This window comes from Gastrolobium bilobum, unplaced genomic scaffold (assembly GCF_033153095.1).
Source record: "Gastrolobium bilobum isolate Gb01-03AN ecotype WA unplaced genomic scaffold, APGP_CSIRO_Gbil_v1 utg4247, whole genome shotgun sequence".
In the NCBI taxonomy this organism is placed as follows: Eukaryota; Viridiplantae; Streptophyta; class Magnoliopsida; order Fabales; family Fabaceae; genus Gastrolobium; species Gastrolobium bilobum.
In genome coordinates, this window is record NW_026895956.1 from 22815 (window position 1) to 94903 (window position 72089).

Sequence of the window (72089 nt, forward strand, 5' to 3'; positions counted from 1 at the left end):
GTCACACTGCCTTCTCCTTGCCCAAAAACAAATCCTCGTTCTCTGATGAGCCAGCAAAACTAGACCCTTATCTTTTCATTAGGATTGAATAATGATATTTTACTTGCTCCATTATTAATAATGCACAATATAAAAGAAAAGGTTAGATGTTAATTAGTCAAAAATTGAGTCCTACAGATGCCATGGTTGAGCAAGAATCAACTTTAGGATACATAGCATACAAATGAAGCAATATTTGTTACTGGATATTGAACAGCTTTATGACAATCAATTAACAAGGAATCTTCATTTCTATTTCTTACAACCTCCCAATGCTCCATCCTTCATTCATATATTAGCATAATTTAGGGAGTTTCAATTATTATTATTATTATTTCCATTAGACAATTTGTAACTATCTTGATTCCTCCATTCTTCAAAATCACTTGCAAAGGCTCAATAAGAAAGAGTCTCTTAAAACTAGGCTTGCACATTCCCGGTTCATGCTAGAGGATCTATTTCTAGTAATGGTATTAATTAGGGTCAAATAACAATTAAAATGATAGGTTCTGATACTTTTCTCACAAGCAATAAAAAGGGGCATGTATGCTCATTTCAACCAAGGATAACTTATATTTGCAGGCTTGTAGCAATCATCTCTGCGTTCTATCCCTGCATTAAGTTTGAGAAAAATTTAGGGTCAAAGTTCCATATTGGTCATGTTTGATTTGAGATTAGTTTTATATTTGTGCGAGCTCTTTTTAGTAGACCTAAACTTGAAATAAAAGGGTATTTCAAATATTATTGAATCGTATTTGAATCTGTACATAGGGGTCTCTATTTATAGATACTTCTTGACCTAATTTTGACCTAATGGGCTTGGCCCAATATACAAGTAACGGACTAAATAAATACAAATAAATGACTACATAATTACTAATAAATGACTACATAATTACTATTTACAACACTCCCCCTCAAGCTGAGGAATAGATATTTATCATTCCCAGCTTGCTAGCAAGTTCTTGAAATCTATCTGAAGGAAGCCCCTTTGTCAATAGATCAGCTAATTGACGCCCAGTGGGAATATATGGAGTGGTAATCAACCCGCTATCAAGTTTCTCTTTGATGAAATGGCGGTCGACCTCAATATGTTTAGTCCGATCATGTTGAACTGGATTATGAGCTATACAAATAACGGACTTATTATCACATAGCAGCTTCATAGGTCCCTCACATTTTATTTTTAGATCATCAAGTACAATTTTCAGCCACAGTAACTCACAAATGCCTTGAGCCATAGCTCGAAATTCAGCTTCTGCACTTGATCTGGCGACCACATCTTGTTTCTTACTTCTCCATGTCACCAAGTTACCACAAAGAAACATGCAATAACCAGTGGTAGAACGACGGTCAGTCACGGATCCAGCATAATCAGCATCTGTGTAGACTTCTAAAGATAGATTGCCATCACGTCGGAATAACAACCTTTTACCAGGAGTACCTTTCAGATACTGAAGAATTCTCTCTACTGCCTGCATATGTTTCTCCTTTGGATCGTGCATAAACTGACTGACAACACTAACAGCATAAGCTAAGTCTGGTCTAGTATGGGCCAAATATATCAATTTCTCAACTAGCCGTTGATATTGTCCTTTATCAACTGGAGGACTCTCCTCTTCATAGCCCATCTTGTGATTCTGCTCAATAGGAGTATTAGAGGGTTTACACCCGAGCTTTCCTGCTTCTTTGAGAAGATCAAGAACATATTTCCTCTGGCAGATAAAGATTCCTTTGCTCGAATGAGCTACTTCTATCCCTAGGAAATATCTCAGTTTCCCAAGGTCTTTGACTTCAAACTCAGAGGCAAGCCGTGTTTGCAGAATCTGTCTCTCCACAAAATCATCACCTGTGATAATAATATCATCAACATATACAAGGAGCACAGTAAGCTTCCCATTTTGGGAGTGCTTGAAAAAAAGAGTGTGATCTCCTTGACTTTGTTTATATCCTAAGGTCATCATAACCTTAGTAAACTTTCCAAACCAGGCACGAGGTGACTGCTTCAATCCATACAAGGCCTTTTTTAATTTACAAACTTTATTTTCTCCCTTCACAGAATCAAAACCAGGCGGAATTTCCATGTAGACTTCTTCTTCTAACTCACCATTGAGGAAAGCATTCTTCACATCAAATTGGTTTATATCCCAATTGTAATGGGCAGCAAGGGATAACAAAACTCTCACCGTATTCATCTTTGCAACTGGAGCAAATGTTTCTTCATAATCAATGCCATAGGTTTGAGAGTAACCTTTGGCAACTAATCGAGCTTTGTATCTCTCAAGAGTTCCATCAGAATTATATTTCAGGGCATCAACCCATCTGCACCCTATTGCTTTCTTTCCAGTAGGTCTATCAATAACCTCCCATGTTTTATTTTTCTCCAATGCATTCATCTCCTCTTGCATGGCTTGAGCCCAATTCCTATCTTTCAAGGCTTCATGTACTGATTTTGGGATTGCAATAGAGTCTAGTGCTGAAACAAAGCTTTTGTGCTGCACAGAAAGATTAACAGAGGAAACAAACTGGGAGATAGGGTATTGAGTACAAGAGGGACAGGAGGGACAAGATTTCTTGGGACAAGCTCTTTTTCCTTTTCTAAGAGCAATGGGTAAATCATCAGAATCAGTAGTAATGGGTAAGTCATCAGAAATATTAACATCATGATCAGAAATATGAGATTCAGGACTTACCAGTGGTTCAGACGATTGAGGTTGCTGCTGAGACAATGTGGGCTGTTTCCTTCTTTCAGGTGTCATAATCTTTCGTATCTCTGGTGTACTTGATGTATCAATCACAGGAGAATCAGTCACAGGAGGATCAGACACAGGAGGAACAGACAAAGGAGAAACAAACACAGGAGGAACATGACCAGGTGGAGGATACACTGACATAGGTAAAGGAGTAGACACTGATGATTCAAACTCAAAGAAAGGAGGTGATGAGATTTCTGGTGAAGGATTCTCCCCCTGAAGATGAGGACCTTGGAAAAAGGACTCAGATTCCTGAAATGTAACATCCATAGAAACAACAAATTTCCTACTACTAGGGTGATAGCACTTGTAGCCCTTCTTATCAGGAACATAACCAAGAAAAACACATTTGATAGCCCTAGGGTCCAACTTACTGCGATGATGTTTATGAACATGAACAAAAGCAACACACCCAAACACTCGTGGAGGAAGACTCATCATAGTTGGAATAGAAGGGAAAAAAGAAGTCATAGAGTGAATAGGACTTACATGGTCAAGTACCCGAGTGGGTAAACGGTTGATCAAGAATGCTGCAGTAAGAATAGCATCTCCCCAATAGTATTTGGGTACATGTGTCTGAAACATTAATGCACTAGCCACTTCAAGAAGGTGACGATTTTTTCTTTCAGCAACCCCATTCTGTTAGGGGGTGTCAACACAAGTAAGTTCATGAATCATACCGTTATTTCTTATAAATTGGAAAAAGCTATGATTAACATATTCAGTACCATTATCTGTTCTTAGTCTCTTGAGTTTTTTTACCAAAATGGGTCTAAATCATTTTATAAAATTGAAAGAACAGTTGTGGTACCTCAGACTTTTCACGCATTAAGTACACCCAAGTTACACGAGTGCAATCATCAATAAAAGAAACAAACCATCTATTTCCAGAACCATGAGGGACTTTAGAGGGACCCCAAACATCAGAATGAATAAGATCAAAAGGTTCAACACTCTTAGTAATACTAGAAGGAAAAGACGCACGATGATGCTTAGCAAATTCACAAACATCACAATGAAAAGACTCAACAGATTTAGACAAAAACAATGACGGAAATAAAGATTTGAGTAAACTAAATGGAGGATGACCTAAGCGCTTATGATGAAGCCAAATCAAAGAATCAGCAGTTGATTGACCATGAGACATCAAGATGTGATTTGTTACTTTATTTGCAGGAGATTGTGACACCAGATAGTACAGCCCACCTTGCTCTTTAGCACTACCAATCGTCTTCCCCGTGGCGAGATCCTGAAAAACACAATGGGTAGGATAGAAGGTTACAGTACAATTCAAATCTTTTGTAATTTTATGAATACAAAGAAGATTCGTGGAGAGTTTAGGAACATGAAGAACATCCTTAAGATGTACGGACTGCTGTAAGTTTATGTCACCAGAACCCGCAACTGATGTATGAGAGCCATCAGCTACGGCTATTGTATGAGTTCCAATGGTAGGATGATAAGAGGTAAATGAGACAGCACAACAAGCCATATGATCAGTAGCACCAGAATCAACAACCCAAGAATGTTTAAAATCATTACATGAAGAAAGGAAATAATAAGTTTTGGAGCTCATACCAGTCATAGTCAAAGCACTAGTATCAGATGACTTACTCATAGAATCAAGAATGGTTCGGAGCCGTTCCAACTCATCTGGACAAAATGCAGGTTGGGTCTTATTAGGTGTAGGAGTTATTTCAGAGGAAGTAAAATGCGCTTGACCACGCAACTTTGCCATCTTTTCTAAGACAGATTGCTTTCCATAAAGGTGAAAGCATAAATCCTTGATATGATCTGTTCTTTTACAATAAGAACACCATCAATCATCTCTCTTAGGTCTAGAAGAGGTACCATCATAAAATCTTGAAAAAGAACTCCTTTGAGAAGAGGCCATACTGCACAGAAAATGGTCAAAGAAAAGCTCCAAGAAGCCAAAAAATCACAAATAAATACCAAACGATGTCTGATCAAAAAGAGGAGCACAGATCCAGAAAGAGGATGAAGGGACGATCAAGATCGCGGTGGTCCGATCCGGAAAAATGGTCTCACGCGCCGCCACGCGCCGGTGAGATTGGCTGCGCGTGGGCTTCACTCTCGGTTGAAGGGACGGCGCGTGTGGGCGCGTGCGGTGGCCGTCTGGTCTGAAATTTCTGGAGCAACGTCGTCCGGTGAGCGCGGTTCTTTCTGGGTCTGTTCGGAGTTGAAAAACCACCGGGAAAAGGGTCCAATCGTGATGAACAGATGCTGTCTTGTGATGAAGAGTAATGGAGACGATGAACAGTAACAGAGATCCAGTATAACAGAGATCTTCTCGGTCCAAGAGGTCCCCGGAAAAAATTCGGTGGCGGCTGATGGCAGCGAGAGACAAAAAGAATAAAAGGTTCTTGTTCTAAAGACAATAGGCGCGGAAGCAGAGCCCTCATGATCGAGAGCTCTGATACCAACTTGAAATAAAAGGGTATTTGAAATATTATTGAATCGTATTTGAATCTGTACATAGGGGTCTCTATTTATAGAGACTTCTTGACCTAATTTTGACCTAATGGGCTTGGCCCAATATACAAGTAACAGACTAAATAAATACAAATAAATGACTACATAATTACTAATAAATGACTACATAATTACTATTTACAACACCTAACTCATCCCAAAGAGATAAATAAGATTACGGGGAAAAAAATACATTTTTTTTTCAGAACTCTCACTGCACGGGAGTGGCCTCTATCAAGCAGCTGCGGATACCAACACTGGCTCCATACTCCCTATCGGGAGATTGGGAATGTGGTAAGTGTACTAACTCACTTACCACTTCTCTCTCCTTCTAAGACTACACCTTTTCTTAAATTGAAAAAAAAAAACCAATATGGATTGAAAATATATAAGAAGGAAGGAACGACTTAGAAGCCGGCCAAGGTACAACTCAAATTATGGCCAAGTTTTAAAATGCAAAAATTGAGGACCATTTGCTTCATTGTCACAGGCTTTATGCTTTCGGTGCATATCGAGAATGCCTCTTGTATGAGAGTGACTCAACTCACACATCTCTTTATATTCTGCATTGCAAGGCTCAGATTCAATCTGAGAGAATCCCACCACAACCCAGCTCATGCTTTTGTTGTATGATTATTTATTTAGAACACCAGAAGGGCATTGTTAAATGAACCCACAACAAAAATGATTAGGCTATTGGACATGGTGTCCATACAATGAGTGAATGATACATGATACCTAATTTGCATAAGGCTCCACCAAGTCCGCAGGAAGGCCAGAGTAACATTTTGTAGAGATTCATGTACTGAACTAATAGAGAATGTTTCAAATTTTCGCACCCTGTGTTGTGCTGGAGAGTAGATTGATGGTTTCATTAATTAGATGAAAAAATAGCCATTAGATAATAAATGTCGAAGAAATATTTGCTTAGCTTTATGATAAAATGCAATTTTACGATGGTATAATATCCAACAAACAGTAAGTCAGTAACCTGGAATTTCTTTTGGGAATATATAATCCATGTATGTAGCCATAAGGTTTCAATTAACTGCTCACTTTTAATTATATTTTTCTTGGAAAATTACAATATTCTATTATTTACTCTTAATTAGTAGTACAGGTCATAGCAAGCCCAGCTGATCTTATCAAGGTGAGGAGAGGATGCAAGCTGATAGCCATATGGTGAGCCAAGTTCATCAACCTAGGTATTCTATTCAGGACCATTTGATGCTTTGAACAAAATAGTTCAGGCTGAAGGATTTAAAGGACTGTGGAAGGGTGTTTTTCCTAATATCCAAAGAGCCTTCTTAGTGAACATGGGAGAATTAGCCTGTTATGATCATGCTAAACAATTTGTTATTAAAAATAGGATAGCTGAGGATAATGTTTATGCCCACACATTAGCTTCCATCATGTCAGGTCTTGCGGCAACTTCTTTAAGTTGTCCAGCTGGTGTAGTGAAGACTAGAATGATGAATCAAGCAGCTAAAATGGAAAGTCAAGTCTTATATAGTAGCTCTTATGATTGCTTGGTAAAGACAGTTAAAGTTGAAGGAATAAGATATATAAGAGCACTGTGGAAAGGATTCTTCCCTACATGGGCAAGGCTTGGCCCATGGCAATTTGTCTTCTGGGTTTCCTATGAGAAATTTAGAAAAATTGCAGGGCTCCCTTCTTTCTAATATCAAGTTTTGATTTATACGTACCGGCAGACTTTTATTCATGACAAATTCACAATTCACAGCCTCCAGAGTACACACACCCATATATTTTCTCCTGTTTTTACTATTATTTGGAAACTTCCAATTGATACTTCTTTAAACTTTCAACTTATAAAGTGTTTACTCTTATTTTATTTTTTTTTTGTTCATTTTAATTGAACACTGTTACAAATGTTTTTGGGGGAAATGTCTGCCGTAAAATAAAAAGTATTTTTCTCCAAAAATATATATTTCTTAGGGATAAAATTTACTCACAATTCTTATATAGACTAATTATATAAGTTTCTTTTTTTTTTTTTATAATTACCAACCGGTGTTCGAAGCCTTATTGGACCCCATTAATCTGGTTTCGGGTTTGAACCTCTTTACCCTCTTTAGGAATTGTAACTCTTAGAAATCGAACCCGATTATATAAGTGTTTTTGTTTCAAATAACTACTTTACAATTAAAATGATGACGTGTAAATTTAAAATGATTTAATCTATGAAATTATCATTTTTGCTTCGGTGGTAGAAAAGAAGTTTTTCCCACTTAGATATAAAGTAATGAGAAAGAAAGCATAAAGGAATGAGAGAGAAAATAATAACGGGGCATATTTCTTTTTTTGTCTCAGTGACAGAAAAAAGAAAGCATAGAGGAATGAGAGAGAAAATAATAACGAGGCTTATTTCTTTTTATGTCTTAGTGATAGAAAAAAAAAATTCTATCATTGAAGTAGAAATGATAACCCCTTAATCTATATAGTTTGTGTAGACTAAATTTATATAAAAATTTCTCTAAGTTGGAGAGATTCTTTTTATGAAGTACCTTTACCTAATATTTTTTATTTAAGATTTGTTTGTTTGTTTGTTTTATTTTTTTGATTAATAAGTTTTTTTTTTAAAGGTAAAAATCTTAAAAAATGGAGCAATTTTATCACAATCTTAAAAACTTTGACTTCGTGATTAGAGGTAATCTCAAGGTCTTTTCAAACATTTTAGGGTGATTTGTCACTTGAATGTGGGCACAAAATGGAACCCAAAAATTTCAACTTCCTCTTATGTTAATTTACCCCGCATACTATAGTTTCCTCTGATGTTTTGCCCCGCATACTATAGTTCAATTTGCACATGCTCCATAAACCTTCAATATAGAAGATCTTATTTGGAAAATATAATCTAATGAACAATATTCTTTAACTAACGAAATCCTATAACATATATAAGGAACCCAATAGGAAAACTCTTCAATTCATTTACATGTGGCAAAAGGGATGTAATAACAAAATCTTATTGGTCGGTGTATCGATCCTCTTCGGCTTCGACGATGCACATGTGGTAGGTTTTGGCTTGATTTTCAATTTAATCTTCAGTTTCGGCCTCATTTTCTGAATGCAATCTTTCATTTTTAGGAGGAAAAAGGAAGGGTCATATTTATACTATTATTATTTTGAATTTATTTATTTATTTATTTATTTTGTAATTATAGAAGACCTTGGCCCAAGAAACAAATTATGTATGTTTTTTTTTTATTGTAATTTTTTTAATCCTTTTCAATATTAGGAGGGTTTTGTGTTTCTAATTGATAACTATTTTTTTTTTTTAAATTTTACCCTCCTAAATTGAAATTTTGAGCTGGATGGGTTAGTCATTTTTAGTTATTGACATTATTTATGAGAAAATTATTTTGTACAAGTTATCAGCATCGTATCAATTACTATTTTACTTGGCTTGGTAAGTAGATTACAAAATTAAGATGTTTATGACTAAGAATTTTGAAATTGCAATTTTCAGATATGTGCTATGTGTGATTACAAAATTAAGATGTTTATGACTAAGAATTTTGAAATTGCAATTTTCAGATAGTGTAATTTTGAAATTGCTATTTTTAGATATGTGCGATTGAAAGTGTCTTCCTCGCAAAGCTGCTGATGGCGAAGTGGAAGGATCAAGGAGGAGGAGAAGGTAATCAATATAGGCAGTTAGTGTTTTTGTGTCAGTGTCTATATGTATTTGTGTCTATATATTTACGTAAAGGGATGTAAATAAGCCAAACGGCCTATCAGGGTCCTACAACCTGACCTATCTTAGGTCTGGCCTGGCTTGGCCTACTCTATTTTTTAAATAGAGCATATTTAGGCTTTTAGAAAAATTCATTTAAAAATTAGGCCATAGAACCCATTTTAAAAAGTCTAGCCTAAAAGCCTGCAGACTAGCCTAATAATATAATATATTTATGATATATATTATTAACTTAAAGACATATACTAGTATCATGATTTGTAACACTAATTTTGAAAGTAATAGGATTGATGTTATTTTAACAAATAATAAATATTTATTTAAAATTTAAAATATAATATTGAATTAAATTTGTAAAGAAAGTGCAAATTATATATATATATATATATGAAATTTTCATGTGATCTTTATGAACATTTTCATATGATTTTTATGAACATTATTTCATGTGTTCTTAATGAAAATATTATTTCATGTGGTCTTTGTGAATAAGAAATTTTATATTTTATATTTCAGTTTAATTTGAACCTATAAACTTTAGTTTGCAACTTGATAGCTCTTAGAGACCGTGTTAGATTTTTTAGTTTTTTATAATAATCTAAGTCATATCTATAAATGTGTTTTGCCATGAGTATCTTTAATAAAATGTGGATAATATATTTTATTGAGATTGGGATGCTGACTCGTGCAAGAGTACTTCTATTCAATGCCATTTTTTTGGGGGAAATGTATGGACAAACAGCAGCTTGGGCTATGACATGTCATGAATGACCCAAAAATGTGTTTTGCCATGCTTGAGACCTTAGCCACTACGGTAATACTAATACAATACAAAATTGCATGTTGTACTACCTGTCAAAGCTCAAAAGCAAGCCAAATGAGATAATATATCCCTCCTCCATACTTCACCTGTACACTGACCAAAGTACATAAAACCTAAAATAATAGATAAAATAGACAGAAGATACAAGCAAAAACGTTGAGAATCAATGCCAAAAAATAAAATTGGAATCTGATATAGAGTTTGATATGTGCGGAGTTTTAATTATAAAAAAATTATTGAATCTCAATACATATTTTTTTATGGGAATAGTTATATTTACTACCTTTTTTTCTTATTACTTCTTACTACCAAATCTTAACCGTTGATTTCCATCAATCTAACAGTTCTAATTTATTGGAAATTAATAATTAATTAATAAGTCTAATCCAATAAACTATAATCGTTAGATTAACAGAAATCAACGGTTAAGGTTTGATAGTAAGAAAAAAGATAATAAATATAACCTTCCCTTTTTTTATTGTACATAGTGAATAATATCGAATCATAAAATTTAAAAATATAATAAAAAATAATTTAAAATATAAATAATCATATAAATTGTATTTTAAACCTTCAATTTCTATGTCTTTTTTTGTATTGTAGCTCTTTGAAATTTTTTTCAAGAACCTCTATTTTTTTGGCTTAAATTTCTATTTTTTAAGATTTGAATCAGTTTTTTTAAGACTGAAGAGATTTGCATTAATTTGAAATTTGTTTGATTATTTTCCTAATTAATAATTAATTTTCAGATTCATTTTCAAATTTTAATCGCATCATATTTAAGTTTCCTTTTCTTAATTACTAGTGATTTTATTTCCTTTCCCTAATTAATAATAGTAATTTTTCAAAAATAAGGAATTGAATTAAAAATTGTGAATCCTGATTTGATTTTGAAATTATAAGTTGTGATAATATATATGATTCAAAACGACACAATGATTTATGATATGATACAAGATCAATTTCGATACATACAACTAATTCGTATCGCTCAACTTTTGTATCGTATCACATAATATATATCGTATATCGTACAATAATGAGATGAGCCAACAAAACTTCACCATTGAATAACACCTAAAAGGATAATACACTACTAAATGAAATAATCTCTAACTATCAACTAGAACACCAAATAAGGATTTCTCTACCAAATTAAGCATTTTCTGACAAGATAGAAACAAAAATACTCAAAAAAGAAAGATTTGCTTGTTTAAACCTTGAAACTGGGTTTTTTTTTACTATTGTGCCCTTTATTTAATTAAAAATTATCAATTTGTCCCTGTACGAAAAACTATTTAAGAATTTTTTCCTTTTCAACAAACATAATCAATCTACCTTTATTTGACTATTGACCAAACTAATACTCGAGTATGCTACCCACATACTCGAGTATATTTTGCGCATTGAAAGTGTTCATGTGTGCCATGAATTTATACCCGAATATTGACCCTAATATCAGAGTATTTAGTTAAATACTCGAGTATCATACGCTAATACTTGAATATTTATCGGATATGAAGCACCGACACTTCAAAAATCCTGACGTGTCGTGTCCGACACTTCCCGACACTCCGACACTCCCCGACACTTCAACACGCGTTATAGAAATTCAAAAAAAAAGTTTAAAGGATGCGTTGCGTTGAGTTTTTAGTTCCAACTATTAGATTCGTTAGATTACGATTATTATTTTTTTGAGTTTAATATTAATATTTGGGATATCTTATGTTTCTTTGCAAAATTTATGAATATTATAAGTTTAGATTCATTTTTTTGTTAAATTATTGAATATTAAATATAATATACACTACATAAATTAAAAATATTATTTAATATCAAAACGTGTCCTAACGTGTCAAAATCTAACATTTTTTTAAAATTAACGTGTCGGAGTGTCGTGTCGTATCGTGTCACGTGTCCCGTGTCGATATCGGTTCTACATAATTAATCGGTCAGAAACCCCAATATAAGTGAATTTCGGTCTCATTTGTCATTGACCCGCTTTCTTTTCTCTATTCTTTGCTTTAATTTAATATTTAAAATTTTATGACAGTTATATAAGTTTTTTTTTAAGTAAAAATCGTGAAAAATGGAGCAATTTTAACACAATCTTGAAATTTTTTGACTTTGTGATTAAATTTCAACTTCCTACCGATAACAAATGGAAAAAGGTGGTAACATTTTCTTTGATTTTTTTTTTTAAAACTCTCTTCGCTTGTTTTGTCATCAAAATAATTGTCTAAGTCACTCCTATAACTGCGAGATGCTTGTGCAGGTTGATGTTTTACCCCGCATACTACAATTCAATTTGCATTGCACATGCTCAATAAACCTTCAATATAGAAGATCTTATTTGGAAAGTATAATCTAATGAACAAGATTCTTAAACTAACGAAATCCTATAACATATGTTAAGAATACAAACACAAAAACTCTTCAACAATTCATTTACATGTGGCAAAAGGGATTTTATACTTATCCAGTTATATTGCTTAATCCAAAGCTCAAACCTGCAGCAAGAATCCATGAAGAAAATTTCAGTTACTGGAAAAGAAGAAGCTTAGATTTGTGATATCATTCATAATCAGGGCCTAACCTAAATCTTGCCAACAGAGGAACCAACAAAAAGCATCATACCATCTGCATCTGATATTAATGATGTGATTTTTGTGTGACCACCAGCCATTTCGATGGAAGCAAACCGGGTGAACTTATCTTTTAGCCAAACCTCAATGGTGCCAAATTTTGTACCAGCAAATATGAAGTCACTGTTGATGGCTATGCGATGGATATCAAGTCCAGTTGAGAGTGATCCCACTACCCTTTTGGTGGAAAGTGAAAATACCTTACATCAATTTGAAGAAAAATTTTAGTTCATCTAGCAAGGATGCTTGCTTATATGTAATGACAATTAACTATGGTATAGAACTAGAATTGGCATTTTACCTTTCATGCGGTTGCATCAACAGAAGAACCACAAGCAAAGAGGAAACCATCATGAATTTGAAGGGAGTGTGTGGTTTGTTTTCCCAACAATTTTCTTGTACCAGAGCAGAATGAATTTGATGTATATTTGGACAAGTCAACCTCTTGCCATTATTCACCCCCATAATTTTTAACAAAAATGGACAATTTCCAAAGAGTGCAGCATTCAGTGATCACACAGAAATAGCATATTAGTCATCCAAACAGAGTGCAGCATTCAAAACACCAGTACACAATGACCACTCACAAAAGAATAGAGTGTTTAGGTTCAAATACCTCACACAGGTTGTTAATTCAGTGGTTTATCAGTGAATCAGCAAATCAGGGATCACAAAAAAAAATTTTATGGCATGTAAATTGATTTTAAGCTTATATAAATACTGATCAACTAAGTTAGATCCCTAATTGAATAGGAATTAATTTAAGTAAATCTGGCTATACTTAAGCAATGATAATGTTAAACACATAAGGTTATAAATCATTTCCAAGTTACCATTCAGGTAATCCAGCATACAAAACAGAGTAAATTTTTATCATTTTTATGCGCCAATCAGCAAATACTAGAAAGATTATTGGTAACAACATATAATCACAAAATCACCCCAACCTTAAAATTAAGCTGGGTCCTCACAGCAGTACATAAATATATAAAAATAATAAATTGAAAAATAAATAAATAAATAAATAATTAAATAAATAAAGGACTTGGGTACCAACAAGAGATTTCAGCTTTCAGAAAAGGTGTCATTGTTCACTGGATAATAAATCAGTGAATAAAAGAAACATAAAGGTAAATCTGTCAGTAAATGAGTACCCATAAATGTCAGCAAAGAAGATAATTACAGTTTTAGGACAACATGATTATATGGTAAAGTGACAGAAAATGTTATATAAGGAAGACCAATTACAAATTAATAATCATATAAATTGAACCAAATAAGCATGTTTATCCACTTAACATGTAGACAGCCACCAAGGGCAAAACACAAACATAATAGCATGCACATTCAGATGCATGGTTCAGTATTTGTTGAGAAAGACTGAACCGTTTTGTTATTAGTTTACATGCAGATGCGTATAATAACCTGAATGATTATTTGGCAGAAGGTAGATTTCAACTTGCAGACACAAAATGCAGTCTCATAATCTATATAATACGAACTAGAAATTAGAAACAGAGACCCAAACTTCACTTGTCTACAGCACCCAAATTTCCAAGACCGAGTTTCCATATATATCCATTTTGTTGCTCTGCTAATAATATATTGCTGGACCTATGAAATTAAATGGATCATACTCAGAAAACAGATCATACTCAGAAAACAATCCATGTGAATACTTTGTGAAGCAAATTTAACCCTGTAACTCAAGTTTTTTATTTCACGTGCAAACTTGCCCAACACACACTCTAAATTAACTTGTCCTTTCTTTTGTTTATTCTCTTTCCAATTTAAATCTCAAATGCACACATTAGTTCCATTCAAGTCACGGGTTGCTCCCAATATTCACTCACCCCAAACTTAATTATTTGTTGTAACGCACCACCCTTTATTTTATTTTTTATGGACAGCAAACAGAACAAACTATCTCTTTTTAAAAGTCAGCACTCAGTACACACAAATTTTATATCAGGGTATGTGCAAGTTAATGGGCCAAGAACTGAATTGTGCTTAGCATAGGTAGCTCACTCCTACCCCAAACTTAGTGATTTGCACACTCTCAAAATGCTATACTCAGCAATTCTGGACCATTTTAACTCATCAGTCAACTCCCTCTTTTTAATTTCACAGAACAATTCTCATTGGTTTTAAGAAGACAGCACTAATACATGACAGTAAAAAAAAATTAGACTCCTACGTAGCATGTATACAAAACACCTATGTGACAAACTACAGATTCATAACTTGAGCAAAACAAAACAAAACAAACAACCATTATAACTAACTAACTAAAAGCTACTGCATCAACAACAATTACACTAACTAACTAATCAACTACACTTTTTTTTGTGAGTGTTTCATCCAGCATCTAATAAAGAAATGAAAATCTTCTCTTTATTCACATGCCTTGTCCAGTAATGCTTCAGCCATCTAAACTTGATTGGAAACTATTTGATTCTTATCTTGAAATTCAGAACAATTTGTCCTGTATCCAACCATTTGATTATTTTCTTTTTAACCACTTCTTTCATGGTTGGATTGAGCCTTCTTTGAGGCTCAATAGAACTGGCATTTTCATCAACTAGCCTTATCCTATGCATACAAAAAGAAGGGCTAATGCCTCTAATATCAGCCATGGCCCAACCAATGGCTCTCTTATGATTTTTAAGCACATTTAGAAGCTGAATTTCCTCATTGCTTTTGAGGGCAGATGCAACAATTACTGGGAGGATGCTATCTCTTCCTAGAAAAGCATATTTAAGGTGGGCTGGGAGTTCTTTCAACTCCACTTCAGGTGGTTCCACAATGGAAGGTTTAAGAGGTTTAGTGATTCTATTATGAAGTCCAAGGGATTCAAAAATTTTATCACCAAAGAACTTAGTAGGATAAGACTTCAATGCACATGCATGATCATGATCAGATGCATTATTCTCATAAAATTCAAAAATGGCAGAATCACATGCAGAGTCATTTATTTCAAAATTTTCTTGAAAATAGGCAGTAACCAAAATGTCAATTACAGATATAGCAGAACAGTCATCAACATCATCATCTACATATTTCATGGCTTTAAAAACACTAAAGGTCATAGTGTCATCATTTACCCTCATTGTTAACTCTCCTTTTTTAACATCTATCATTGCACCCCCTGTAGCTAAAAATGGTCTTCCTACTATAATAGGAATATTTTCATCAACTTCACAATCAAGGATTATGAAGTCAGCTGGAAAAATAAATTTTTCCACTTTTACCAAAATATTTTCCACTTTTACCAAAATATTTTCCACTTTTCCTTCAGGGTATACAATAGACCTATTAGCTAATTGGAGAGTTAATGTAGTGGGTGCAGATTTTATTCCTAATTGCTTAAAAATAGAAGCAGGCATCAAATTAATGCTAGAGCCTAAATCACATAAAGCTCTACCAATATACTTATCTCCTATAAAACATGGAATAGTAAAAGAACCTGGATCCTCCATTTTAGGAGGTACTTTTGTAGAGACAATGCTGCTGCATTCTTTGGTAAGTGCCACTGTTTTGAACTCTTCTATTCTCCTCTTCCTTGATAGGATGTCCTTCATGAATTTGATGTAGCTTAGCATGTGTTGAAGGGCCTCCACAAATGGAATGTTGATCTGGAGTTGCTTGAGGATGTCTAAGAACCTTTTAAAGTGCTGCTCCTGGTTCTGTTTTTGAAGCCTTTGTGGAAATGGAATCTGCCTTGCCCTTGATCTTGGTGAAATTCCTTCATTTTTCTGCATAGGTTTGGCTGGCTCCTTTGATTTAGGTGCTGAATTTTTTGGTTTGCCCAACTTACCTTACTCCTTGTTGTTTTCTGAATCTTGCACTTCAATTACATTAGGCTCTTCCTCTTCTTCAATTGGTTGAACATTTTTTTCTGCCAACTTCCTCAAAGTAGAAGGCCTAATAACATGCTCTGGTTGTTCAACCTCTCTTCCATTTCTCAAATGGAGAGCCTTACAAAATTCCTTTCCCTCTTTCCTTGGTGCTTCAGTATCACTAGGAAGAGTTCCCACTGGTCTATTGCTAAGAGAGGATGCAATCTGCCCCATTTATGTCTCTAAGCTTTTTAAGATTGCTCCATGACTTTGAAGCATGGCCTTATGATTCTGCAGCATCCGGTTTGACCACTGATCATTAGGAAGAGGCTGAGTTTCTGCATTAGATTGCCCTTGCTGATCTTGAGGCATTTGTGAGTTGAAACCGGGTGGAAATGGGACTTTTGACTGATAAGGTTGCTGCCCTCCTTGGAAGGGCTGATTCTGATTTTTATTTCCAACATTTTGATGGTAATTTTGGCCCTGATTCTGCCCAGAATTTCCACCTTGTTGCTGCCATCTGCCTTGGTTAAAGTTCCCTCTATTATTGTAGTTTCTGTTGTAGTCACCAACATAGAAGGTCGAAGAGGGGTTGCTTGGGCATTCTTCAATCAAATAGGCACCATAGCAAAGTGGGCAGAGTGGAGTGGCTGCAGCTACTTGAGCGGGTGGTTGCTGTTTGGTCTCAGCCATTTGCTTGACTAAAACCTTGAAAGTGTTATGCATTGCTGCCATCTCAGCTGCCATGGAAGTTATTTCAGTCACTTCATAAAGTCCAGCTGCCTTCTTTGGAGCTTCATCTCTTTGTACAGGCCATTGGCAGTTGTTTTGGCTTATTCTCTCAAGTGTCTCAAAAGCCTCTGGATACCTTTTCAATAAAAACATTCCATTGGCAGTAGCATCCAAGTGAGTTTTGCCTTGGTGACTCAATCCTCTATAGAAAATCTGAATGGTAGCCCACTTAGGAAGACCATGGGTAGGCACTTTTTAATCAGCCCCTTAAATCTAGTCCAGCTCTCATGGATTGACTCATCAACATACTATCTAAACCCTGCGATGTCATCCCTCGAATCACACACCTTTGTGGGTGGGAAAAACCGCATAAGGAAGGTGATGCACTTAAGTCGCCATAAATTATTATAATTGCAGACGTTTCAGTTTTAAAGCTTTTTATGGATTTTAATAATTGCAGACGTTTCAGTTTGCATGACTTTATGTTTTGTTTATGGTTATTTCCGTTTTGTATCAGTTTTTAAGACAATTGATGGTCCTTTGTTGTCAGTTACTTTTTGTATTGCCTTTAAAAGGCTGGTTAGGAGGATGTGAGAGACGACTTTTGATTGTTAAAAGAATAATAGTATAGCAGAAAACTTCTGCATTTTCCTGAAAGCCTATTTTCCCTATAATTTTGTATCATTTGGTATCAGAGCTCAGGTTGCCTTAAAGATGGCTGAGCAGGAAAATCACGGAGGTCGTGGTCGTGGACGAAGAGGTCGTGGCGACAGACGCGGTCAACCTACCGATGGTGATTATTATACTGATGCGAGAGATGCTGAAATTGAGGAAAAGGACAGACGGATCCAAGAACTCGAACAACTGCTTGCAGAGGCACAGTTGCACGAGTCAGATGAAGGATGAGAATTTGAAAGATCATCTCATGAGGAGGAAAGGAGATTATGGAACCGAAACCAGGAACGACGAGGACGAGGACGAAGTCAACCTGGAAATCAATCCTTTTTTGCTAATATTGAGGTGAAGATTGAGATCCCGGAATTCGAAGGCACTACTCATCCAGATGAGTTTATCGACTGGTCACACACCGTCGAAAAGGTCTTTGACATCATAGACTTGATAGAAGACCAGAAGGTCCCAATCTATGATGAATATGATGAAGAGCAAGATGATGAGAATCCTGTTATGGATGCTCCAATTTATGACAAGTTCCCTATCTATGATAAGTATGATTGGGAGCAAGACGACGAGAATCCAGAGGTGAAAGAAATCTCTTGTAGTGATTCCGATGGGAAGTCAGTTATTAGAAATTCTAATATCTCTGACAAAGATGAAGTTCTACCCAAAGATATCATGCAGAATGATCCTTCATCCAAGAAGTCTTTAGTTTGCAAGAAGTATTATGAATTTGGGGACAACGAGCATAACAACCTTATGCTCCATGGAGATAAAGATTTAGCATTTGGTAAAAGTTTAATTGGAGATTGTCAAGGGCAATGGGACTTGCTGGTACATCAGACAAAGTTTTCCTATGACGGATCACAGATGCGATCATTGATCCAAACTACAAATGAATATACCAAGCATGTCAAAAAATTGCATTTCCAAGTCCTAATCTTAATTAGGAAATTTGCTGATATTGTACCAGAAGAGTTGCCGCCTGGATTACCACCTGAAGACGTTGCAGATTCGAGGGCGAATCTTTTTCTAGTGGGAAAGGATGATGCACTTAAGTCGCCATAAATTATTATAATTGCAGACGTTTCAGTTTTAAAGCTTTTTATGGATTTTAATAATTGCAGACGTTTCAGTTTGCATGACTTTATGTTTTGTTTATGGTTATTTCTGTTTTGTATCAGTTTTTAAGACCATTGATGGTCCTTTGTTGTCAGTTACTTTTTGTATTGCCTTTAAAAGGCTGGTTAGGAGGATGTGAGAGACGACTTTTGATTGTTAAAAGAATAATAGTATAGCAGAAAACTTCTGCATTTTCCTGAAAGCCTATTTTCCCTATAATTTTGTATCAGAAGGCTTCTCCAAGCTCCTTCCACGTGGTGATGGACTGTGCCCCATTCTTCTACTGCCCCAGCTAGAGAGAAGGGAACAAGCCTCATTCTCATAGCATTTGTGGACACTCCATGAACAGAAAAGGTATCAGAAATTTTCATGAATTTCGTGATATGCTTGTGGGGGTCTTCCTTCGGTAATCCATGGTCTTGAGTCACATATTACAGCAGCTGTATCATTCCCGGTTTGAGATCAAAATTTCCCTCCACTCCAGGCTGGACTATACCAGGAATTACTCCATCTAGTGATAGAATAGCATATTCAGCAATGGGAAGCTCCTCATCCACCATAACTAGAGCACGGTTGTCATTCCCATTGCCATTGATATTTTCTCCATTAACAGATCCATGGTTTGATTCTGCCATCTTCAAGAATTCAGCAACAAATGTGTAATACTGCTTGTTACTGTAATCAGAATTGAATTCTGCAGAAATCTCTCAAGAACTTGAAATTGGAGTCAGTTGATAACAAGAAAAATATGTAAAAAGGAAAAAGAAAGAAAAAAAAATCACAAAAAGAAAATAAAATCAAACACCATTCCCCGGCAACGGCGCCATTTTGTTGGTTAGTAAATTTCAAAAGAAAGAGTTATCGTTCTCAGGGAACGGTATGAAGTATTTTCTATTTATTTTTCTGAATTAAAAATTCTGTAATTGAAATTTAATTGGTTTTTTTAGAATAAGAAAGTTTTGTATAGTTTTTATCATGCATTAGAATTGAACTAAAAAGTAAAGAAATGATTATCAATATAAAAAGGTTTATGGGTATATCTCAAATCATGGATGACAAAAATATTGCAAACTGCTAATTCGTACAGTGCTACAACGAGTTTATCTCAGTTTCTGAGTTGCTACGGCAAGTTTAGTTAAAACTTTCCAGAATCAACAATGAGGTTCAAGAAGCTAAGTTTAGTTCAAGTGTTAAAGCTTAGGTTCAACAATGACTCTCAACACAAGTTTAGTTGCTACGGCAAAGAAATGATTATCAATATAAAAAGGTTTATGGGTATATCTCAAATCATGGATGACAAAAATATTGCAAACTGCTAATTCGTACAGTGCTACAACGAGTTTATCTCAGTTTCTGAGTTGCTACGGCAAGTTTAGTTAAAACTTTCCAGAATCAACAATGAGGTTCAAGAAGCTAAGTTTAGTTCAAGTGTTAAAGCTTAGGTTCAACAATGACTCTCAACACAAGTTTAGTTGCTACGGCAAGTTTAGTAAAAATCTGATCTCTATTATATTCTATTCTATTCTTTTACAAACCACACGAAAGTTAATCTAAAAGCTAAGAGATTCCTTTCATCAGCAGCCGTCCATCTCCCTTTCATCCAATGGTTATGAGTTGTTCCTTTATTTGTCCCACGTGCCTTCTGTGCTTTTCATGTGAGCTGAAAGTAAAAAAATACAATAAAACATGTAAGAAACAAGCCAAATACTTCTCTTTTAATTTTTACCTTCTCTTTTTACTTGGGCCATAACTTAAACTCTTTTGGGCCTAATTTACATGCAACATCACTAATTAAACAGCCCAAAAAGATATAAAATAACATAAAGTAATAAAATAAATATATAGATATATTGATGCTAACAGAATGTTGCTATCCTTTGGATTTGAGACAAGTATTAGTCTTCTTGATCAACTATTCTCAAGTTGATATTCAAATTCTCATCTCTTATAGTGATTGATCAGCTAGCCGGATCGTGGTCTTTCTCATTTTAGTCTGAGGATATTAATAAAGAAACTCATAAGACCAAGTCAAATAACTCCTTAAGTGATAGACCTACACATTAACATTTTAAAAATAATTAGTTAATGATCAAAACATAATATAAATTTTTTATTAATTCCATGAAGTTTAAAAATCATAATACCATGGGTATTAGAAGGAACAGTGATTAAAGTGTCACTTTTTGATAAATTTTTTATTCAAATGTCACTTGAACAATACTTTTTACCAGACTGTCACGTGTCATAATTTGCTACGACTGGTAGCGAATTACGTTCGCCAATGATTTCGTGACATGTGGCCATATTGCAAACCAAATTCGCTACCATTGGTAGCAAATTATGACATGTCAGTTTTTTTTTCTGTGAAAGTGTGCCACGTGTCACAAAATCATTGGTGAACGTAATTTGCTACTAGTCGTAGCGAATTATGACACGTGAGAGTCTGGTAAAAAGTATTGTTCGTGTGATATTTAGATAATTTTTTTGACAAAGAGTGACATTTTGGTCACTGTTTCGTATTAGAAAGCACTATTTATGTAAGCAAATTATTCTTACCCTATGGCTAAAATCTAGGTTTGTAGCTTTTTTCCTACGTCAGGTGGTTATACATTTTGATCAAAGATAAGAAGCGTATTTCCCTTTCAATAGGATTGTACAAAGCGTAAAGGGAAGAATGTGTATTTTTATTGCTTCAAAGCATTCTTAAAGTAGCAGTGTATTTACAGCAATTACAACTTGTATGATTGTGCATGCAGCTGCAATTAACCTGTTTTAACTGTTTCCAAAAGGGTAATTCGCATAATGACACTTCAATCATAGATGACAAAGAGTCAGATTATATATTTGATGTTATTGGATTCCTAGTCTATATGACGGAAATATTTAATATGTTTCAGGATCACTCAATTATTTGGTGCTTTCTTTCGCAACATTAATTTTTTCTTTCCTTTTTTATCTCTATTGTTTTTTTTTTTCTTCTAATTTTACCTTTCCATTTACACTAAAGGATCACCTAAAAAATAGTGATCCCGGACCACAATAAATTCTCTCCTATATGACCAACCAGGTAAATTGCTGAATAACTATGATGCTTGTCAAATCAGAATTTTCCACTTGAAGGAAAATTTTGATTTTATTTCAATACAGCTGTGTAGAATTGCAATTACAGGGGACACTTCAATTCAACGAATCTTACTTTTGAAGATATTTGTAGTAGAGAGAACTGTCACTCAATAACAATATGTGACTAATCATTAGAAAGGATGAGGAGTAGTTTTCAAACTACAGAGCAAATCAAGTCTTCTCCAAACTACATCATACAGATAGTTTGTAGTTTAATTAAATACATTTTCCATCAACACATTAGAGAACCTTCAAGTTATGATGAATTATGTCTCTAAATATAACATATGTGCTAATTTCTATCATTTTCTAACAAAATGAAATTTAATTCCCTACCTACTATGATTTTGGGGTAGTGAAAGAGAAAAAAGTACACATCAAAACTTCAATTTAGATTGCTCAACCAGATTATAAGTTATGATTTTGTCCTTTTCTTTTTGGTCAAGGATTATGAGTTATGATAGAACATATTATGAAGTTTACTATCTTGTTATTGGATTGAGTTGTTGTAAATGAGATAACAAATACACCAAAATAAATTGATATTGTCTATTTGAATATATCAAGGTAAATGGTGCAGACCAGTACTGTGATAAATGTAAGGTAATGAAAGCACTGATAAATTCCAGAGGATCAATGATGAATATTTCAAGATCTGAGACAGTGTCATAAAATTGTTGCCTGCTTCTCACAGGTGTTAGTAGGTTCCACCAACCTGCTCTAGGAGGGTAATAAATGAAGTTAAAGCTTCTCGCTAAATACTTACTTGAAGCGCATAAAGAAAAAATGGGGCAGGATACGTTCGTAAATTTTTTATTTATAATTCTTATAACTTCAATTATATATTTTGGGAAATTCATTTTCAAATATTTATATTCCTCAAAATACATAATTAAGATTATAAAAATTATAAATAAAAAAAATTTATAAATGTAACCATCACAAGAAAAATAATAATAGTAGTAACAAATGATAATATTGCACATTGCTTCTGATTACCTTTTTCTCATGTTTCTTAAGAAAATTTATATTCTTAAATCTACACGGTGATTTTTCCAATATTCAGCAATCCAAAACTGGTCACAAACCTTGGAAGTTATACAATATAACAGTGGAAAGAAAGCAACGCAATAAAACTCTTTTTTTCCTTTTCCATAGAAATTAACAGAGGTATCAGAGTGAGTTTAGTAGCAAAAATGTCATGGCACGTTTGATGTAATTCTAAAAGAGTTTAATTACCAGCCAAAGTGCCAAACAATAGCAATGCATAAAAAAAATAGAAACAGAAGAATGAGAATTATCTGATCCAGTTAATATTCATATCAATAATTAAATTATGTAGACCATGATATAAAAGAAATTAATTTTAATTTGTAAAATTTAAAAAAAAAAATTAATAAATAAAACGTGATAAATGGTAGTTACAAAATCCGTAGCAATAAACTAAATCCTCAATGGTTAACTTACATTTATTTGTTTGCGAAGGCAATGTTGGCCTATTGCATAATCACACAATTAGAGAATGGATACCTAACTTATTCAATATAAAGGCAAATGTTACAGAAATAGAACACTGCAAATTTATTTCTTTGAAATGATTATCTTGATTTTTTTTTAACTAAAAGTTTAAATGGGGTTAGATACCGATATTCCATCAGGAAAAATGAAGACTCCCCAACCTTTTTGAAGATTTTCGAGAAGAATTACATATCACCCTCCAACAAAGTTTCACATCTGCCAACAGGATTTAAACCCACGCTCCTGTGGAATATGGACCAAATCCTTAGCTAACTTTCCGTTCGCTGATTATCTTGATTCTAACCACTTCAGTACTATGAGTATGAGTTATTAGCAGCCTATCATTTTCCCTGATTACATAAAAAGATAAAATAAACAAAAAAAACTGGACGGCTATACTTTAACTACACCCAAAAACATAAATGAAAAACTAGATATGGTTGCCCATTACATAATCACACAATTGAAGCATGCATACCTAACTTATGCAATATGAGGGAAAATGTTAAAGAAATAGAACGCTGAAAAACGTTAGAGCTCCTTATTCATTTCCCTGAAATGATTATCTTGATTCTAACCACTTAAGTACTATGTGTATTCGCTATTAGCAGCCTATCATTTCCCCTAATTATATAAACAGAAAAAAATTAAAACTGGACGGCTATACTTTAACTTCACCCAAAGACAACATAGATGAAGAACAGGTATACCTTACAATCTACTCAAAGCATTACATATTTGGCATTGGAAAAAGAAATAATAAATTTTTTTAAACTTTCATTCGATTCCTTATATTATATGAGACTTATTTTCTCGTTATTCCCTCATATCATATGAATTCAAATAAAACAATCAGTGATGTATTGAAAAACTAAAGAATTAAGATGGTTACTGTTTTATGATTATATTTTCTTAGCTTCAAGGTGAAGCATACCTAGTGTGGTCGTGGGGCTCCAACAGCCAAGCCATAGCCCATGTAGGCTTTAAAGTTATGAGCCCTTGTTTAGCACTTTAAGCAAATTCTGTGGGTACATAGAAAAAACATTGATATTGCAATGTTCTTAATCAATGAATATCCTTTCAATAGTAATTGTACAATTTATCATTCATTCAACTACAGCTTGATATTCTCAATTATATTCAACTTTTTCTTCTTTATAATCTAGAAAATTAAGCACATTATTTTTAATCTAATATGAATTTTGTTGTATTTCTTATTTTTCAAATTAAATTCTCACAATTCTAAGAATTCATTTATTTATTTTCATACTTCAACATGTATTCTCGAAAAGATAAAGAAACTTCTATATTTATTATTACTTTTACAGATAGCTATATAGAGTCTTGAGTCTATTTTTCTCGAAAATCACTTGTTATATATGTGAATACAAAGATTAGATTGACAAAATACAACCAACTATCATAAATAATATTGAAAAAAAAGAAAGAAAAAGTTAAGCCCCCACAACAAAGTTCCCGTCCTACAAAATAAAGAAAAAATGTACCATACGTGCATGAGGGGCACAATAAACGTCCCCTCCACCATTCGTTCTGATCATGCTGGCTCTCATCCACAGTTAGATGACCGGATATTTTAAGAATAGATAACTGAGGCAAATTTACGGACTAAAAATAAATAAATGGTGATTTGGAATATTTAAATTTGTGTGTCCTAATGGTTAAGTGGTGTGAATGGAAGACCATTAGATGGGGTTCCAAATACATGCACATGCAATGCGGACCAGAACCTTGGTCCATACAAAAGGAAAAGAGAAAAGTAAAGCAGTGAAGACTAATAATGGCAATAACTTAAACTTTAATCAAATGGTTTGCGAGTTGATTAATATGGTAGAGCTGTGAAAAGCATTCAACGTAAAGATAAAAGAGTCCAGGTGGGGTATTATTGAAGTCCAAACTTGAAAGTAGACAGATTTCACAGCATTGATTTTACACGGTCACGTGTGTCTCCCAGACAGCATACCATCACTATCCCGCAAATTATGGTTTCCCTTTGCCTACGTGAAACATATTCAACAATAAAAGCCCCCCATTAGCTCCAACATATTTCCCCACCTTCGAAACCCTCTTGCTTTTGCATTCTCATAAATATTACCTGTGTCTCTTACCTTTCTGCCACACTATCTAGCTTCTTGGTCCAGTCACCATGGTTTCTGAGACAAACCAATCCAAGAGTGTGTGTGTAATCGGAGCTGGACCATCAGGGCTTGTGGCAGCGAGGGAATTAAGAAAAGAAGGTCATGAGGTGGTTGTGCTAGAGCAGAATCATGATGTTGGAGGCCAATGGCTATATGAACCAAATGTAGAAGGGGAGGATCCTTTAGGAAGAAACTCTTTTCTAAAGGTGCATAGCAGTATCTACGAATCTTTAAGGCTCACATCTCCGCGAGAGATCATGGGGTTTTCTGATTTTCCATTTTTGGTCAAGAAAGGTAGAGACACGAGGAGATTTCCTAGCCATACAGAGCTACTTCTGTACCTAAAGGATTTTGTTGAATGGTTTGGGTTGAGAGAGATAATAAGGTTCAATACAAAGGTGGTTTATGTGGGAATGTTAGATTATGGTGTCCGTAGTAATGATTTGAAATGGGTTGTTAGAAGCATAGAGAAGAAAAGTGATAAGATGGTGGAAGAGGTGTTTGATGCAGTGGTTGTGGCCACTGGTCATTACTCTCAACCAAGATTACCCTCCATTAAAGGTAGGTGAATGTCGAATAATCTCTGGATCTCTATCTCTTACTCACACACAGACACAATAGCATTCTGAAAGGGAAAAGTGAGTTCATGCCCCTTCACTCTGCTCATCCATTTATTTAATGCGAGACAAGAATATGATTATGTATATAATTATACATTCCAAGCTCATTCGTTATAATATTTTTTTCCTGTCTTTGTGATGCTCAGGAATGGATACATGGAAAAGAAATCAAATGCATAGTCACATTTACAGGTCCCCAGAACCATTCCGCAATGAGGTATATGACCTATGTAATATCTTTTTTTGAAAAAAATAAATAAATAAATCAATTCAAAAGAGTATCAAATTTATATATAGTAGAAGACAATATAAGTTCTGTAAAAGGTTGAGAAACAAGCACATATGCATTAGCTAAACAGTGGGAAATACTGTAAAAATCCCCCCCCCCCCCCCCCCCCCCCCCCCCCCACCTTTTGCTCTAAATAAGCACTTCAAATTTAATTGAGATAAGTTTTCATTCAACAGATTGTGGTGGTGGTTGGAAATTCCTTAAGTGGGCAAGATATATCAATAGAGCTTGTGGAAGAAGCGAAGGAAGTCCATATGAGTTCCAGATCTCTTAAGATTTCTGAGGGTTTAACTAAAATCATATCCAAACACGAGAACTTTCATCTTCATCCACAGGTATCACCTTTTAGTATTTATGTTCCAATCCCAAGAAAAACAAAAGATACTTGGTTCTACTATTTTTGCTAGCTTCATAACATGTGGTACCTTGTGCAGATAGACACCCTTCAAGAGGATGGGCGGGTCACTTTCGTGGATGGTTCTTGCATTCTTGCAGACTCTATTTTGTACTGCACAGGGTAACATCCCATATCACCAGAAAAACAAGATGTCAAAAGATTGATTTAAACACACAGTCTCTATCATGAATCGTACACTTAATCAAAGAGCAAAATCAATCTTCTAAATTTCATTAACTTAAGGTCGAAAAGATATTATGATTGAATAATTATGATCTTTGGCTTGGAGATTTCAGTGTGGGGCCTATGTCCAAACATGTCCCCATGTTTCCTTCTAGTGTTAATTAGTTGTGTATTCTAATAATTGATGGGTTTCAACTTCAATTTGTTATGTATAGGTACTCCTATGCGTTCCCCTTTCTTGACACCAAAGGAATGGTTGTTGTGGATGATGACAGAGTGGGCCCTTTGTATGAGCACACTTTCCCCCCATCACTTGCTCCATCCCTTTCTTTTATAGGCATCCCTAGAAAGGTATACTACCCTAAATCAGTAATTAGAATTCATTCCGGGTCACACCTTTTTTTTCACACAAACATACATACTTTTACTTGCAATGGTGGTATATATTTCACCAATGTCTGCTACTAATATAAAAGTAGAATTCTTGATTGATGAGTGTGTGCAGATCATAGGATTCCCTTTCTTTGAGTCCCAAGCAATATGGATAGCTCAGCTAGTTTCTGGGAAAAAAACACTGCCATCATGGGAGGAAATGATGAAATCCATCAAGGAGTTCTATCATTCAAGAGAAGTAGCAGGCATTCCTAAGTACTGTACCCATGAAATTGCAAACTTTGAGGTAAAAAAAATAAATATACACTATTACCCACCTAGTTTAATGTTATAATCGTAATAATGACAACATATTCACCTATGAATTTTTCAAATTATGTTTTAAATGGTAAATATGTTGTAACATCCAAGGTTCATCAAGAATCTGAATTTATATTACCGCTACTCCTTAAGTTAAAGAGAGAAGAAAAAGAAAAAGAAGTGCATAAAGGTAAGCATGCATGCCCTTAAAGTGATAAAATAAAAGGGTGAAAATTGGAATCTTGGTGACCAATTTGAGCATGGTTTTGTTGCATTGCAGTACTGTGACAAATATGGAGAGAATGTAGGATTCCCACGTTTAGAAGAATGGAGAAAAGAGCTGTGCTTGTCTGCCATAATTAACGCTGATGTCAACTTGGAGACATATAGAGATTCGTGGGATGATGATGACCTGCTCCAAGAGGCCCTTCAAAGTCCTCACTTCACTCAACTTGGACTTGAAGATTCTCCTCTGTAAAGCAATATATATATATATATATATATTTCCTTAGCACTCAAATCATATATGCTTATGTTATTTCTATTTTTAAAAGATTGTAAGAAACAAAGAGGACAACATGGTTGAATGAGAAGAATCATATATAAACAATAGAGAAGAATGTTTGTACCTTTGTCCCAATTTTTGTTTTATAATTTATGGATGACGGGTAATAAGGTTAAGGTACAAACAAAAGAACAGAGTTAACTGGGGAATTTCATCGAACAGTTAGACGAGACAAGCAAACGTTAAAAAGGTAAGTAACTACCAAATGCTAAAGTGAATAAAGCTAACCTAAGAGCTATAATGCTTGGAAATAAGTGACAAACTTGACTCTGGTCATTGGAATTTGGATCCCCCAATTGCGATTTGCTCGGCACCGCGGCACGCACACTCATTTCGGTGCTTTGCTCTCTGTTTTGTTGTCTACTTGTCTACGTAAAGTACCATTTCATGTAGAGTTTAATATCGTAATATAATACTATTATTTTCTGCACGTACAAAAAAAATTATATAAGTTCATATATATATATATATATATATATATATATATATATATATATATTTATATATATTTTTACGAGTCTAGTATATCTTTATATATATATAAAAAATAATTTTATTTACCGAAAAAAATATCAAACCCTTTTATTTACTGAACTGAAGGAATCCGTTGAATCTAGTCAAAATCAATTAAAACTAATTAAATTAGTTAAAATAAAATATAATTAGGCAATTCATCCTGCTAAATAATCAACTATTATACTTTTTAAAAAAACTATTTTTTTTCTTCATATTTTGTGAATATTTTATCTATTTTGTATGATTTGTTGGAAATTGTTCTCGTTATTTTGTGCGATTCAATGAATCCATTTAATTAGTTACACCCAATCTAAAAGTCTCCTCACACGTATTACGTGACTGCAAAGTAGCTCGTATAGTTTGGGATAAATGGCTACAAGGAAGGAATGCCACATTTTTCTTTAACTCTGACCAAGAACAGTACTGGTTTCATTACAACCCGGAAGGAAGTTTTCTCTCTCGGGGCAACAAGGAATGGAGCCTGGAGGGACATTTTTCTTATAACATGTTGGCAACTCTGGACATGGAGGAATCGAAAAGTACACGACGAAACCTTCTTGGTCCCGAACTGCCCACGTGAAATAATATCAAGTTACATAACAGACGTCCAACAAGCGAAGGATAGGAGGCAAAGGTCACATAACACCGGGTCAGTGGCGGACCCAGAAAAAAAAAAAGTTTATGTCTGCACCTTTAAGTTGGGCGTTCGGGGGCAGTGCCTCCAAAGATTTTTTTTTTAAATAAAATTTTAAATGTATTAAAAATATATACACAAGAAAAGAAAAGAATTATAGAGGTTGGTTGGGTTAGGTCCATGTTAGTTAAAATTCTGATTTAAATATATGATTTTACGATTTTTTTAATCAAAACGATTTCATCAAAATTTCAAGTACTTTTACGATTTTATGATTTTTTTATGTTAGGATTTTATGTTTTATGATTTTTTATCCATCTTCCGATTTTAGGTAAGATCCCGATTTTAACTACTATGATTGAGTCTATGTTTATTTTTTTCTTTTCAATCTTCCTAAATCTTTTTTTTATTTGACCTAAATCACCCACCCTTTAAAAAAAAAAAATCAAACTTGTGTCTGCAAGTGTAGACACAAGCAACTATGTGTGTCCGCCACTGCACCAGGTATAACTTTGAAAGCCTTAACCGTTGGACACTTGGCCCCCACCAGAAATGGGGTGGCTCAAACTGAATTTTGATGGAGCATCAGAGCACACAACCAGAGTGGCCAGTTGTGGATAGGGATATGCATGGGTTGAATTGCACTGAATGTTTTGAAGAATTGAACCGAATTGGATTAAATGGTTCGGTTTGATTTGAAAACGGCTCGGTTTGATTTGAAAACGGTTCGATTCAGTTCGAAACCGGTTGGGGTCGAACCTATTTTGAAAAGAAAAAAAAATTAAAGAAATAAAGTTATAAAACGGTTTGGTTCGGTTTGAAACCGGTCCAGTTTAGTTCTTGAACTAGTTTTTAAAAACCAACTCAGTTTTTGAACTGGTTCTTTAAAAATCAATTCGGTTCATGAATTGGTTTTCACAAACTGCTAATTTTAAGTACAATTCGGTTCAGTTCATAATTCAGTTCAGTTTTTTGATTTTTTTTTGCATACCCCTAATTGTGGAAGAGTCCTTAAGAGATGATAAAAGAACTTGGAAATGAGGCTTTTCAGTGGAACAATGACCAATGTGCTATGTTTTTGGTATTTATATATCAAACTGCCACGCTAATAATAAAATTTACCAGACTGCCACGCGTTGAAGTTCGCTACGACTGATAGCAAACTTGGTAGCCAATGATTTCTTGACACGTAGCACACTTTCGCAGGAAAAGCTGACTGCCACGTGTCCAAGTTCGCTACGACTGGTAGGGAACTTGGTAGCCAATGATTTCGTGACACGTAGCACATTTCGGTAGAAAAAGCTGACTGGATGAAGTTCGCTACCAGGGGTAGTGAACTTGGTGCGCTATGTGGCACAATCTCATTGCCCGATCAAGATTAATGTAACAATCACAATCAAAAAAAGAAAATGAAAGGCTATTTAATTAATGTATTAATCACAATTAAAGTACCAATCACTAATCACAATTAACTTTGATTGGTACATGAATTGTGATTGGTGATTGGTACATTAATTATTTGTGATACCTTTGTTACAAATTCAAACGAAGTTTGTGAGAGATAAAATATGTCAAATATGATGTTATTGCGTAGATCTCGAAAAGTTATGTGAAATAAAATAAAAAATATCTAACTTGGATATCCGAATCAAAAGTTATGGCCCTTCGAAGTGATTGGTGATTGGTACATTAATTTTGATTAGTACATTAATTAAATAGTCATTTTCCTTCATTTTCTTTTTAACGTTATTGGTACATTAATTCTGACCGGGCAACGAGATTATGCCATATAGCACACCAAGTTCGCTACCCCTAGTAGCAAACTTCGTCTAGTTAGCTTTTCATGCGAAAGTGTGTCACATGTCACGAAATCATTGGCTACCAAGTTCGCTACTAGTCGTAGCAAACTTGGACATGTGGCAGTCAACTTTTCCTGCGAAAGTGTGCCACGTGTAACGAAATCATTGGCTACCAAGTTCGCTACTAGTCGTAGAGAACTTCAACGCATGCCAGTTTGGTAAAAAATACTATTCGCGTGGCAGATTAGTAAAAAATTACCAAAAACGTGGCAGTCTGGTCACTGTTCCCTTTAGGTTTAGCCAAACCCTAGAGGCAGAACTCCAAGGCATGTTAATGGGACTAAAGCTAGCATGGGAACTGGGAGCAAGGAAGATCGTTAGAGAAGGAGATTCTACTCGTGCCCTTAAGGTGTTGAGTTTCAGCATGTCAAATAGAAAGGGTTCTTTGGTGGAGCAAGAAATCATTACATGGGCTCAAAAGGAGTAGGAAATCAAATGGCAACATATAAGAAGGGAAGGAAACATGTACGCTCACTGGTTAGCTGCCAAAGCATCCCACACGGGAAGATCACAGAATTTTACTCAAGAGCATCTCCTCGCGGCTTAGAGAGTCTTTTAACCAAGGACAAGGACATTGTGTCACTCACAGATAGCTTTATGTTTAACTTTGTTTAGTTTTCCTTTTTTCTTGTAGCCCTCCTTATGTATATAAAAGAAAAAGTCTCCTCACATTGTCACTTTAACAATGCTGTAAAAATGTTCCTTTAATCTTTATCTGAGTAGTAGACACGATCTCAAAAAGCAAAGAAAAAGAAATAAAAGGACATCTCTTGATTTTTGATAAAAAAAGTTTAAATCGTTATGAAACGTTTTTTTTAAAAAAAATTATGCTTTCATAAAAAAATTATTCTTTCAAGATACACATTGGAAATAACGAACACGCAACGCTATTGGCTACCTAGCAACACCACCAAATGAGTGAGTATTCTTACAACAGATCGATGCAGTTCACGAGTCAGGTTGTTCCCAAGGACAATAATTTTCCGAAAGATTTTTACTAAGCAAAAAAAAAAAAAAGTGAAGGAGCTTGGGCTTGGATGTGAAAAGATTAATTGTTGCCCTAACAGATGTATGCTCTATTACAATGATGACACTGATCTCACCAACTGTAGGTTTTATGGACAAGACAGGTACAAATATATGAGGAATGGAAGGAAAACAATTCGTCAATGTTTAAGCAAGACGTGGTACTTTGCTCTTGTGCCTAGGCTTCAGAGATTGTATTTTTCGAAACAAAAAGCTGGTCCCATGAGATGGCACTGAGAGTATCATAGGGATGAAAAATTTGTGATGCATCCATCTGATGCTGAACCTTGGCTTCATTTTGATGAGGCAAATCCTTTGTTAGCAGCGGATCCTGTAATATTCGCCTTGGTTTATGTTTGGATAAGTTTGCTCCTTTCCAGTAAACGTGTAGAAATTATTCTTGTTGGCTTGTGATTGTGACTCCATACAATCTCCCACCTTCCATCTGCATGAGAAGAGAGTTTTTGTTCCTTATAACTTTAATCCTTGGACCCTCCAACCCCAAAAAAGAAGAAGATAATTGTATATCTCAAATCTCTGATAGACGAGTTGAACATGTTGTGGAGCGAAGGGGTTTTTGTTAGTCTTAATTTCTACTTAGTTTAGTAGTAAATTTCCTATAGTTTTTGGGCTGATTTTGTCTAAGTGCAGGTAAAAGTGGGCCGAAATTAATGAAGTAAGCCCAAGTGGTAAAAAAAAAGGGTAGAAAAAGGAATTTTAACTTTTCACTAATATTTTTCACCTTTTTACCACAGAATAGGACACTTGGCAAGAAAAGAAGGGAGATGAGATGAGACGGAAAAATAGCACCCGTTGGATACTCCTTGGATCTAAGGGACAACATATGTTGGTTGAAGAAAAGTCAGAAGTCTCTTTTAATAAAGAGGCAAAAACGCATATTTTAGAGTTGAGAGTTTCGTTTTAAGAGAACTGAGTTTTTAGTTGTAATTCAGATTTCATTTTGAGCGCTTAGTTTTCTTAGTTTTCTTGGAGACGAATGCACAAGGAAGAACACCACTCTTGAAGGGATTCAAGAAGACCAACTTTCAGTGTAACTCGTGGTTTTATTTCTCTGTTCTTAAGTTTTTCATAGAATTCTACATTTTGAATTGGTAAAGAACCTTATCGGTCTGTTACTTCTACTTTTACTATTTCTTTCCTTTGAGAATAAAAATCATGTTTACGGTTAATTCAGATTTCGTTTTTGCTTTATTTTTCAACATGCATTGCTAAATCTTTTCTGGAATTCTGATAGAGCTGATAAGTACCCATTAATAATCTGAACGTTTGTGCATGTTCTTGATGTTTGAGTAGTGAATATTTCTTGGTTTAAGTTCCATGGGAATGGGCTTAAAGATTATTGCATGAACTTGTATTGGGAAATTATAGTTTATGCTTTTCATTAATTCAATTTTTCAAGATTAGGAATAATCTAGGAAAGAATCTAACTACAAGTCATCAGTAAAATGATTCAAAATTAAGGGATTAATGTGAATCATTTCACAAATTGAATTTGGGAAAGTTTAGTGGGGTTCTACAAAAAGTCAGATTCCATCAATTTTAGGTGCTACAACAGTTAAAACGCAGACATGCCATATTCAAGAAAAGTCATTGAAGTCAGGATTATGGAATTTTTAATATTCATTTTTACTCTTATAAACGTGTTCTTGCTGTTCTTAATATAGTTTACAATTCAGAAAATGCAATTTTCATTGAAAAAGAATAAACGAAGGAAACTGAATTTCCCGTTCTCAGAGAACGATAACTCTTTCTTTTGAAAATTACAACCAACAGTTTTAACATGTGATGTATCTTTGAGGCATAATTTCACCATGCGGGCCGCCTTAATGTGGACAATAAATGATTTTCCTGCATATGGGATGTTAAGCAGACGACAGACATCAGGGAAGCTTGTGTGTCTAGTTTGCTTGAAACGAAATGTCAGTTTTAGCTTGCAACATTGTCGCAAGGTCTCTTAGTTTGACATTCATCGGCGATTTCTGCCACACGATCATCCGTATAGGAGAAATAAAAAAGACTTCAGGAAAAGGAGGGTCGAAAGGTCAGATGCAATCCATCCTTTTAGTGGCCAAGAAATATGGTAGAGGGTGAAGCACATTGGAAGTGTTGAAGATGGGGTCATTACGAACCAGAGGGATATGGCGTAGCCTGCCATTAGAACAAACATAGAATCTTTTGGGATCTACCATATTGGAAACATCAATTGTTAAGACATAACCTTGATGTACTGCATATTGAGAGGAATGTGTTTTGCAATACTCTGTGTATTGTGATGGACACCAAAGAAAAGACAAAAGACACTATAAACGCAAGACTAGACATAGTAGCGATTTGCAAAAGGTTTGACTTGCATTTGGTTGAGTCTAGCACGGGCCTGACTTTCAAACCTAGAGCGTTGTGCACATTAAACAAGGACCATAAATTAGAATTGCTGCGTTGGGTTAAAGATCTTAAACTCCCAAATGGTTATGCATCGAAGTTTTCTCAATGTGTTAACATGAATCAGACAAAGCTATTCGGGATGAAGAGTCATGATTGTCATGTTTTCTTTTAGAGATTGTTGCCATGGGCCATCAAAGCATTGCCGAAGAATGTATGGAGTATCTTGACCAAATTATCAATGTTCTTTAGAGACATTTGTGCTTGTCAGCTTAATGTTGAAAGTTTACGACATCTAAAGGCAAGTGTGCCAATAATGCTATGCAAGTTGGAGATGGAATTTCCTTCTACCTTTTTTGACTCAAGGGAACATTTGCCTATTCACTTGGCCTATGAAGCAAGGTTTGGAGGTCTGCAACAATATAGATGGATGTATCTATTCGAGAGGTAAGGTTTTTCTTCATACGCTTAATTGAACCACGTAATGCTACAATTTATAAGTACCTTATCTTGTGCTCGTAGGTTTTATGCACACTAAAGAAAGAGATTTTGAATCAAAGGTATGTTGAAGGCTCTATCGCTGAAGCGTATCTCGTCGAAGAGACAAGTAAATTTACATTGTTTTATTATCCCCCTGAATACATATCAAGATGGAGAAGAGTCCCCCGAAATGAGGATGGCGATGATACAAGTGCTCAGATATCAATATTTAATTATACAGGCTGAGTCGTGGGAAGACAAAGTAAGTCAATTCTTGAAGGAAATGATGAGTAAGTAGCGGAGCAGTACATTCTAAACAATTATTCAAAGGTCGCTTCGTACATTGAGTGAGATTTCATTTGTTTTATGTATGATTTCAAATGTTGCTACTGTGTATGGTTCAAGGGCTGTCATCATGATAATTTTTTTTTGTTACATTTACTTATCCAAATTGGTCCGATCCAATAATCCTTCATGGCCAGATTCCGAACTTGATCAATTTATTTCCTCTTGGTTTCGTCAACGGTTTTGGGAGTACTTCATTATGAATAAGTCAGCTGCAGATGATGTTACATGGAGTTTAACTGATGGAGCTGCAAGATTGGTCACTCGGTTCAGAAAATATATCATCAACGGGTATAGGTTTGCAATCGTAGAAGCAAATGCAAATATGTCATATTGCAATTATGGTGTGAGTGTTCGAGGTTACCAGGTCGACAATGTCGAGGGCGAATAATACAGGAAGTTAGTTGACATAATTCAGCTGGATTACAGGTGGGAAAAGATGGTGACTATGTTTAAGTGTTACTGGTTTGATAACACCCTATGTGGGACACGAGTGGATAAATATGGCAATGTTGAGGTTCATCAGTCAAGGAGATATACAGTGGGATATGACCCATTTATACTTGCTCATCAGGTCAAACAAGTTTATTATGCATCATACCTCTACATTCCCACCAGGTTGGGTGGCAGTTATCAAAATAAAAGCCCGAAAAATTATCCTGAAGTCGAAAGAGTCACAATCAAATGAAATATATGAACCATTCCAAGATGATGTGGAAGATGTACTAACCGTAAATATTGTTGAGGATGATGTGCCAAGCAATCTCTTTGACTCCACTGCGGAGTTAGACATGATTCCTATCCAAGGGGAGAGTGAGGAATCAAACCATGAGGAACAAGAGACTTATTCAAATAGTGAACCCGAATTACACGAATATAAGACTCCAGATGAAGGTGTGCAAGAAGAAGTAAAAGAACAAGATTCATCCGGCTAATCACTCCCTATTCTTTGTTTATTGCGATTTTTAGTACTAAAGATATTCACCAATTTGCTTTGACTTGTAAACTATATTGAAATTACAATTTCGTTCATTTCATTGTTCTTAAATTATATATCATATTGCACATTAGTGTCTGATTTATGGTTGGGTATTGCGTATTTCTTTATACATTATTTATATAAAGGTTTTCAGATGGAACATTTTGAGCCAGATGACATTGGTTCTCATGGTAGAGGGTATGGTCGTCTTACCAGAGGAGGTAGGACGAACCCTATCCTCGTCGACAGAGGAGGTAGGGTAGAGCCCGGGATGTCTCTCGCACGCTTATCATCCTCTCCCTCTACCACCGACTCCGTTATGGGTCCTGGTGGTCTACCTCCCACTTTGCCTACACTATCGAGTATGCAAGAGCAGATTAAACCTAGCTTCAATTTAGGAACATCGACCAAAGTGCCATTGTTTGGCAAATTTTTTACCTAAATGTCACGCGAACAATAATTTTTACCAGACTGCCATGCGTCGAAATTCGCTACCACTGGTAGTGAACTTCGTCGCCAATAATTTTGTGACACATGACACACTTTCGCAGGAAAAGCTGACTGGAACAAGTTCGGTATCTGTGGTAGCGAACTTGGTACGCTATATGGCACACAAATAATGCCACGTATCACGAAATCATTGGCGACGAAGTTCGCTACTAGTGGTAGCGAACTTTGACAAGTGGCAGTTTGGTAAAAAGTATTGTTCACATGGCATTTGTGTAAAAAATTTGCCAAACAGTGACACTTTGGTCACTGTTCCTCCAATTTGAAATAGTTAAATATTAATATTTTGTTTAAAATTTTCAGTACTAACAATTTCAATAGATAACATGTTTGCCTTTTACAGGATCCGTCCCCTGCCTCTCGTGTGGGATATGCTGCTTTTGGGAGGAGCCACGGTGATCCCGTCACCTGTCATGTCTGGATTCGTTTTTTGGGGAGAACCGAGTAAGTTTTTTTTTTTTTTTTTTTTTTTTGTAAATAGTTTTTTTTTGTTACAATGAGGTATTAATTTCCTTAATTTTTTTAGCCTCTTGTTTGTATGTTATTTTAATTTATTCTTGTTATCAGGTTCAACCCTTCATCACAGGAATGATTTTCTGTCATTTCAGCCAACCATGGGGCTGTTGGAAAGAAGTTCCAAAGACCACATGGGATGGCTGGCGTGATGATTTCTTAGTAAGTTTGCCGATATTCTGATTACTATACCATTCTTATCAACATGAGTTTTAAATTAATTTAATGCGTGATAATGTGCACTAATCCCTTGTCTTTTGGGAAATTTGCAGGAAAACTTCAGGTGGTTGCCCGAGCACCGAGCCGAATCGTCAGCCGCTTTCAAACATAAGTCTGCCAAGTGGTTTAGCGGCCAATTGTACAATTTGAAGATTGACAAGGGTGACATCTCTTGGTGTGATCCTAAAATTAAGAGGCAATTGATGGAAAAATGGGCCGTAGGTGGCGAATTTCAGGAGAAGTTTATCGCGAACGAGCAAAATAGGGCGTATATAGAGGGACCCTCTTATGCCAGCGGCTGCATTTCGTACTCTGAGCACAGGAGAAGAATTTTAAGTATTCATTATTTTTTATTTCGGTATCTATATTTTGCACTTGCAACAAATTAATTATGCTAATTTTTATTTGCAGGAAGCTTCTGGGGAGGTGCCCTTAGAAGAGCTAGACCTCGCTACTTTTCGGAGGACCCACACCCAAGAGTCAAAAGCTGGGAGGTGCTGGATTAACGATATTTTATTTTATTTTTTAAATAGTATAACATTTTACAATTTTATTATTCACTAAATAATTTATTAAATATTATCCATAACACAAGAAAAATAAGAATAAATTATATTTTTAATTTTTTGGTGTGCAAAATAATACACATAATAAAGGATATTATAATACTTTAATATTATTTTATCTGTAAAAATTACAAAAAAAATACATGCTCTATATTAATTATCAGACAATTAATGATATAAAAATTATTCTATAATCCAATCACTTTTGTTATATTCTTTATAGTATTCCTCAATCCTAAATATTAGAGATAAGACATTTTCATCTGCTTACCAAAAGAAAGACACTTTTATCCAATGCAATGTTATTTTTTTTCTTAAATTCTATTGATCCGCTTTTCTTAAAAAAATTAAATATTTATATTTGACTGTGTTGTTATCATAAATTATTTTTATTGAAAAGGGATATGTTATTCTACATATCTTTTTTTCAGCCTACCTTTATCTACCACTTTCTAACACCATTAGATCACAATCTCAACTACCTTTATCATTTCTCTTTTCTATTGAGATTCTGATTTAATGATGTTGGAGAGTGATAGACAAAGGTAGACAGAAAAAGAAATAGGTAGAATAACATATCAGCATTGGAAAAATTAGAATATGAGAGTAAATTAGGCTATAATTTTTATAATTATCGTGGTTTACTTTATTTCTAGTATTAGATAAAATCTTTGCAATATATTAAGTTAAATATCGATAATATTGTTATTAATTCAGCACTAAGCACTAATGAGTCTTCAAATTATGAATCATGGTTTGATTTTATTGATAAGATTTACAAAATGTGAAATATGGTTTAGTTTTTTATGGAGGTAGATAAAAAAAAATTGTGATTGATCTTTAGACTATCAAATTATATTGCAAATAACTTCATAATACTAATAACTAATACTAATAACTGTTGAAAGAAGAAAGAAAAATGCCTTAATTTTAGATACAAGATTTCAGGGATTTGAATGTGATTAAGGGGGATTTTTTTGGAAGTAATTAATTTCCTTAATTTTAGGAGAAATTTTCGGTGATTTAGTTTCCATCTTGTACTGTTGATTACTCTCAAAATCTATATATATCTCAGTAATTATTAATAAACAATATATCAAAAAATTATTCACAAAATGAATCCCTAAATGCTACATGGTATCAAGAGTCATACCCACAAAAAATGGTTGAAGAAGCTCACATGCAGTCTCTTCCGCTGCTAAAGCAGGATACCCCTGCAACTCCAAACCCCACCACGACAAACCCTTCTATCCCCATCATCTTCCATCAAGATACCTCAGCCATCCCAATCATCGCTGTAACAACCCGTTGTACACCGGTATGTTATCACCACATATCATATTAAGCGCAATTACAATTACAACAATTTATTTAAAAATACGAAAAAAACTTTTTCTTTTTATTATGTATGCGATTTAATCAACCGTATTACGCAATTATACAAAACTGTGATCGCAAGAGAAATCTATATGCGAAAGTAATATTCTAAATGCCTGATTACTATACAACACTTATTTTAAGTTGCTAAGAGATTCCCATAAACCAACCTAGCACAAAACCATTTTTCCAACTTTACAAAAAACAGAGTATGCTTCGGCTTTTCTAAGACTGGGCATGATTCACTCATCAATAAATTCTCATCTTTTACTATATTAAACTAGACTATTTTACTTTTCTAACAAGGTATCACATGTCTTATTTGGAGTTTCTTAGCTCCGGTTATAGCCGTTTGAAATCAGACAAGCAAAACTGCCAACTAACCTTAAACATGGCACTTAACATCCCTCACTATTTTTGCGATTTCCAATGTTTTACTTAACCAATTGCTCTCAAATTTTTCTATAGAATAGTAGACACCTTGATCTTCAATTTGATATGTCATAAGCTTACTTTGAGTAAGAAATGAGAGATATATCAATTTTGGAAAACACAACCCGAGACTAGTGTTCAATAAGTATGCATTGGGCAGTCTCCACTCTCTACTCATTTCGACCTACAGGGCGTTACACAACTCCAAATGACACCAAATTTTAGGACAGTATAGCTGACATCTTAGGCTTTAAAATGAGGTATAACACGCCTCATTTGGACATCTGTGGACTATGGAGGGAGATATGGTCTCCCAAAGTTAAGACATAAAACTAATCATTTTCTTAGAATTTTCAACGACATCTCCTTTTTTTTCTTAACTAATTCCCACTTACTCCAAGTGTGTTCTAACCTCCAAATGGTACCTAATTGGTCAAGGGTGGCACACAATGCTCAACATACCTTTGTGCTCTTTAAACCCACAATAGCATTTACTCAATTAATTGTTTGTTCCACAAGTGTCATCCACCACTTACTTATTATACATTTTGATAATCATTTTAATCACATAATCCCATTTACATGCATTTATCATAGTTGAACAACATCATAACCTAAAATAGGCCTATTGTCTTTCCATCAAATACATTCATAATTAATTACACAAGATCCTCATTACATCAATTACATTTAAATCCACTAACAAATATAGCTACTACACCATGATGCCCAAAATAATATTACATACATAATCACTAGACTTAGCCCTAAAATGCTACATGAACAAAACTAGGTATCGTATACATCACCCATGTAATACTACATGTTCATGCATAAGTCTAGCACAACAATGAAATCTCAAAATGCAAAACAAAAAAAATGATATCATGATGCACTTCAATGGCTCTACTCCACATCATCCGGTGGGCCTCTTGTCCAACACTCCTGCACCGCTAGATGAACCTGAAACATAACCCCATAACACGAGAAGAGATATACGAATATATCTTAATAACCCAAAGGTTCTGGAGGATCACTCCGCCCAATGGCTCACTCAGATGTACAAGGCAATAATACAGATATAAATGGAACATGCAAAAATAATCCGGCAGTACGGCCTACGACATACAACAATCTCAATCGGGTCCACATCCAAGAATATATCCCCGGGATATAATTCAAGGTACCCACAACTATAAATCCTAAGACATTCCTAGAGCGCTCCTTAACGAATAACAACTCTATGGCCCCCGACCAACTGGAACTCCCTACGAAGGCCTCTCTAGTGGAAGTCCCCTACGGCAAATACGACAATCTATCTACTGGCCAGAGATACAGTATAAACACATATATACCAAACAACATCCACAATGCATGATCATGTTGTAACACATATTATTACATTCACAACTTCCAACCACTACCCCACTGGGCATGGTGGAGCTCACATGGGGATTAATTCCATTACCAAGTAATTATCAGTTTGAAGCTCCCAAGCTAGGTAGTTTCAATCACAAGTTACCTCAAGCTTCAACTTTCACAAGTAAATGGCCATTTCAACAATTACCAAGTGCCACACGATAATTCAATTAGTTATCCAACCAATCACGCAACCAAGTAAGTGATTACTTACCAAAATCCTTTTGGTCAAGGACCAAAGGCAATCCACAAGCTTCAAGCTTCAATCTTCTATGATTGTGTCCGAGGGAGGCAACATACAATAATCACACACACATGATCATCAATCAACTTGTTTAACAAGTCACAATTTAAGACAACATAAAACCACCCCCCACACATGACTAATGCTTCGGCCATTATGGCCTTAATACCCAATTCTTGTTGTTAATTTTATTCAACCATCCTTATAGTTTCCTAAGCCACCTACAAAACCATATCAACCCACAATTACATTAAATCCTAACATAGCATAATTTTCCTCTCAGTTAGCCTATATGGGGAATGTGAAACATCCAAGTGGCTAGGAATTTTTCTTGCATTTTCAAGGTTCAAGGTGCATACTTAGGTCCACATTAGTTGATTACACACCCACCACATCAACTCATCAAGCCAAACACAAACTTGCACAATTTTTCCCTAAAATTGCTTATATGGCCGAGCATGCCACATCCAAGGGCCAAAGGATTTTCAATTGGTTCTCAAGTATTCAATACATCATACATCATGTAATTAACTATCCTAACTAATCCACAACTCAATTTCAACTTCCACATTAATGAGTTCATTCAATTTCCATACAATTTCCACTCAAAATTTTCACTATGTTCTTAAACTTTTCCACAAGAACTTTTATGGGTCCAATCATCATTATGAGCATTTAATTCCAAAGGAACACTACCATTAAAGGTCTCCAACCACCTCAAACAACCCACACATGCTCTTAGGTCACAAATTTTATGATCTCAATCAAAACTCAATAGGAATGGAATTACTTACCACCAATGGTTTCCTAAGGTTCAAGGGAGTGATATACTAGCCCTCAACCGAGCCAAACCTCCATTAATGGCCACACCAAGCTTCAATTTTGTCCACAAAGAGTGCCAAGGATCTCCTCACATAATGGTTTTCAAGGAAAATACACAACCAGAAAGTTGTTTATTGGATGATTTGGATGAAGTTTCATTTAGATTGTTAAGTGTTTGGATCAAAGAAATGGAAGCAAAATCTTGCCCTCCTTTGAAGATGAAGAGCTCTCGGGTTTTAGAGAGAGAGAAGAGGTGAGGAAGATGGTGAATAGTGTAAGACCATGTGGTCTTAAGTGAGTTTAAGTGGGGTGGGTCCCACATGCCACCTCTCTCATTTTAAATCATCCACTTAACACATTAATCTCAAATTAATTCATGAATTATCCATTAAATAAAAAATTTAACATTCACCAAAGTCCTTTAATTATTCTTGAACAGATGAATCTGGAGTTTTCCGATAATTTGGTTAAATCACTGTTTTACCCCTATTGGTGTACCATTGGCACGTTTCCCCAAAAACCCTAAAATCCATCGAATTATACCACTAATCGCTTTTTTGGTTCTACGTACCTTTTCCAACATATATTCAATTCTAGAGTACTAATCTCGCTTTGCATGCTTTTCGATGCAACTGTACCGCAATATTTCATCCGGTAAAAACACTATTCCGCAATTTTCCAAAAACTTGCCTAATCACTCAATTTTTCATTCTGAATCCATTCCCAATATTATTTCCATCATTTGAAGCCCAATTCCATCATTTTACAATTTAGGGTTACGTATTTGTTGATTTACCGTTTTACCCTTTGTACATAGTTTGACCCAGAACTTAGGATTTTCACTAAAAATCCTCTATAACCCTTAATTTAATTATTAATATATTTTTTAAATATGCGAGGTGTTATAACCGTAATTCTAGAAGAGAAAATTCCCCCCTGGTGTTAACTTATGGAGATGCAGATTGGGACTTGGAACCCCCTCGGATGCCTCATCGTAACCGTTGCCAAACCTACTTTGAACGACCCCATGTATGCAAATTGGGTTACCAAAAGCCACTGTGTGAAGAGTTGACTTATTGATTCCAAGAGCTCTCACCTCATGAATCGATTCATTAGGCTAGCCACCTTAAAAGAGATATTGGACACCATTACTCGCACTTTCTATAACGGCTCTGATGAAACCCGACTGTTTGAACCGAATCGTCGAACCTTCATCCTCTCTCAAGTTAGTCGTCCTCTGTTCGAATATTACATTGAACTTGTGGGTCTCTTCCAAGAGATTGATGCTCGATCAGTGGTTCACGATGAGTCCGACTCCAGCTTACTCAGTGGCCAATCGCTCATTGCACACCTCCGTGTGCATATTTTTCTTGCTGGCCTCGACATAGATTATGAAAAGATTCGAGGGGAAACGTTGCGTAAAGAACCAAAGCTAGATTTGGAGGGAGCTTATGCTTTTGTTCGTCGTGAGGAGTCACAGAGACAAGTCATGGAGGGGGACACAAAATATTTTTGATGGAGCTGTGTTTCTCTGACAAAAGACAGGGTATGGAGGAGGGAAAAATAGGTTAGCACGTGAATTAAAACAAGTTAAAGACATATACTCACACTTGTACCTATTGTGGTGAACAAGGTCATTCTAAGCAACTTTGTTATGAGCTTGTGGGCTACATGGACTGGTGGGATTTTAATAAAAGAGTAAATACCCTTTTTGGTCCTCAGCAAATTTCACGAAACCCGTTTTAGTCCTTAGCAAATAAAAAGGCCCATCGTGGTCCCTAAAAAATTCAAAATGGACCCATTTTAGTCCTTTTGAGGACTAATATGGCTCTTTTTTGAATTTGTGAGGGACTACGAATTCAACTAAATGGGTCCTTTTTAAATTTTTAGGGACCACGATGGGCATTTTTATTTGCTAGGGACTAAAAGGGGCTTCGTGAAATTTGCTGAGGACCAAAAAGTCTATTTACTCTTAATAAAAAAACCTTGGAAGAACATTAAAGGGAAAACTGCACTACTTACTCCTAGTTATGTTGGACTGAAGACTGATGCGCCAATTGATGCACCACCCACTGCACATATGGCCTACCCATGTATGTATCCTAATGCATTATATGCTGCTTCTACAAATAATACTTGGATAATTGATATCGAGGCATCTGACCACATGACTAGTGATCCCACAAATTTACAATCTTTTCATCCCTCTTCTCAATCTGTCATATCTACCCACAATAAGAGCATTGCTCAAATCACAGGTGCAGGCCCAGCCGTGTTATCTGACTCCTTAACCCTAAAAAAAGTCTTAGTTGTACCTTCATTAACATATAATCTCTTATCTGTCAGTCAAATCACTGATTCCCTGCATTGTACTGTGACTTTTTAGCATTCCTTTTGTGTTTTTCAAGACATTCTGACCAGGAAGACTCTTGGTTATGGTGTTAAACAGGAAAATTTACATTACTTGGACTTGACCACAGAAGGCGGAAAAAGATTCATACCGGGTCTACATGTTAGTTGCAACACTAGTGATTGAGAGCACATTTGGCTATGGCATCGCCGTCTCGGGCACCTTTCTTTTGGTTATCTTAAGAGACTTTATCCTAGTTTATTTTCTAAAGTTGATGTTGGTGAATTTCATTGTGATATTTGTGAACTGGCTAAGAGCTACCGTATTTATTATTCAAAATCGTTAAAATAATAATTTATTTATTTTAAATTTAAAATAAATAATATAATATATACCAACCTGTAGGTTTATTGGTCCGGTATGTAAAAGAAAACCTATGAACTACTTTATACATAGGTTTTTTCTGAGGCCTGAACCTATTCTATTTGACTATATATAATAGGTCAAATCTGGCCTGATATAGGCCGAGCTATATGTTGGACAAGTGGCTTCAATACTCAAGAGGGGGAGTGAATTGAGTTTTACAAAATCTTTTCGCAAAGTACCTCCTTTTATATTTTAAAGACTTTCTTCAATAAAGTGATTTAATAAGAAAAAATCTAAGTGTAAGAGCAAGTGTAGTGATCAACAAAGTAAGCAAGTGAATATATAAAGACAATCTAAAATGCAATTTTAATACTTAAATAAAGAGATTAAGGTTAGAGAAATTGCAAACTAGATATATCCTGGTTTGGTCACCACCACCGTGACCTACGTCCAGACTGAAGCCGCTCGATCAATTATTTTCATTAACTATCAAGCTTGAGGGTGCTTGACAAACCACTACAACCTTTTAAGACTTCGGGCTCTTGATTCCTTACAATTTTTCACTCCAAATTTTCTTAAGAATTTAGTGACCTTTAAAGTGTATAGGGTTCACTCCCCTAACTACTCAAGAAATCAAAGGAAGGTATTTAACAATGGCTAAGTACTCTCAAAGTACAAATAACACAAGTTGAAGAACAATGGTTGTTGACATTCTCACAAGAATAAAGCTCAAAGATGATTTATGATCAAGATGATTGAAAGTAAGTAAATGATGTGAAATAAAGCAAGAATTATGATCAATAAGTGTGTCCCATCAAGGGGAACAATGGTCACTATTTATAGAGGCCTCCCATGACCCTTTGCACACTCATTTTCGCAAAACTAGCCATTTATAGCCGTTATCTTCGTCCTCTGGTGCAGTAGGAATCGATTCCCAATGAGTGGGGATCGATTCCCAATCTTTCAGATGAGTGGGAATCGATTCCCAACCTTCTAAAAGGGTTGGAAATACGTTTAAAAGTATTCTAAAACTTTTTCAAACATGTTTATATAAAAGCGTAATGTTAAAAATCCTCTGTGTAATCAAATGATAATTTAATGCATGTGTTTTGACAAAAATACTTTTGAGCTTATTCATGCAAGAAGTTAGTTACCCTCACAATTAATTCTAAGCCTAAAGTATATTACTTGATAATTCTTGGACTTAGATTCTTCTCTTGAAGCTTGAATCTTGAAGGACTTCATGATCGTTGGATGTTTGTTTCTTTTTTATTGTTGCAACTTAAAGTCTTCCTTTCATGCTTGTTTGTTATCATCAAAATCGTTGAACCTTTATATTCATTACGTAGAGTGCATTGGTTCCACACTATAGACTCTTGTTAGGCCGGCTGACTCATTTAGACCCAAAACACTAATGTTTTTAAGGCCTCGAACACTACTGTTATATCAACCAGCCCATGGCACCATACTATGAGTGTGTGTAGATATTTGTCTATACTAGGTCAAAAAAATAAAGCAAATAAAGCAGATGATAACTGCATACCGCAAAATTCAATAGAGTCAAATATTATTAGTACCGGCAATATAAATCATAATGTCTGTACAAATTAAAAATACTCCATCAACTGATAGTAAGTTATTCTGGGGTCGGACTCATGGCTCATATGATTTAATTCTAATGACAAGCAATTCAAGATTGTAAAGTGTCATTGTTCCAAGGAAAATTGAATGTCCGATGAGGAAAAGCAGCATAGCTGGATCCACGCGTGACTCTGGGTAAAATTAAATCCAATCTGTATTTAAAACCATAGATGTATATTTCTCCATTGGGTCGGTGTACTTTTGTTGGGACATATAGCAAATCTCTTGTTCCAAAGGAACAAAGACAAAGCCAAACTCAATATTTCCATGTAAACATTTGATCCAAAGGCAACTAGTACATAACCAAATCGGTTGCCGCATGTTGTTTCCCCTCCCATCCAAAATGAACACAATTACTCTTGAACAAAATGGACAAAGTATAGCTAGGACCAAACTTAAGCTGACAAGAATAATGAGAATTCAGTTTATTGTTAGTACATTTGCGGCATTAGTGAACAAACCATTATTAAGGCACGAGCATTCTGCAAATCTCGTGATTCTAAATTGGTTCACAGTTAACACCACCATGATAAAAGCACAAAGGATGATGCTTTAAACTTTAAACAGAATCATGCTCACGTTAAGTAGACATTTGAACCCTGTTGATCTCATTTTGCAACAAAAAACTACTATAACTTAAGAATGTGTAACATACACTCTCCAATTTATACTCTCTCTGACAGCACTATGCAACACAGAAATGTGGAAAAGCCCCAAGCATTTTAAAAATAAGTATAGCTATCGTTTGCCATATCGTTTATCATTTTCCCTTCAAGTTGGTCATACAGCATTAATTTTCAGAAAAGACCGCGCTAATCATCAAAAGGACAAAAGAGAACTAGACTTACAGCTGTCACAGGAATCTCAAGAATGTCAAACCATGAAGGATTGAAGGCATAATAGAACCATCTACAAGAAGAAGCAAATCAATATAATATTAAAGTGCGAAAGCATATGGCATTGTCTCTAAACCAAAACGAGATTGTAAGCCTATCATGTTGCCAACAAATGCCATTTTAGATGATGTTAATATGCTATTTAAAAGTTGATTGGATGTACAATTAAAGATACCGAGAAGAAAATTCAAGACTAAACAAGGGAGGAACAGGAGGAGAGATCCTAGGAAACGGATAGCATAAACCTATACAAGCAACATTTAATTAATGATGCCCTCTTAGTTCCTAGAACTTGGTTATGCTAACACCTCCTATCATAATACTGTCCAATTGGGTAAATGTTTGGACATTCATTGTGGTTGAGATTTGACCTGACTTATAATCATATAATCACTATTGATATGGAACAAGTAAATTATTCTGACGGATAAAGGGTAGCCATAACAGTTGGAGTTAAATTTTGTGCACAACATTGCTGATCTAAGAACAGCATGTCAAATGAAATTGAACAGGCCTATTCAATATTTAGTTCAGAAAAAAAAAAAAAAGGCAAGCATAGGGACATAGTTTAAACCATAAAAGTAATTAAGAACCATTATTAAGAGAGTGATACGATGAACAGACATACATACAGTTCCAAGTGACGGGCGGTTGGTGTTTCTGAATGGGAAAGAAGTGAATAAGGTCTTGATGGGTTCGTAGGAAGGGCCAGAGTCACTCAAACCGTGAAGCCACATAATAAAGCTTCGAGCCATGTACTCTGATTCTCCAGAAGACGGTTTTTCTGGGGACACTAGTATAAACAGTGTGATTGTGATAAGAACCAGATCAAATAACAATAAAACAGAGACAAACAACAGTATTTTTGCACAAAAAAGGATCTTGATTTTCTATATATTTGAACAAGAAAGGAAATTACAAAATTCAAATACATTAACAGTAAAATACTCAAAGCAGAAAAGCTAAATTTCAGTACATTCGAGAGGTACTGACTCTCCCAATTCCAAGTCCAATATTTCCCAAGGTGCCTTTACACACTACATATTTCCCCTCTTATAGTTAGCCTAACCTCCTAAAATATTCTAAAGTTAGTTATGCCACCTCATTGGTAAAACATAATTCCCTACATGGCACCTACATGAGTATTTTCCTATCAATACTCCCCCCCAAAACACTCACCTTGCCCTCAAGGTGAGGTTCATCTCCAAGAACCTTCCACTGGGATCCCATTGCTTGAATTGTAGAAACTCACGTGTGCCCGAAGATTGATAATGATCCCAAGACTCCTATGCAACTCCCACAAGATTAGGATTGGTCACGGAGCTTCGATGAGATTTTTTATTCCTTCCACAGTAATAAATGAAGATTTCCTTCTCCACTACTGCTGAGTACCCAGCCACAATTGTGAATTGGTCGACTGGAGTTTGTACGCCCTCAATGGGAATCTCAAAAATTTCGAGTAGGCTGCCATTGTCTTGGGTTGATGGACTGGTAACAGGCATCTTTATCATTGTTTTGCAATTCCTAACATCACACTTACTAGAATGTAAGAGACCCCTATCTCTATGTTGGGCTGAGAATGTATTGAGAGCAATTTGGTAAGAACCCATTAAAAGACCCATATCATTATGTTGGGTTGGGAATGTCTTAAAGTAATTTGGGCCCATTAGGTCAACCGCTTGGCCCAACTTGTGTAGTGCATCCCCTGACCTACCTTGCTCCTCTTTCATCTTGTAACGCCATTGCAACCGTTGTCCTTGTGTCACACTGTTTGAATCTGATTGTTCAAGCGAGAGGGGTGTGTCAACCACCACCTTGTTAGCCACCGCTTTCTTCTCCCCAATGGCTTCAGTCTTTTGTTTCGCCTCCATGAATTGAACCGCTCCTTCATTCTCATGATGCATACAAAAACAACCTCCTCCACTGCCATTGGTCAAACGTTCCAGTTGTTCCTTCTCATAAAAGCGCAAATCTGATGGTTCCGGTAAGGGTGGAGGATTAACCACCATCATTGGAGCTCGTAGTGACTCTGGCAACTGCACACGCATCACACCTGCTTCCAGATGCCCTTCTTCTGAATCCTTTTTCAAGAGTCCTTGATTTTCCTCTCCTCCTTTCTCTTTTGTTGGACATTTTAAAATCGAAACCACTTCTGTTTTCATCGGTTTATCTTTAACGTCACTTTCCTTCTCGCACTTAGAATTTTTTTGATTTTCAGATACTGGTTTTTGAGATTCACAGCCTTCATCTTCTACCAAATAAATCTCAGGAAGATATTTTTCTATGAAAGCTTTTTCAAATTTGTTCCAACTAGCATAAGGATTAAGCCAACTCTAACATTTGTACCAATTGAATGCAAAACCTCTAAGCCCTTTTTTCTGCCTTTCTCATCTTTTCTTCTTCTTGAATTTTCTTGGTCTAGAAATATTGCTCAAGGTAAATTAGTCATCCCCAGGCATCATCTTTTTCTCCATAGAATAAAAGAATCTTCATTCTGCGAAATGGACTCTCCACCACCAGACCTCTCCGGGTTTCCCTTTTTGGCCGTGCAACTTGCATTCCATCTCGCCTTCTATCCGTTCGTTTATTGTAAGCATAATTCTTGGTCTTCTCAAGAAGTTCATCAAGGAGCCTGAGTATTTTCCTATGATTTTCTTCAACTTGCCTTTCTTTTTTCTTCCAATTTTCAAATTTGTTTTCCAGTTGTCTCTCTTCTTTCCTCTAATCTTCATATCTGTTTTCCATTCTTATTTTCTGATTGGTGTGGTTCAAAGCTACCCGGATCAGATAGCTCTGATCCCAATTGATTAGAACCGGATCAAATAACAATATAACAGAGACAAACAACGATATTTTTGCCCAGAAAAGGATTTGGAATTCAAATACATTAATTGTAAACTACTCAAAGCAGAAAAGCTAAATTTCAGAACATTCGAGAGGTACTGACTCTCCCAATTTCAAGTCCAATATTTCCCAAGTTGCTTTTACACACTACATATTTCCCCTCTTATACTTAGCCTAACCTCCTAGAATATTAAAAAGTTAGTTATGCCACCTCATTGCTAAACCATAATTCCCTAGATGAGTATATTCCTATCAGATTGCAAACACAACAGTGGGCTTTATCAGCTTCATCTCATAAATATATTGCAGACACAAGTATTTCGAAGCTTACAAGGCACCTTGTGATATTTTAGGATGATATTTTAATATTATATGATAATGCTTTTACTATTTAAGGTGATCTATAATAATATTTTAAATTGAACACTCAAATTTACAGAAATAGATTTGTCTTTCCTAACTTCTTATAAAAGGTACTTTAAAAATAATTAAGGGAAAAGTGTTTATAATTTTAAAGGATGTAAAGTTGTGTCATTTTAAGAGAGAGAATGAGATAGATTAAGGAGGAGAGAGAGTTGACAAAAAAATAAAGGTGTGGGTCTCACCTCTTTGTAAGAGTGAAAGGATGTAAGTTGTGTAATTTTAAATGATAGACACTTTTCCCAAATATTAATTGATAATCATAAAAGTTCTTCCTGATTATTCTTGTTTTTCTTAAGCGTATTTATTACAATTAAAATTATAATAAATCTCTTGATAGTCTAGGTCTGTCCTTTTATTTTTGAAATATAAATCAAGTGAAACCTATAATTTACCCTCCTGATAAATGAGGTCAAGTTCGGCGATAAACGAAACTATAAATTAGTATTATGCGAAACTACATAAAATTTGAAAGTGAAAATTATAATAGAGATACAAATTTTGTGTCCCTAGTAATTTTAACACCCAGAAGATGGTGTTAAAGAATAAGACCTTATTTTAAATGTCTGGCTTTCTTGCTACATTCATCTGAAACCGAAACTCCATAGACTTCTTTGCATTTGCATGTTCAAGGCACACACATGCGTATTGTCCGAATAGTCCATAAACAAAAAAAATAAAAAAAATAAAATAATACCTTACATTACGAGAGAGGGGGAGGGGTGCAAAAATGATTCTTCACTTGAAATCCTATATAAAAACATGTTGAATTTTCAAGGCCCAAATATAATCACCCAAATACATTCATCAGCTTCCTATCTCTAAAGATAATTCTTACCCTATCCAAAACACACCCCAACTCCTAGTAACAAGCAACCCCGAATAAGTGAACTTTAAACTAGGAGATAACCCAAGCTTCTACAAGGAATTAAAGCTACATCATTTTCAGACTGACACATGATACTCATCAATAGTTTGTTTCATTGCATCCAACTGTGACATAACAAATTCCACTTTCTTGTAACAAATCTCATTGGTTAATCTTGGACCGTAGTCACATTTCTCAAATGGACGATACTCACAAGCACTTTTGATTTCATCACGCAATGCCACCTGGATGTCCTGAAAGACTTAAAAAACAAAAATGAAGTTAAAGTACATTACAACATTACAGCACTCAAAACTCTTAACAAGTACTGATTCACTGAATATACACATTAAAAGCGAAAAGGTAAAAAAGTTTGATGAGCAGATACGGCTGAAGCAACTTTAAATGTCAATAGTCAGATCTTACAGTTATTGACATTAGTCTGGATTTTGGAATACTGTGATTAAAGAGGTCCATGTATAGGCATATTACAGATTTAGAGTTCAGATTCTAGCTCTGAGAAATGCTGGTTGCATGTTATATAGGAGGTATTAGAGCAAGATTAGTGAAAAGTTCATAAGATATTATTGTTATGCAATGACTTGTGTTCATAGTTATACAATGTTAATTATTGAAACCTCTTTAATCTGTAGTTATAATAGAGCACTATTGTGTTCTTTTTTGTGAATTGAACACATGATGCCACCCTCTTAGTATACGTGTATAGACAAAATAATAAATCTATTTCAGAGACAAGGACCTTGATTAATTGCATGAATTCAAGGCAGTGATTTTGGACCACATCTTTCCTAGGTCCAACAGGGCTTGCAAGCTCATCCATGACTCCTCCTGCAAGCTCCAGAACCTTAACAATTCTCTACACATGACCAGGGGGAAAAAAAAATCAATCAAAACAAACTGTGATGTTCTGTCACGCCTATAACATTGCTTCTAAGTGCTCTCAAAATATTACCTTTTCCACATTTTGAAGTCGCTGCAAAGATGTTGTCTGGCCTTGTGAATCCATGGACGTTACTCCTCGTATTCTCTAATTCAAGTCTGTGTAATAAATTACTGAATAGAAAGAAAAAAATAAACAAGATTCAATAAACATCAAATGCACATTTCATAGTTTCATAGCTTAAAACACATAAATTGGCAACAGCCAAGAGAGTTGAGGTGCATAAGATGGCAAGGGTTTATTAGTTTAGACTTGTTCTTTAAAGCACACAACTGTTCATAAATTAGGAGCATTTGCAGCAATCCCGAGTTTATTGGAAACAAATAAAAAGAACAAAAATTTTAGAAAAAAATAAAATTGTACAGATCAAATCAAACAAAGAAAGCATACATGATAATCCAACCAAACCGATTTTGGAAACAATTTTGTTCTTTTTCGGGTAATTCACTAATTTGTAGTAGAAACAAAAACAAATGACAGTTTTATGAAAAGCATATTATGTCCTCGTAACATCGAAACCAAGGGCTTTTATAAAAATTGGAAACATCCCATGATACAAAAAAAAATAAAAAAAATCACTGCAGACATATGAATTTCAAAGTACAAAGAATGCAACATATTTGCAGTGATTATGTAAGAAATGTCCCAAAACATCGCATCGTTAGGATTTATGAGCGCCAAAACTTGACGAATTCACATAAAAGAAATAATGAGGCGATGGGTAGGAGTAGGAACAAAATTCTAATATTATGAAAGCAAGAAATTCAGAAGTAATCGAAATTCAATTTTGTGATGAAGATTTTCAACCAGCAAGACTGTAGCGTTTTAAAAACCCAAAATCCAATTCTTAAAAACTATCTTATGATCACAACCATAAAAATAATAGATAAAAAAAAAAAGCAACAGAAAAACCCTCACAATGGAAAGTAGAAAGTTGAAAATAGGTACCGATATGCAGATATTAGATTTATATTACACGCATAGACACCTGAAGAGATATTCAATTTTTAATTTGCACAGAGCTAAGGCTTGACTACAGACAACGTTTCAATTCCATAATAGCCAGCGAAGGTGAACTTTGCAATGTCCAGTAAAATTAACAAGCCTAAATCAAATAGGTTCAAAACGGAATCATGCAGGAAATGAGGAAAAAGAAAAGGCTCTGAAATAGTAATGTTGTTTCCATTATCTGAAGATAAAGATATGGAATATGGAATGCAGAGGATGAGGCAGAGCGAACCTTAAAATAAGAATCGCAAGCTTCTGCAATTGATTAGGAGAGGATCTTAGAGTGTTTCGAGTTCCAACGTTAAAGGTGAAGCGAATAATTAGGTCTAGGGTTAGGAAAATTGGCAGAGGGAAAGCACAAATGGAATGTAAAGGGAAGCATTTGGGGAATGAAGTGAGAAGGGAAGAGTAAACAAACCTGAATGTGGCTCGGCCTCAGAAATTCAAAAGCCACAACCCAAAACCCACTGGAACGATCGCAAGTTGAGTGTCCGTTCCAATGCCAATGCCAATGCCATGTCTTATTTTAAAAATGGGGAAAATGTTTCTATTTTTTAAAGCATACAAGAATGTGTTATTTTGAGTCACGAATTAAAATTTTTTATTTAAAATTAGGGGAAGGGTATTGTAATAATTAATTAGTGTTACTACCAATCAATTTCATCGTTAGATCGATTATATTGATCCAACGGTTATATTTATTTCTACCTTTGTATGGTTATGATTTTCCATATTTTATGTTTTAATCGATCTAACGGTTATATTTATTTTCATCTTTGTATGATTATGATTCCCTATATTTTATGTGAAAACATTAAATATGGAAAATCATAACCATATAAAGGTAGAAATAAATATAAAATATTAAATATGGAGAATCATAACCATACAAAGATGGAAATAAATATAACTGTTGGATCAACATAATCGATCTAACGGTGCAATTGATTGGTAGTAACACTAATTGGCTGTTACAATATTCTACCCCTTAAAATTGAAATTAAAAAATTCATTCATTTTTTCTTTCATGATTTTTATTGTTTGTGTATTTCTCTTACATAAATTACACAACTCTGAACAAATATCAAATCCTTTAAAAATACAATTAAAATTTTAAATTAATAATTAGGTCGGGTCGGTAGTCTAGTTTGGCCCACAATTTCATCACGCGGGTCAAATATCAGCTGATACCATAAATGTAACACCCCGTTCCGGACTAGCGTATTACCAAACATATAATATTAAGCATAGTTACAATCACAGTATTTGAATTAAAATACTGTAAAACTTTTTCTTTTATAAACGACATTTTCATTTTAAAACAATTGTATTCAAAACAATTCCCTTAATGTGATCATAACCAAAAGCAAATGTAGAATATAAATTTCTACTGCTTAAATGTCATACAAAGCATATACAAAGATTGCTAAATGTTCCCATAAACCAACGAAGCAACAATACGATATTATGCATTGTACCAACCTTATATAGGTTCGGTTTTACAAAAACTGCACTTGGCCTATGTATAAATAGATTCTCATCTTCTAGTATGTTAAACTAGACACTCTAAGCTTTCCAACAAGGTATCATAAGCTTAATTTGGACATCTACAACTCTAGATATGTTTACGGTAAGATAACAGCTCAAAATTGTCAACATACGTCAACAACGAGTCTGCACTGTTTTACAGTGTTCCATACTGCAGCAAAACCACTCATATGTTTTCTCTCAATTTTGGATATGTTATAGTTGACACCTAGACCTTCAATTTGATATATTATAAGCCTTCTTTCGATAAGAAACGAAGGAGTTATAAATTTTCAAAGTTAAACAACTCTTGTCGTCAATTCCACTACAAACTGGCAGCGAACATATATAGCAATCTGCACCATATTTTCTCTCTTTGTTGTCCCATATTTTAAGACATTATAGCCCACATCCTAAGCTTCACAATGATAGCTCACACGTCTCATTTGACAAAGAATTGAGTGAGATATGACTTACCAAAGTCATACACACTACACTTACGTTTTCTTATAGATTTTGACAACATCTTCACTGTTTTTCCAACAACTAGGAATTTCACAATTCCACTTGGTTAACAACACCTGATTGACACAATATTCATTCCATTCGAACTACATCACAAAGATGGCTCCGTGCCATTTACATTAAACTACCATACAACACATACATATATCTGTTATTCTTTACAAAACATTTATATAGGCAGCGTAGGCCAAAGCATTGTCTCCACTAATTATCACCTCAAAACGTATATATACAGAGATTTCACAAAATATGCATCTGTTCAACTAGCAGCTCCAAATACAACTCTAGTCTTCATCCATAGGCTTCTAACCCTTTTCCTTATCTTCCACTCTAGAAGTATCTGAAATATATCCCCATAACGTGGGGTGAGATAAACTCAATAAGCTCAGGGTTAATGGAGAAGTCTCCACCCACGAGTTCACTTCCTGCATATATTTTCAAATAATACAATTAAGTATTTTACATCGTTTTTACCTTTCATTAATCATACATAACTTTACAAGTTATAGTTTCATTATTTTTCTTCACAACACATATTTCACAATTTCATTCTAGCAGTTATAATCAACTAGAATATACTTATTTCATACTATCAGAATTACTTCAGAATCAGAAACTCTTATCAGAATTATCCATAACACACAATTATCATAATCAAAAGATTAGGACTTTACACTCATCAAATTAACCATAATCATCAGAATACACAAACTTCACAGTCATCAAAACACATCAAAATATTATATATCTCTGTTTTATAGAGAAATCAGAATCAACCGGAAATCAGATACATTCAGAATAATACTTATTCTCGATAATTCCACCAGAGCTATCCTTTTTACGGACACACTCAACTTGTACGACCAAATTATTAATTGGCCTCATACTAGAATTTGTAAGAACCTGCACCGTAAAATAAGGTATTTAATTAATTAATTATGAGAAAATAGGAAATGATTCTATAATTGACCCTAATAATTATTATGAGCCTCTAATAATTATAGTAAGTGACTAAGAAGGCTGAAAGTCGCTTTTCGGAAGAAAAGTGTAGATACCAGTTCTGCTAGTCGGCATAAATGCGTACCAAAAAAGTATCCCGGAAGATTATAATAAGTGCATGATAATTACTAGAATAATATGTAGGACTTGTAAAACGAGTTTCAAGTCCAAATAATGAGAACTGGTGCCAGAAACTGATACTGGCTAAGAAAAGCGCATACCGGAAAGGTGCTCAGAAAAATATTATAAAAATATGATAATTCTTGTAAAATTGAGTAGGTTAAGAATCCATAGTTTGGGATTAAAATGCTAAGCGAAGCAATTAAAGCTAATATTGCGTGTTTTATGCTGATGTAGTTATATATACTCTAATCATTGGGCACAAAACCCTAGATCAGATTTCCTACGTGCCTCTATTTTTGCTGAACAGCTCCAGCAACCTTTTGCCACTCTTTTCTCCATTGTTGTGAGCCAAGGAGCCTCCTTTCTCCTTGGTTTCTTCTCCAAATAATTTGGGCTTGTGAGAGCTTGCTTGGTGAGGGAGTGTGAGGGCTTTCCCTGAGTTCCAGCCTTTGTGAGTGAGGTGTTGAGGTTCTGAGTTTGTGGTTTAGGTGGTGAAGGTCTTGTTCTTGACTTGGGGCTCCAAAGTGTCAACCTTTGTGAAGAAAAGACCCTTCTTGGTGTGCATTTTTGTGCGCAGTGTTGAGGCAGACTTGGGAGTTGTTGTGTGAGCTCAATAGAGCACCTACATCCTCTGTTTTGGCTTGTGGTATGATCACCACCTTTGAACTTGAGTTTTTATGCTTGAAAATGGAAGCTTGATGTATGTAAAGGCTAAAAGATGATAACTTAATGTTGGGTAATGTCAAACACACATAGAAATGCATGTTTAAGTGTTTAAAATCGGTAAAAACCCAACCTTGGAAGGATATCTTCACGAAATGCAGTTTTTGCATTCTGTCGTGAAATATCCGGATATCTGCCCAAGAAATATCCGGATATGTGATATCCGGATATGGGATTTGGATATCCGGATATGGGAATCTGAATATCCAGATATTGTATATCCGGATATGGTTAATGAGATATCCAGATATTGCATATCCGGATATGTACCCAAAGAATATCCGGATATTCTGGGATTTCGTAGAACAGTAGCTGTGTTGTGAGGACAGTAGGCTATTGGGGGTTTGGGGATCCTAGATTGATGAAGTTGAACTTCTGTAATTAATGGACTAAGTCAGAATCATGTGATTAAGGGCTTGTGGCTTTGTTGGAAGCCTTAAGACGTAAATCGTTAGGGAGAACGTAGTCTTTATGTTAATGCTTTTGAGTTATGTATGTTGATACACTTGCTGGTCCTAAATCAGATTGTGATTTGCTGTGTGTTGGACTTGAGCTGTGAGGACTCTTGGCATTGGATAGTGAGCTTGCAAGGTAAGCTTTCGTGTCCTCGGTTTAGCCATGTTGTGGTTCCACCATGTCCCATGGGGATATGGTTATTTGCATGTTGTGTTACATGCTTTTGATGTTTTGGAAATGCTGTTGAGCTGTTATATGTTAGTGCCTTGTTGATATGCATGAAGGTGTTCCACCTATACGGTAAGCCTGAGTATGTAGAACATACAATATGGTGAGGTTGTGGGTGAGGTACAAGCGGTGTTCCTTGTACTACATGTAGGTATAGACGTATTCCTACATTTCTCTGGCTAGTAGAATAGTGATTACACACATGCTATAGATCTATATTGCACTACATAGTTTTGAGAACTTATACTGATAAAATGCTTTTAGAACTTATATTGCACATGTAAGTGAGCTTGGGGTGGAAGATCCTTGAGGACCCCTTGTCTTACTAAGATTTCTGGTTTAGAGATCTCACCCCACGTTTGGGGAATGCTTATTTCAGGTTCAGGTAATGTTGAGACCTCAGGCGGCAGGAGGCCGGAGCTGAGTTAGATATTGATGATATTTTATGCTGACTTGTTGGATGCTGGTTATGCATGCTGCTTTATGGTTTTAGCTTCAGTTTATGATTGTATATCATCTTGTTGAGACGTTGTTGATTTGGTGAGCATGGGGATTGTCCATGACACATAGTCTTGTTTATGTCTTGTTTTATTTGGAGTTGTAATAATGTATCAGGATTATGGTCCGGACTACGAGTTGTAGATCCGTGATTTTAGATACACAGTTTATTTATATATTGAGGTATTTTAGTAGACGTCTTATTGCAATTTACATACAGGCGATATTTTATGAAATTGATTAAGTAATCAACTTGGCTAAGTATATGACGTCATAATTGGAAAAAAAAAGATATTCCGCAATTTTTATTAAGCACAGCTTAATACGATGTAATGTTAACAAACCGGGTATACACGGGGTGTTACAAATTGTTATATATATATATATATATATATATATATATATATATATATATATATCACAACACTCTTATTCCAAATCACAACTATTTATATCAGTGTACTATATTTATAACCCTTCTTTAATCTGTTATCAGATTAATCATAACACAATAATCTTTTTGCTGACAATCAATTCACAACAGTACATTAAGTACCCACAACACAGAATTTCAAACACAAACACAATCAAATAAACATATCAACAAAGAATATTAAATCAAATACATCCTATCAAATAACACATCAATCAAATATAATAAATAACTACAACATGTTATTTACAAATTCAGGTTCAACATCATATATTAAATGTAAACATCAAAACATATATATTGCACATATTGACATGTTAAACTCAACAATCATACATACTTCACATGTTATCCATACATTAACCATTTAACATGTTAATCATGACAAAACATACAATTTCACACCAATTCATACATCAAGCATAAATATAATAATTTACAGCAAGTTAAATCAATTTACATAAAATCATATTAATTAAATTATACCAATCATATATAATTATTGATCCTATATGAATGCAATCTATGCTAGGATTAACAATTCTCACAGATATTTCAAACAAAAATCATAATCCACTTGATTACGACAGAACATTAAGATGGAGAAAGCTCCTAAACCGAGAACTTACCTGATCAGCGTTCCCATTAATAACTTGTTGTCCACGCAACCTGCACTCTTTACTTCCACTTACTGTATCCTTTTAAACTCTGATATTATTCATAAAAACACAACCAATCATCAATTCAAAACACATGTCACTATACACACAACCAAATACCATTCACATAATACTTAATTACCCACTTGGTAATTCTTTTAATCATCTTTACACTAACAGTTCATGTCATACCACACACGTCTTAACATAATTTCACACCTTAACATTAGACCCACATTTCTAGTTAGTTAAACCACTAACCCATGTAAGTACTTAATACTTCATTAAGGTTTAACATTGTAACAGCCCATTGTACACCAGTATTGTTAACATTGATTATGATATTAAGCGAAGTTACAGTCACAGCAATTCATTTATAAAAATGCAAGTAAACTTTTTCCTTTATATTACGCGAGTATTTTAAAATAATAATAAAGCATAATAAATAAAAGCTGTGACCGTAACTGAAAATTAATTGCGGAATAATTAAAAAAAATTCCTAAATGTCATATAATACTCCTCTCAAGTCATTAAGGGGTTCCCATAAACCCACTTAGCATAAATCTCAATTTTTCGATTTCTACCTATCCGAACATGGTTCAATCATTTAAATACTGCAGAAAATTCGCATGTCGCGAACCTCCCATATTTTTGTATGTTATTCTATACTTAATTATCTTTCCAACAAGCTATCACACACTCCATAAAGTTCTCGTTTGCTCCGGTTATCACCGTTTGCAGTTGGACAAGCAAATCTGCCAGCCAACTTCAAACAGGGCTCCAAACATCCCTCACTCTTTCCACGATTCCCGGCAAAAAACATAACCAATTTCCCTCAAATTTGTATACCGAAAGATAGACACATAAAGCTTCAATTTGACATATCATGCACCTAATTTGACCAAGAGATGAGGCGGGAATAATTTTCCCAAAAACAGATAGTGATAGCCCCAAGTGCAGGGGAATTTTGGGCAGTCTGTGTTCAAAGGCTTCTACAGGGTAGCGTGATACTCCTATGGTTCTCTATTTTTGATAAAAGGTAGTTGACATCTCAAGCTTTAAAATGGTGTATGGAACGTCCCTATTGGACTTCCATGGAGGGAGATATGCTCTATCAAAGTTCACTCAAAATCTGTCATTTTATAGAAATTCCGCCAGAGTCTCCTTTGTTTGTCCAACATATCCCACTTTTAAAAGTGTGTTATCTATCCTCAAATGGTACCTAATAAACATGGGTGGCACTCAAGGACCAGCAATGCCAACCCTTAACATTTTATATCAATTTATTCAATATACATAATCCATGCTTACTTTCTCAAGTTAACTTGTTTCAACCACATTAATTCCTTTGCATGCATTCTTTTGACATAAAACATAAATCATATCCTAGAATAAGTCTATTTCCCTTTCATCATATAGTATGCTTCAATATTACAATATACAATGCTTCATTTACAACAATTACAATAATCCTTCAAATGTACATAATGAATCCTCCAAAATAAACCATGATAAATAATAACTAAACTTAGACAAAATATGACATGAACAAATATGGCAATATGAATAATCCTAACTCACATACAATGTTCATTTTCTAAGTCTAGCCTAGGCTCAATGGCCACAAAATGCAAAATAGACTCAAGCTCTCATGCTCATCATACGGGCCTCTTGCCCGCCGCTCCAGTGTCACTGCCACTACCTGAAATAAAATTCCCAAAACGGGATGAGATATACGGATATATCTCAGTAACCCAAAGGTTCTAGAGATTACTCCGCCCAATGGCTCACTCAGATGTACATTAATAATATACCACAACATACAAAAAGGGATAAAGCAAGGGATTTAGTGAAGTAGGGAAGCATAGGGAGTAAAAATACGATGAAGCTGGAATGATCGATGCCAAAGCCACGCAACATCTGGCCTATTGGCCTCGGCATATAGCCTACGGGTTCTCATCTAAGGAAGGGTTCCCAGAACATCAACCAAGGCACCCTCCATCCATATTCACCCGAGACTTTCCTAGTGTGCTCCTCAACGGATAACACACCATGACCTCAGATCAACTGGAACTCCTTCATGGAGACCTATCCAGTGGAAGTCCGTAACACCCGAAGGCAAAAGTCTACTGGCCAGAGACACGGTACATCCTATGTACCACTATACACTCCCATTCCCAAGTAGCCTCCTTAGGTGTACGTCTTTCCCACTGAATCTTCAACTTTGGAATATTTTTGCTTCTCAGCCTCTTTTCATTGCGGTCAAGTATGTCAGTAGGGCCTACAGGAGTCTTCAGGTTCTCTTGAATTTCAATATCATCTGGTATCACCACATGTGATTCATCCGGAACATAACGCTGCAGCTGAGATACATGGAAAATGTCGTGTAGATTCGACAACTGTGGAGATAAGACAAGTTGATAGGTGTTGTAAATAATAATAATTTAGTTATTATTTAGTCATTTATTTGTTGTATTGGGCCAAGCCCATTAGGTTAAAATTAGGTCAAATATTCTCTATAAATAGATAACCCTTTGTACAGATTATTTACAATTCTATAATATATTAGAATACTCCTTTTCAAGTTGGTATCAGAGCTCTCGATCTGAGGGCTTTGCTTCCGCACATATTATCTTCTTTTTTAACAAAACCCTAATTTCTTTGCCTATTGCCGCCATCAGCCGCCACTGGAAAATTTTTCCAGGGACCTTTTGGACCAAGGGGACCATTGTTGACCTTATTTTTCCTCCGATCTATCATTCTACGCACTGTTCCTCCGCCACAAACGACCGAAACACCTCCGACCGCCTCCAATTAGATTTGTCTTCACCGTTTGGACCACTTTCCGGCGACTTTTCAACCGCGACCACCCACAGACAGGTGCGCGCTCACCGGACGACCACACCAGAAAAATCTCAGCCGGCGAAGCCCATCCACGCGCTGCCACTTTCCCGGCTAGTGAATCCCACGCGCAGCTCCTTTCTTCGGCGCGTGGAGGCGCATGCGGCAGTGTTTTTGGACCGGACCACCACCATTCTTCTCGTCTTCTTGTCTTATGTCTGGATCTGTAATTATTTTTCTGATCAGAGGTCATTTGATATTCTGTTTGGTTGATTTTATCGCTGGTTGTTAACTTTTTTTGTTAAAGAATGGCCGAGCATGATAGTTCTTCGATCTTATCTGGTAAGAGCACACGTTCTATATCTCTTCTTGCTTCTTGCACTGATTTTAAAACCTCATGGATTTTGAATTCTGGTGCAACTGATCATATGGCTTGTCGTACTGAGTTGTTTTGTTCTTATCATCCTACTGTTGGTAGTCATACTATATCCGTAGCTGATGGATCCCATAAATCAGTTATTGGTTCTGGTAACATTCAAATTCAACCTTCCTTGTTTCTTAAAAATGTTCTTTATGTTCCTCAGCTTTCTACTAATCTTATCTCCACTCAAAAACTTACAACTGATTTGAATTGTTCTATCACATTTTTTCCTTCTCATTGTCTTATTCAGGATCTTACCACGAAAAAGACAATTAGAGTTGCTAATGAACAGGATGGGTTGTATCATCTCCTTCCAGACCATGCTAGCAAAAATCAGTTATTAATGACACGTCATCCTTCTACTGCAGAGTCTATGATTTGGCTCCATCACAAGCGTCTCGGGCATCCACCATTTAGTCTTTTGAAGTCTATGTTCCCCTCTCTGTTTCTCAATAAGTCGGTTGAGACCTTTCATTGTGATGTTTGTGAATTTGCAAAACACCATCGAGTGTCATTTCCTTCTAGCACTATTAAAAGCAGGGAACCTTTTTCTCTTATCCATTCTGATGTTTGGGGCCCTTCTAAAGTGCACAGTGTTTCAGGTGCAAGGTGGTTTGTTTCTTTTATTGACGATTGTACTCGGATAACGTGGATATACTTGATGAAAGACAAGTCTGAAGTACCAGAGATATTTATTCGGTTTCATCACATGGTTGAGACTCAGTTTGGTAAGGGTATTAAAAGACTCAGATCTGATAATGGTACTGAGTACGTCAATCAACGCCTGTCACAATTCATTTCAGACAGAGGTATGATTCATGAGCTCACATGTGTTGATACCCCTCAACAAAACGGGGTTGCTGAAAGGAAAAATCGTCACCTTCTTGAAGTTGCTAGAGCACTACTTTTTCAGACATCTGTTCCTAGTTCTTATTGGGGAGAAGCAGTATTAGCTGCAACTTTTTTGATCAACCGTTTACCTTCACGGGTCCTTAACAATATCAGTCCTATTCATTCCATGACTTCCTTCTTTCCTTCTGTTCCCATATTGCAGAGCCTTCCACCAAGAGTGTTTGGATGTGTTGCCTTTGTCCATGTTCATAAACAACATCAGAGTAAGTTGGATCCTAGGGCTATTAAGTGTGTCTTCCTTGGCTATAACCCTTATAAAAAAGGGTACAAGTGTTATCATCCACCAAGTCGGAAATTTTTTGTTTCTATGGATGTCACCTTTCAAGAATCTGAATCTTATTTCCTGGGTCCTCATCGTCAGGGGGAGAATAGTTCTTCAGAAGACTCGTCCCCTTTCTTCTTTGAGTCTGGATCAATCTTCTCTCTTCCTAGTGTGTCTGCTCCTGGTGTGTCAGAACCTTCAAATACACCTGAGATACAACCCATACTGTCTCACCAGCAACCTCAATCGTCTGAACCACTGGTAAGTCCTGAATCTCCTATTTCTTCTGAGTCTCCTGAATCTCCTGTTTCTGATTCTAATATTATTTCCTCTCATGATTTGTCTATTTCTTCTAATATCTCTAATGACTTACCCATTGCTTCTACTTCTGATGACTTACCTATTGCTCTTAGAAAAGGAAAAAGATCTTGTCACAAGAAAACTTGTTCCTCCTGTCCCTCTTGTACTCAATACCCTATCTCCCACTTTGTTTCCTCTGCTAATCTTTTTGTGCAGCACAAAAGCTTTGTTTCAGCACTAGATTCTATTGCAATCCCAAAATCAGTACACGAAGCCTTGAAAGATAGGAATTGGGCTCAAGCCATGCAAGAGGAGATGAATGCTTTGGAGAAAAATAAAACATGGGAGGTTATTGATAGACCCAACGGAAAGAAAGCAGTAGGGTGCAGATGGGTTTATGCCCTGAAATATAATTCTGATGGCACTCTTAAGAGATATAAGGCTCGATTAGTGGCCAAAGGTTACACTCAAACCTATGGGATTGATTATGAAGAAACCTTTGCTCCAGTTGCAAAGATGAATACAGTAAGAATCTTGTTATCCCTTGCTGCCCATTACAATTGGGATATAAATCAATTTGATGTGAAAAATGCTTTCCTCAATGGTGAGTTAGAAGAAGAAGTCTACATGGAAATCCCGCCTGGTTTTGATTCTGTGAAGGGGGAAAATAAAGTTTGTAGATTAAAAAAAGCCTTGTATGGATTGAAGCAGTCACCTCGTGCTTGGTTTGGAAGATTTACTAAGGTTATGATGACCTTAGGATACAGACAGAGCCAAGGAGATCACATTCTTTTCTTCAAGCACTCCCAAAATGGGAAGCTTACTGTGCTCCTTGTATATGTTGATGATATTATTATCACAGGTGATGATTTTGTGGAGAGACAGATTCTGCAAACACGGCTTGCCTCTGAGTTTGAAATCAAAGACCTTGGGAAACTGAGATATTTCATAGGGATAGAAGTAGCTCATTCAAGCAAAGGAATTTTTATCAGCCAGAGGAAATATGTTCTTGATCTTCTCAAAGAAGCAGGAAAGCTCGGGTGTAAACCCTCTAATAGTCCTATTGAGCAGAATCACAAGATGGGCTATGAAGAAGATAGTCCTCCAGTTGATAAAGGACAATATCAACGGCTAGTTGGGAAATTGATATATCTGGCCCATACTAGACCAGACCTAGCTTATGCTGTTAGTGTTGTCAGTCAGTTTATGCACGATCCAAAAGAAAAACACACGCAGGCAGTAAAGAGAATTCTTCAGTATCTTAAAGGTACTCCTGGTAAAGGATTGTTATTCCGACGTGATGGCAATCTATCTTTAGAAGTCTACACATATGCTGATTATGCTGGATCCGTGACTGACCGTCGTTCTACCACTGGTTATTGCATATTTCTTTGCGGTAACTTGGTGACATGGAGAAGTAAGAAACAAGATGTGGTTGCCAGATCAAGTGCAGAAGCTGAATTTCGAGCTATGGCTCAAGGCATTTGTGAGTTACTGTGGCTGAAAATTGTACTTGATGATCTCAAAATAAAATGTGAGGGACCTATGAAGCTGCTATGTGATAATAAGTCCGCTATTTGTATAGCTCATAATCCAGTCCAACATGATCGGACTAAACATATTGAGGTTGACCGCCATTTCATCAAAGAGAAACTTGATAGCGGGTTGATTACCACTCCATACATTCCCACTGGGCGTCAATTAGCTGATCTATTAACAAAGGGGCTTCCTTCAGACAGATTTCAAGAACTTATTAGCAAGCTGGGAATGATAAATATCTATTCCTCAGCTTGAGGGGGAGTGTTGTAAATAATAATAATTTAGTTATTATTTAGTCATTTATTTGTTGTATTGGGCCAAGCCCATTAGGTTAAAATTAGGTCAAATATTCTCTATAAATAGAGAACCCTTTGTACAGATTATTTACAATTCTATAATATATTAGAATACTCTTTTTCAAGTATAGGCCACTAATCCCACTCTTTTCATAATTTCATACGGCCCAATGAACTGGGGACTCAGCTTCCTTACACCCAATGCACGGCCAACACCCATGACCGGAGATAACCGCACAAATACATGGTCACCTTCTTCAAATTCCAGTGGTCTGTGTCTATTATCATAATAACTCTTTTGTCGATTTTGTGCCTGTTTAAATCTTTCTCTGATCATTTCAATCTGTACTGTAATCTCCTGCACAAAATTCGGAACGAACCTCTCTTTGTCACCTACCTCAGTCCAGCAAGTAGGAGTACGACATCTCCGTCCATACAATGCCTCATACGGTGTCATGCCCAGACTGGAGTGAAAACTATTATTATATGAGAATTCCACCAATGACAAGTACCTGTCTCAAGCAGTACCCTGCTCCAGTGTGCAAGCTCTCAGCATATCCTCAAGTGTCTGTATGGTCCTCTCAGTCTGACCATCAGTCTGCGGGTGATACGCAGTGCTCAGCCTGAGCTGAGTGCCAAAATCCTGCTGAGAGGCTCCCCAAAAGCGCGAAGTAAACTTCGGGTTCTGATCACTGACGATACTAACCGGTATCCCGTGGAGCCTTACAATCTCATTCACATATAATTTTGTTAATCTTTCTGTAGAGAAATCCACTCGCACTGGCAGAAAATGTGCAGACTTCGTAAGTCTGTCCACTATAACCCAAATTGAATCATAACCAGCCTAAGTCCGAGGCAAACCGACAACAAAATCCATAGAGATTCTCTCCCATTTCTACTCTGGTATATGTTAGTATATGGATGTCCTAGAGACAATCTTTTGATTAGATTAGGACATATGTGGACCTTTTATATTGTCACAAATAAATAAAAGCACTCTTTATCCTGTTTCATATTTTGTCTCAATATTATTGTTAATATTTTATATGAGTAACTGGATAAACCCCTTGTAATAAAAATAGGTATCTCTTGAGTATCAGTGATGAGATCACGATCATGAGGATTCAAGGATACTGAACGTTTATTCTTAGTTTTATGTTCCTAGTCTAGAGACACTGAGAATGGGGATCAGTGATCTCGGGTAAGACTAGCACGACTTATCTACTTGTATACGGATACAAGGTAAAGACCTCATGTGATACAGATATGGAGATGTCTTAGCTAAAGTCGTGGGTGGACCTATAAGGGTATAGCTCGCACTGAACAGACCCACAAAGAGACTCTATGAGGAAATCTCACAGAGAGTATCATTAAAGTAGTCTCTTTATATTTAGGTATGTCTTTCCTTAGACCAGAAGTTATTACCTAGACTGTGCTCTAGAAGGCACGCTTTGACTGTATACCTCGTCTGCCTGAGACATGGAGACTCATAGGTACATTGTTGGGCTTGTCCTGAAAGAGCACAGGGCTAGGGTGATAAGCTGAAAGAATTCGTCAAATCTCTGTGAGAGATTAGGTTATCTGTAAACCGGAGAAATCGGGATGACATTTACAGGGACTCGGGAATCTATGCATAGTAAAAGAGATTATGAGATGATCTGCCTTTAGAGTTAGTAAGTTGAAGATTCCCTATTTCGAATAAAGCTTACCCTAAACCGCAAGGGTTGATACGTTTCCTTACCCTAGGTTTAATGGGAAGGTAACCGAGACGAAAGGAAATATATACGGTAACCAAATATGTGTAATAGGATGATTAAGTCATTAATCTAACTAGCTCTGGGGCAACAAAGCATTGCTAGTGCTCTGTGTTGTCATTAGATGGGTTGTGGACTTGTTGAGCCCAAGCCCATTTATGTCAGTGGCTATGTTGGGCCTAATGGGTCACACACTAACACCTTATTGTCAAGATGATATAGCATTAAAGGTATTGGGCCTAATAATGGTTGTTAGCCCAAGAAGAAGTTTGGAAGCCCTCATAAGAAGGAGAGGGCGTATGGTATGGTTAATGGGTTCGGATGGTCCAAGACATTATTAATTAATTTAATTAGTTAAATTAAATATCAAATATTTAAATTTTGAATTTTAAATTTTAAATTTGAAATTTGAATTTTGAAATTTGAATTTGGAATTTGAATTTTGAAATTCGAATTTTGAAATTCGAATTTTGAATTTGAAATTTGAAATTTGAAATTTGAAATTTGAAATTTGAATTTTGAATTTGAATTTTGAAATTTGAATTTTGAATTTAGAGTTTAAATTTAGAATTTGAATTTTGAATTTAAATGTTTGAACATTTGAATTTAAATGATTAAATTCGAATTTAAATGATTAAATTCGAATTTAAATTCGCTATGAAAAATTGTTTCATAACAAAAGGTAAGATAAGATCTTGATTGGAACAAATCCCTAATATCAAGAGGAGATCTTTGATCTCATTTAAGGCTGATTTGGGGCGCCATTATGGGTTGTGATGAGTGTCATCTTGTCAACCAGATAAGCTCAAATCTGATTTGATGTGATGAGAGAATAAGTGAGTGAGTTGATTCAAATATGAATGCAACTACTCAACGTATCTGGACAGTTTCTTGGGTTGAATGGGGCGCATATATGGCTGGCCATATGATGGCCATTAAGTCAGAATATTTGATTAATTTAAGACCTAATCTCATGAGGATGGAAAAGGAAGGTTGTTTAGAATTTTGAATTAAAACAACTCCACATTTTTCTCCCTTGATTCTGCGCCACTTTAAGGCAGATTTTTGGAGAGAAAAATCTGAATTTATCTCCCTTGATTGTGCGCCACTTTAAGGATGATTTTTTGGAGAAAAATATGAATTTATAAAAGCTCTTTCTCTCATCCTCTTGAGCGCTAACTTTGGTGGAGTTCTTCCTTAGGTTTTTCAGAAAAATACCTAGCCAATTCTCCTATATTCCATGCGCCACTTTTGTGATATTTTACGCTGAAAATATCACTCTTCTAAACACATTCACCTAGCCTCCTTCTTCACCTATTGAGCGCATAACAAGCCTCTTCGTGGTGGTCAATTGGTGGCTTTCAAGAAAGTGTTCTTGCATCTTGACGTGGGTGGTGTGGATCAACGTTAGAGGGTTTGAACCCTTCAAACCTGACACTGACCTCCTTGGTAGTTTAGAATCACAAACAAAGGTAACATCACTCTGTCTTAAAGCAAGAGTCTTTATTGCATGTGTGTTTCCGCAAGAATTTTTTTTTGTTTTTCCTTCTCACATGCTTCGGCCTTCAAGGCCATTTACTTTCAGTATATCCAATGGCTGAAGTAAACCAACAGGTTTCTAATGTTCTATCTTCACTTTTTGACAAATTAAACACTTTGATACATACTCAACAACATCCTTTTTCATCCCAGGCCACCAAAACTTAACTTTCAGATCTTGATATATTTTTGTAGCACCTGGGTGAATAGCATACTGACCCTTATGGGCCTCAACCATAACCTCCTCTGCTAGCTCCTTGGGCACAACAATCTTGCCCTGATACATTAATAACCCATGTTCATTAACAGATATGCCACTCTGGCCTTTCAAATATTTGATACTGTCATTCCGTATTTGTGTTTCTTTAATTTTTCTCCAGCAACTCATTCTCAATTCTAATCAGCTCAATGTCACAAAATCTTACTTGCAAAGAAATCTGTTATTCTCAAATCACGGAACTACTCAATTACTTCATTCTCCCACATCATCATATGAGACAAACTGACAGACTTCCTACTCAAGGCATCTGCCACCACATTAGCTTTACCTGGATGGTATTTCAGCTCAAAATCATAATCTTTTAAGAATTCCACCCATCTCCGTTGTCTCATGTTCAGCTCTTCCTGATCAAACAAATATTTTAAGCTTTTGTGATCACTGAACACAACAAACTTCATCCCATATAGAAAATGCCTCAAGATTTTCAAGGCAAACACAATAGCAGCAAGCTCCAAATCGTGCGTCGGATAATTTTCCTCGTGAGGCTTAAATCGCCTTGAAGCATAAGCAACCACTCTCCTTTCTTGCATCAGAACACTCCCCAAACCTTTCTTGGAAGCATCACAGTATAATTCAAACTCACCTTCTGAATCAGGAAGAGTCAACACATGAGCAGTAGTCAATTTCTCTTTAAGAGTCAAAACATTCCTGGGTCCACACAAAAGGAGTATCTTTTTGTGTCTGTCAGGTCAACGACAATACCATAGCGGAAAACCCCTCTATAAACCTGCGATAGTAACCAGCAAGACTCAGAAAGCTCCTGATCTCAGTCACAGTCTTAGGTCGTTCCCAGTCACTTACCACTTCAATCTTACTTGGATCCACAACAACATCACTAGCAGAAATAACATGACCCAAAAATTATACCTCAGATAGCCAGAATTCACACTTAGATGGCTTAGCATACAACTTTTTATCTTTCAACACCTGCAATGCCGTCCTCAAATGCTCCGTATGCTCCTCTTTAATTTTGGAATAAATTAGGATGTCATCAATAAATACTATCACAAACTGGTCCAAATACGGTTTAAAAATGCGATTCATATAGTCCATAAACACCGCATGGGCATTAGTAAGCCCAAAAGGAATAGCTTGATAATCAAAATGTATGTATCTGGATCGAAACACCGTTTTAGGCACATCCTCTGGCTTAATCCGGATCTGGTGGTATCCAGACCGGAGATCAATCTTAGAGAATACATAGGCACCCCTCAACTGATCCAATAAATCATCAATACGTGGCAACGAGTACCTGTTCTTAACCATAACTTTATTCAACTTCCGGTAGTCAGTACACAATCTCATGCTACCATTCTTCTTTTTCACAAATATTACTGGTGCTCCCCATAGAGACACACTCGGCCTGATAAAGTTCTTTGCAGATAAATCTTCAATATGCTTCCTCAACTCAGCCAACTCCAATGGCGACATCTGGTATGGAGCCAAAGAGATAGGCCCACACCAGACAACAAATCAATAGAGAACTCAATCTCTCTCTCAGGTGGAAACTCTGGTATCTCATCAGGGAATACGTCTACAAATTCATTAACCACCAGAATACTTGAAATTTCTAACTCCTTGTCACCAACCAATCCATCCAAGAAGACATAACCCAGATCACCAGCCTTCAAGGCTTTAATAGTTTGACAGACAGATAGATAGATAAGGAGACAGACAACCATCGGGCTTGTCAGGA

The 72089-nt window shown here is 35.6% G+C and overlaps 2 protein-coding genes, 1 long non-coding RNA gene and 1 pseudogene across 4 annotated transcripts; 2 read left to right on the plus strand and 2 right to left on the minus strand.

The window, feature by feature from the left end:
- The first annotated feature begins 6228 nt into the window (after nucleotides 1-6228).
- LOC133296968 (mitochondrial uncoupling protein 3-like) lies at nucleotides 6229-6967 on the plus strand (annotated as a pseudogene).
- A 16453-nt stretch (nucleotides 6968-23420) lies between these two features.
- On the minus strand, nucleotides 23421-28752 carry LOC133296965 (uncharacterized). Its single transcript, XR_009749581.1, has 3 exons — nucleotides 28615-28752; nucleotides 26974-27056; nucleotides 23421-23833 (listed from the first exon to the last, which is right to left on the minus strand). It is a non-coding gene; the product is annotated as an uncharacterized LOC133296965 (long non-coding RNA).
- Nucleotides 25648-28299, plus strand: LOC133296964 (flavin-containing monooxygenase FMO GS-OX-like 9). The gene is made up of 7 exons (XM_061496007.1): nucleotides 25648-26200; nucleotides 26406-26476; nucleotides 26725-26883; nucleotides 26983-27065; nucleotides 27344-27479; nucleotides 27634-27807; nucleotides 28102-28299. Exons 1-7 carry the CDS (start codon nucleotides 25648-25650, stop codon nucleotides 28297-28299), a joined length of 1374 nt encoding a protein of 457 aa, XP_061351991.1.
- Nucleotides 28753-51796: 23044 nt separating the features above from the next.
- Nucleotides 51797-54592, minus strand: LOC133296966 (mediator of RNA polymerase II transcription subunit 11-like). Of its 2 annotated transcripts, none has more exons than XM_061496008.1 (4): nucleotides 54311-54482; nucleotides 53083-53183; nucleotides 52870-52986; nucleotides 51797-52363 (listed from the first exon to the last, which is right to left on the minus strand). In XM_061496008.1, exons 2-4 carry the CDS (start codon nucleotides 53134-53136, stop codon nucleotides 52187-52189), a joined length of 348 nt encoding a protein of 115 aa, XP_061351992.1. In that variant the 5' UTR covers nucleotides 53137-53183; nucleotides 54311-54482; the 3' UTR covers nucleotides 51797-52186. The 2 variants fall into 2 exon arrangements, with proteins under 2 accessions (XP_061351992.1, XP_061351993.1); XM_061496009.1 differs by lacking the exon at nucleotides 54311-54482 and adding an exon at nucleotides 54497-54592 and having other exon boundaries at nucleotides 51798-52363.
- Nucleotides 54593-72089: the final 17497 nt, after the last annotated feature.

Coding starts and splice junctions, on each gene's coding strand:
- LOC133296964 (XM_061496007.1), top strand. CDS start 25,648: ATGGTTTCTGAGACAAACCAATCCAAGAGTGTGTGTGTAATCGGAGCT. Junction 26,477..26,724: donor CAGAACCATTCCGCAATGAG/GTATATGACCTA, acceptor TTCATTCAACAG/ATTGTGGTGGTGGTTGGAAA. Junction 27,480..27,633: donor TTATAGGCATCCCTAGAAAG/GTATACTACCCT, acceptor GAGTGTGTGCAG/ATCATAGGATTCCCTTTCTT.
- LOC133296966 (XM_061496008.1), bottom strand. CDS start 53,136: ATGGATTCACAAGGCCAGACAACATCTTTGCAGCGACTTCAAAATGTG. Junction 52,987..53,082: donor GACTTCAAAATGTGGAAAAG/GTAATATTTTGA, acceptor GGTCATGTGTAG/AGAATTGTTAAGGTTCTGGA. Junction 52,364..52,869: donor AATTCATGCAATTAATCAAG/GTCCTTGTCTCT, acceptor TAAGTCTTTCAG/GACATCCAGGTGGCATTGCG.